This window comes from Lycium barbarum, chromosome 1 (genome assembly GCF_019175385.1).
Source record: "Lycium barbarum isolate Lr01 chromosome 1, ASM1917538v2, whole genome shotgun sequence".
NCBI lineage: Eukaryota > Viridiplantae > Streptophyta > Magnoliopsida > Solanales > Solanaceae > Lycium > Lycium barbarum.
In genome coordinates, this window is record NC_083337.1 from 79,258,243 (window position 1) to 79,330,331 (window position 72,089).

The 72,089-nt window shown below is 38.4% G+C and overlaps 1 protein-coding gene across 8 annotated transcripts; it reads right to left on the minus strand.

Annotated features, from left to right (window-relative positions):
- Window positions 1–11,143: 11,143 nt before the first annotated feature.
- Window positions 11,144–59,691, minus strand: LOC132636089 (uncharacterized). 8 transcript variants are annotated; one of them, XM_060352786.1, is made up of 20 exons: window positions 59,550–59,691; window positions 57,378–57,614; window positions 57,226–57,307; window positions 57,061–57,138; window positions 56,887–56,946; window positions 56,696–56,800; window positions 56,332–56,442; window positions 54,921–54,962; window positions 39,395–39,508; window positions 39,090–39,274; window positions 35,703–35,836; window positions 35,522–35,631; window positions 35,373–35,415; window positions 35,131–35,222; window positions 33,594–33,642; window positions 33,401–33,471; window positions 23,498–23,617; window positions 19,810–19,898; window positions 18,920–18,965; window positions 11,144–11,543 (listed from the first exon to the last, which is right to left on the minus strand). In XM_060352786.1, the coding sequence occupies exons 2-20, from the start codon at window positions 57,452–57,454 to the stop codon at window positions 11,511–11,513; spliced, it is 1,641 nt and encodes a 546-aa protein (XP_060208769.1). In that variant the 5' UTR covers window positions 57,455–57,614; window positions 59,550–59,691; the 3' UTR covers window positions 11,144–11,510. The 8 variants fall into 8 exon arrangements, 6 of the variants coding, with proteins under 6 accessions (XP_060208769.1, XP_060208751.1, XP_060208777.1 ...); XM_060352768.1 differs by having other exon boundaries at window positions 59,434–59,668; XM_060352794.1 differs by lacking the exon at window positions 59,550–59,691 and adding an exon at window positions 59,333–59,406.
- Window positions 59,692–72,089: the final 12,398 nt, after the last annotated feature.

Here is a 72,089-nt window from a genome sequence, read left to right on the forward strand (position 1 = left end):
TACGAATATTGTACCGAGTATGAGAGGCATACATAATGAAAGGAAACATCAATAACATGAGGATAACATCAACATGAGACATCTGGATCTGACTGATAATCATAAATGAAGTAATGCATGCTATCTTACTCATATGACATCATGACATGTATGCATCATATGCAAGCTGCCCGTCCATGTCAGAACGGTGTGATAATCAATAATATTAGCCCGCGTCCAGGCCTCCCGCGTCCGGGGTACCATCTCATGCCGCCCACTAGTGGTGTCTGCCCACGCTCGTAGGTCGTGGTGTATCCGTATCGCCGCCCGCCGAAGCGGTGTCTGCCCGGCCAACTAGGCCCAGTGTGAAATGCTCATGACATGCTCAATGTAAATGCTCATAGTAATATGCTTATCATAAAATACTTATCTTATCATAATGCGTATATAAGACTCATGATCAACTTTACTCTATCGGGGTGACGTAAGGTCGTGATCCCCCGATTACATTATGGAACCATCATGGACATTCTGCCTCACCTTGAAAGGACTAGTACATAAGGTGAGTGTAGGCAAGGAATAACATCATCATCATTCTAGTGTCATCATATCGTACAACTTATCTCATATAGCCATTCATGGGTATAAGCTTTTAACTTCTTAGAATGCAAGAACTCGTGAAAGGAATAGGAATTTAAGTTAAAAGATTCATGCCATTAGAAAGAAGGGCTAGCCTCACATACCTTGGTCGTTTAGCTAAGATATCGCTCACTTGTTCTCCGTCGATATCACTTCGTTACCTTCATAAGAGAATTTGTATCAGTATTAGTAAACTAACTACAAGAACGCATCGCTAATTCTAGGAAAAGTCGGACAACGCTTCCTTCGCTCATACCATTTTTCTCATGTTTTATATCAACTCCCAACATTCATAATATTATTCGCAATATCGTCATCGACAATCGTCATTTTCATACATTTGGCAAAATCCACTATTTTCCTCCAATTTTCCCTTATTTCTACTTCTAGCTCATCCTTGCATTTCCATGCATTTAATGCTTGTTTCATGATATAAACATCATTTATAACGTATTAGTACTCACAACACTTCAATATTCATAGTTTGATTCCACTATCATTCATTTATGCCACTATTCACTCAATAATGACCCATTTCTATGTTCTTCTACATTTCAAGGGTCTAAGCTTTCCAATACTTCAAACAATATGGAATAATCATGAAACTTACCTTGGATGATGGTTGAACAATCCTTAAGTTGAAATACTTCAATTAGCCAAAACCCTAGTTCCACCTTCTTGGGAATTTCTTGACTTAGAAGATCCTTTGATGTGTTCTTACACTTGATTCCATGAAATTAGTGTTATTGGTCTTGATATTCCCTTTTAATTCTCTTGAACTCTTGTGGAGGAATTATTTGGAATGTTCTAGAGGTCCCTTGAGGTGTATGGATGAAAAATGAAGTGAAATGGGCTTAAGACCCTTTTAAAAATCACAAAATCTGATCTTTAATGAATTCTTGTCGGGATGAACAGTAGTCGTAAATTGCAGTTTACGGACCGTATTGTGGTTTACGGTCCGTCCTCCATGGTCGTTTTTAATCATCCCAGAAAGAGAAAGTATGGCTGGGGATTATGGTACTTTACGACTGAGGTTTACGGGCCCGTCCTCCAAGTCATATTAAACCATTTTCACAATTTACAGAAAGTTGAGATTTTTGACAAGCTGGAGGACGACTGCACTATACGGTCCGTAAATCACTTTACGGGCCGTATAGTGCCATATACGACCACTGGGCTGAAAAAAATTTCGCGACTTTCTTATTTCCAAAAATTCTTAATTAGCCATTCCCGACTTAATAAAACATCATTCACTCAATTGTTTCATCATACAAGTACGGAGAAATTTCCGAAGTGTAACAAATGCAGCATCACCAAAAGGTAGGTTTATTTCCTATCTAAAGGCAAGGAAGATGATCACGAAAGGGTGTATTTATCACCTAGTGCGAGTTCAAGATGTAGAAGCTGAGTCGCCGACTCTTCAGTCAGTTCCAGTAGTGAATGAATTTTCGGATGTGTTCCCGGAAGAGCTTCCAGGCCTTCCTCCCGAGCGGGAGATTGATTTTGCGATTGATGTGTTGCCAGACACTAAACCCATATCTATTCCTCCCTATAGAATGGCGCCCGTAGAACTGAAAGAGTTGAAGGAGCAATTGAAAGACTTGTTTGATAAAGGCTTCATTAGGCCTAGTTCATCCCCGTGGGGAGCACCCGTATTGTTCGTCCGGAAGAAGGATGGCTCTTTGAGAATGTGCATTGATTATCGGCAATTAAATAAGGTGACGATTAAGAACATATATCCTCTTCCGAGGATTGATGATCTATTTGATCAATTGCAAGGTGCCAAGTGGTTTTCAAAGATTGATTTGAGGTCCGGGTATCACCAAGTAAGAGTTAGGGAGAAAGATATCCCTAAGACAGCTTTCAGAACAAGATATGGCCATTTCAAGTTCCGAGTAATGTCGTTTGGGCTAACTAATGCACCGGAAGTGTTTATGGACTTAATGAACAATGTATTCAGGCCTTTTCTGGATCTATTCGTGATTGTATTCATCGATGATATCCTAGTGTATTCTAGATCCGAGGCGGAACATGCGGATCACTTGCGTATTGTCCTTGGAGTTCTTCGAACCCGAGAGTTATTCGCGAAGTTTTCCAAATGCGAGTTTTGGTTGAACTCAGTGGCATTTCTGGGCCACATTGTTGCAACTGACGGTATTCGAGTGGATAGCCAAAATATTGAGGCAGTGAAGACTTGGCCAAGGCCCACGACCCTTACGGAGGTTCGTAGCTTTTTGGGCTTAGCAGAATATTACAGAAGATTTGTTGAGGGTTTCTCTTCTATTTCTGCACCGCTTACAAAGTTGACTCAGAAGTCAGCTAAGTTTCAATGGACAGATGCTTGCGAGCGTAGTTTCCAAGAGTTGAAAGACCGATTGACTTCAGCCCCAGTCTTGACACTTCCAGAGGGATTGGAAGGATATGTTATTTATTGTGATGCTTCAGGCGTCGGGCTAGGTTGTGTATTGATGCAAAATGGTAAGGTGATTGCGTATGCTTCTAGACAATTACGGAAACATGAACAGAACTATCCAACCCACGATTTAGAATTAGCCGCAGTGGTCCATGCATTAAAGATATGGCGACATTATTTATATGGTGTCCATGTGGATGTTTATACAGATCATAAGAGCCTTCAGTATATCTTCAAGCAGAAAGAGTTGAATTTCCGACAACGACAATGGTTGGAGTTGCTAAAGGATTACGATATTGATATCTTGTATCACCCCGGAAAGGCTAACGTTGTGGCTGACGCTCTTAGCCGCAGATCCATGGGAAGTCTAAGTGATGTACGACCAGAAAAGAAAGAGATGGCCCGTGAGCTTCAACAGTTAGCGAGCCTAGGAGTCCGAGTAGTGGACTCAGGTAGCAGCGGAGCTACTATTCAGAATTCAGCAGTTTCATCGCTAGTAGCGGAAGCAAAGGAGCGACAATATGAGGATCCCATGCTAATGCAGTACAGAGATACACTCCCTCAGAAGAAGGAGTCATCATTTGATATTTCAAAAGACGGAGTTCTCCGATGTCGAGGCAGGTTATGTGTTCCCGATGTAGTAGGTCTACGTCACCAAATATTGAGGGAAGCTCATTGTTCCCGTTACTCCGTTCACCCCGGAGCGACAAAAATGTATCATGATCTTAAATCTATATATTGGTGGAATGGGATGAAGAAAGATATAGCGGAATTCGTAGCTCAGTGTCCAAATTGCCAACAAGTGAAGATCGAGCACCAAAAGCCGGGTGGCTTATTGCAAGCTATAGAAATCCCAACTTGGAAGTGGGAAGTGATTAATATGGATTTCATTACAGGTTACCCCGTTTTCGACGTAAGTATGATTCCATATTGGTGATTGTGGATAGACTCACAAAGTCAGCTCATTTCTTACCGGTCAGGACGACCTATGTGGCAGAAGATTATGCAAAGCTTTATCTTAAAGAGATTGTGAGACTCCATGGCGTTCCGGTATCTATTATCTCCGATAGAGGGACTCAGTTTACAGCTAAGTTTTGGGAGTCCTTCCAAGAGGGTCTAGGGACCCAAGTGCGCCTAAGTACGGCATTTCACCCATAGACCGATGGGCAAGCTGAACGTACTATTCAGACTCTTGAAGATATGTTACGAGCATGTATGATAGATTTTGGAGGAAATTGGGATGACCATTTGCCACTCATTGAGTTTGCTTACAATAACAGTTATCATTCTAGCATTCAAATGGCACCGTATGAAGCTCTATATGGGCGAAAGTGTAGATCCCTAATTGGGTGGTTTGAAACCGGAGAAGCTAAGTTGATAGGGCCAGACTTGGTCCAGCAAGCAATAGAGAAATTTAAGCTCATACAAGATCGGTTGCTAGCGGCTCAAAGTCGTCAGAAGTCCTATGCGGATAATCGTTGAAGAGACTTAGAGTTTGAAGTGAAAGATTGGGTATTCTTGAAAGTGTCGCCGATGAAGGGCGTGATGAGATTTGGCAAAAAGGGGAAGCTCAGTCCCCGGTATATTGGGCCATACGAAATTGTGCGCAAAATAGGCAAAGTGGCCTATGAGCTAGATCTACCTCCAGATTTGGAGTTAGTCCATCCAGTATTTCATGTCTCGATGCTTCGGAAGTGTGTTGGAGATCCTACGAGGATCGTCCCAGTGAATGATATTCAAGTGACAGAAAAGCTAACTTATGATGAAATACCCATTGCCATATTAGATAGGCAAGTACGGAGACTTAGAAACAAGGAAGTGGCCTCAGTTAAGGTCTTATGGAGGAACAACAATCGAGAGGAAATGACGTGGGAAGCAGAAGAGAGTATGTGATCCAAATACCCACATTTATTTCAGCCCTTGGAAGAAGTCCAAGATGAGACGTCAAAATCATAAGGTATGCATGTTTTCCTTTTATACATTCAGGTCGTGTGTGGCCAAATTTCTAGTGCTGTTGTATTATTGCCCTGTGAGGCATTATTATTATGGGTTGTTGTGACAGGGTGGTAGTGCCACATTACAGAGGAAACTGTGGCGAATTTTTTTATAGAATTCCCCAAGCCTTTAACATTCGAGGACGAATGTTCCTAAGGGGGGTAGAATGTTACACCTCAGAAAATTTTCCGTTGGTACGCAAGAGAACGAACTAGTGATGAATATGAGTGCATGATGTCCATGAGCAAGAAACGACGTTTGATGACCTTAGGCGAGATTTCGAAAGTATCCGATGTGAGACGAGGAAGTTGGCTAAGTTAAGATGAGATACAAGGTGAGCAATGCATGTGCACGGACGGGGGTGATTAAAATGAGAAGTCTAAGAAATATGGGAAGTTGCAGAATAGCAACTGTCCAGTGGTCGTATATTGCAAAATACGAACCGTAAAGTGCAATACGGTCCGTAAACTGACAGTCGTAAACTGCCATGCAAAAGCTTCAGCTTTCTTCCCAGTGGTCGTAAAGTGCAAATATGGACCGTAAACTAGTATACGGTCCGAAAACTGCCAGGTCGTAAACTGGCATGCCAAACTTCAACTTTCTGCCAGCCGAGGAAATGGTTAAATACGACCAGGTGGACGGACCGTAAAGTGATTTACGGCCCGTAAACCATGGTCGTAAACCACCATGAAGGCAGCCCAGCTTCTGGTTCTGGAAATGGTTAATTACGCCCATGGAGGACGAGCCGTATAGTGGAATACGGGCCGTAAACCTCCATGGACGACCACTGTTCACCCAGCACAGATTTTTCAATTCATTAAATATGAGGATCAAGACTTGTCTTATTTCATTACAACATTACACCACTTCTCTCTACATTTATTATATGAGTTTTCAAGGATTATAAGCCATCAATAACATTAAGACAAGTAAATCAAGGATAAGGGAATCATCAAGGATCATCCAAGTCAAGACATCCAAATGGAGAAAAACTAGGGTTTTGCTCAAAGAGGAGTATTATCAACCAAAGCTTGTTCCTACAACTTCTAAGGTAAGATTCATGATTTTTACAAGATGTTTAAGGTATTGGAGAATTAAAATACATGGATTGTAGAAAATGTGGTCAACTAGGTCATGAATGGTGAATAGTGACATTTTGAGGAATAGTTGGAATTGAATTATGAATGTTGTTGTGTTACGATATGAATGTATTATAAATGGTACTAAGATCATGAACTCGACACTTCAGACGAATGGACGAAGTTGGAGGTCATGACCATAAATATGGGAGAATTAGAAGAAAATTGAGAAATTTAGATAATGTGGGTGATGTGAATGACTAATGGCCATTGTTATGATATTAATGAAGGTATAAACGCTAGCATTGGAAGGGAACGTGCAAGTGTAGAATAGATCGACGAAAAGGTATGTAAGGCTAACCCTTCTTTCATAAGGCATGGTTCTTGGCCAAATTCCTAATTTGTCTATATGAGTATGTTGTCTTCACATGGTTGACATTCCGAACTCATAAGCTCACGACCCTTGATATGTACTATGATTATACTATGTTCCTCGTATGACGAGTAAGTCTATAATGTAGATGTATACGATTACAAAACGCGCGCACACCTCTGCAGATGGTACGGATAACCCTGACGCCTTGGTAGGGCCAGGTATGTATGATCTTGAGCCTTGGTTGGCCAAGTATGTATGACACACCGATCCTACGAGGTTGGGTATGCTATGTAAATACTATGTATATGATATGACCATGTATATAATATGAATATGAGTGTGATAAGACTTAGTAAGGGCATGTATACGAATATGAACACAAAGTGGTATGGCTATTATTATGGGATACGAACGACGATGTATGCAAGTAAGCGACATGATGATGATGATATTACTGTCTCCCCTCCTATGCTATTTCATATGATATCTATTATGCTTCTATATTGATGTTGATCATGCTTTACATACTCAGTACATTCTTCGTACTGACGTCTTTTTGTTTGTGGACGCTGCGTCATGCCCGCAGGTGCACAGGGAGATAGACTTGATCCATAGCTGCTTATTCAGAGATTGCATAGCAGAGCTCCATTTCTTTCGGAGCCGTAGCTTTTGGGTACTTATTCTTTTGTGTATATAATTATGGGCATAGCGGGGTCCTGTCCCGCTCATACGATATGTCATACTCTTAGAGGCTCGTAGTCATGTGTATGTGGGTAGAGATGTTCGTCCATGTCGGCCCATGTTTTGTATATCTTTTGTTAGCCACGTCGGCCTTGTACTTATGATGTGGCATAGATGCCTATGATATGTTAAATGATGATGGTCGTCTAATGGGATCAATATGATTAACGATAAGAAAAGCACGAATTGACTTATGGTTCACCTAGATGTTATGTTATGTACGATAAGGGGGTGCCCGGGTGGGGTAGCACCGGGTGCTCGTCGCGGCCCCCTAGCCGGGTCGTGACAGTACCAATCTCAGGCGCACCCACAACAGGAATAACAGGAGCAGGCGGCACTAGAGGTGGTGCTTGATTTCCAACATCATTCCCGTTACCCGCATTCGCGCCCCCGAGATTTTGATTAGCTCTCATGGGTTGTCCTTGATTACCATTTTTGGATCGCGTCAGAGCTATTTCTGCAAGGCACAAATTTACGAGCGAACTATAACGATCCTAAAAGGACTCCAAGCTCTATAGCACAATCTAGAATAAAGAATAATAGAAAAACACCTATAAATGTCCTGGGAGTTTCTCGGTCATGCAGGTGATCAGGCTGCACAAGGAAAACTCCACTAGACATAGCTCTACAGACACCGACAATAATCCTAGGACGTATTTAAACCTAGGCCCTGATGCCAAGCTTGTCACGCCCCAAAACCCACCCTAGACTTGACCGGCATCTGACGTCATGAACAACATCGGAAGATAACGATGCATTATTAACACTTGAACCCGCTAGGTTCAATATCACCTCCAACAGTTTATAAAATAAATTCAAACGAGTCATGATATACGAATTAAATCAGCGGAAGTCTTTAATGTCATAAACTTAATCAAAACGTATCACATGTCCAAGAGTTAAACAACTCGAAAATCTACCCACAATGTGTACTAGAGAGCTTCTAAGATAAAGAATGATTGTCTAACACATCCGGACGCAGCCCGCTAAAATGCTAAAATAATGAATAAATATAATAAGGGTGTCTCACGAATGAACATGTGGGCTTACCAAGTCAGCAGCAACAGCCAGTCCTTCCTAGGCGCCTGAAGTATCAAGAACCTGCTCTTCTCCGTTACCTAACATACCATCAAAAACAACAATGGTATGCCTGAGTACTTCGTACTCAGTGAGTGCCTCAGTACAACAAGTAATACGAAAATAGAGTACAATAATACTTAAAGACATCAGTTCTGAAAACCATGTGAAATCAAGGTAAAAACAGTTATTCAACTTGTGTATCTCAGTAAGCATTATCAAAACCGATTAAGAAGCCTCTTGTCCAGTTACAACTTTCAAATATGCCTTTCAAATTGATCATGATTATCAACAACAGTTCCATAAGAGAATAAGAATATCACACATGCCAATACAGGCCCAAGAATCAATCACATCGAAGGGATGACCGTAGAGGTTCCCTAAACACAGTGCACCACACCAGAATATAAATTCTCGGTGGCTATCTTTCCTCCCGAATAGCTAGGCATAAACCGCACTCCGGTTAGCGAACCCGGCAGTGGCCACTCTTCCTCCCGAATGGTTAGGTAATTACCACACTAGGATCCATAGTGGCTACCCTTCCTCCCGAGTAGCTAGGCCAAATACAACAATAAAGTTCATAGCATAGAAGCCGATTCACAATTTGTCTCAAAGTAGTCACACCATCAATTAGCATTAAAGTTCATTATGCCATATTGCAAAGATAAATAATTTCAAAGAACGTCTTGAAAACGCTTACACTTCTTTAACCAAGATTTCAATGTCATAGTTCAATATGAAAACATTATTACCAACCCTTAGCCATCCTTATTGACCATCTCTTATAGAAGAAAACGATTATGATTTCATATATGTATATAGAGAATAATACAATTAAGGTTTAAAGTGGGCTTGTCCCCTCACGCATACCAACCACAATCAAAACATGAATTAGGGTTTTTAAAGTATGAGAAGTTCACCTCTCTATTCAATAAAGAACTTTTAAAAAGAAGACATACATCCAAAATAATGTTTTTAAAAGAGAGACATACCTTAATTAAGTCTTACGTAACTCAACAATGCACTTTTATAATGAAGAACACCCAAAACCCTAGCTTGAGTTACTTTGAGAAGGATTACTTTGCAAACCCTAGGTTTTTCATTCAAGAACCATGTTAAGAATTATGGGTTTAATGCTAGGATTGATTAATAATGTTAAAGATGTTCTTACCTTAATGTTTGGAGACTTGGAGAAAAGACTTTCGTCCTTAGGGTTTATGAGAATGTGAATAAGTGATAAAATTAACTGAACTAGCTATATATATACACAGCTGGTTGATGTTACCTTTATCAAATATATATATATATATATACACAGCTGGTAGCGGGCGAAATACGCCCAGAAATACGGACCGTATTTCAAAATACGGGTCGTATTATGTGGCTGTATTTTACGTTAACAAAACAGTGAGCAGTCTAGGGAACGAGTGAAATACGCCCAGAAATACGGACCGGGCCGTATTCTCTGGCCGTATTTTATGATAGCAAAAACAGTGAGCAACAAAGAAAGGTGGGTGAAATATGCCCAAGGAATATGGGTCGTATTCTTTGGCCGTATTTTACATTAACCAAAACCAGTGGAGTCCGATTCTCCAAGACACTTTCACGCTTAACTCGGATTTAGGAGTGTTAAACATGACCTATAGAATGTGTGTATCGAGTTAGCTAATTTTCAATGCATTTCACTCATTTATTCTACTACTTTTCCTATTTGATTACATGCTTACCTGTTGTCTTATATGAAACATGATATCTTGGTCATAACTAGGGGGTTTAGTTGTGCCAGTCCTATATGTGCTTGTGTTCAGTCTTTATATGCTTTATGCGTGTTTCCTTCGTTGTCGGCCTATGATACCTACGGAGTACTAGTGGTTGTACTCATCCTACACTTGTTGCACATTTTGTATGCAGATTCAGTCTCTAGCATTAGTGGGGCTCGAGGCTTTAGCGCCCGTTGAGGGGATTTCTTGAAGGATTGGGGGTGAGCTGTTGGGGGATCCGTGGCACTAGATTCCTCTTCCTTACTTATTTCTGTCTTTTCTTATTTTAGACAGTGTAGTTGGATACCATGCTAGACTTGTATTAGCTATCCTAATAGTTCTTGTATTTGTGACACCAGGTTTTGGGTGGTTATACCTATATATTTATGATGAAACTTAGTTTGTGATTCTTAAATGGCTTTATTTGCTTCTTTCCGCAAAATATGCAGGTAAAAATTGACTTAATCGGTTGTGGATGGTTCGCCTACCTGGTGGGGTAGGTGCATTCACAGGGAATTTGGGCATCTCAGGTAATTTTGACTTTGTTTATGTTCTGATTATGCGGTCTACTCGCAACAGCGAGATGCGACTGCATTCTCTCGCTTTCAGCTGTTTTGTTCTTTTTGATCCTTTAACTTCAAAAATCTATAAACAAGTGACAAACACAATAAATACTGGAGAAATAAGCCTAATAGACTCCTGAAAGCATAAGGAATGGATGTAAATAAACCCAAAATCCATGACTTACCAATATACTCTTTCAATGTTGCAGTCAATAACAGAATTTCAACTCAGGCATTAGTTAGTTTGTGTCCGCCAGATGTCCAATCTACAGTTTGTTGCTTACAATCTAGAGAATAACATAATCATATTTTCTTGGAACCAATAGCATAATGCCTCTGAATGCTCATGGTGAGACTGATGGGCCAAAATTTTCTCGTCTGCAGTGTTATATTCATTGAACTATAGCATTCCAGTATTCCTGTGAGCCCTCACATTAAACATCCATTACATGCTAAATGGATCCAAGGAACTGAGGCAAAAATTTTGAAGAAAAATATACTAACCTAAATAATGATATAACTTTGACTAAAAATATTACCGCATTTATTAACAAAAGTTGAATTGATATCATTGATTTAATCAATAAAATAATCAGCCACTGGTTCTGATTTCTCATAAGTACAACAAAGGGATACAAATTGACAAGTCACGCCACAGGGGCAAAAAAGACCATGTAATACATTGATACAACACATGGTGCAAAGGTAAGCACCGTATAGAGTTACAAGTAAACTACAAACTTTAGAAAGAAAGAAAAAAAGAGTACCTTTCTGCCTAATTGCTAAAACTGTTGATCAAAATCCTGCTGTTTATTGTTAACTTTTTTATTGGTTCATATAAAGAATGACAATGGCCATAAATAATGCACCTATACAGAAAGTAAAGGTTTATATTTTCCCCTTCCTCTTCTCATCCAATGCCTGCACAAAAAGTGAGGGGTAAACTTAGGCAGCATTTTTATGAATCTGTAGCGTCAAATAAAACTTACTAACAAAGTTATTCCTCAACACAAAATTGTAAGAAAAATATCAGTAATCTTTTCTATAGCAAAGTAATCAGTAAATAAGATTTAATACTTCAAGCTAAATCATAAGAATAAAATATCATGTCCACTCTACAAAAATCTTGATTACTTAAGTTGTTTTTTGTGTATGCAACCTTCTAGATAGTACTCCCTCCACTCCCTTTTCATTGTTCAGTATACTACAATAATTTTTTCCTTTACTTGTCCATTTTAACAAATCAAGAGACAATTGACTATTTTTCTCAATTTTACCCTTATCAAGTAACTAGTTCCCGATCTTATTGGAGTACTAGTAGTCAAATTTACATTTGTTAATAAAAGTAACTTAGTAAAATAAACATTTTTTGACAAGAGGGGGTTGCTCAGATGCTAGCATCCCCCAACTACAACCACAGGGTCATGGCTTCGAGTCACTAAAGAAGCAATAGCCCCAACAAAGGAGGATTAAAAGGGGAGGGGAATTTAAAAAAAAAAAAAAAAAAAAAACAGTAAAATAAACATTTAACTAATGATTTCTTTAAGGGGATACAAAATGCAAACTGGACAAATAAAACGGCATGGAGGGAGTACAACATAACCAAGAAAAAAAAAATAACACTGGAAACATACAAGACATGCTTTAGACATAAGTTATCAAACTCTGTTGAATTGTATGATCATTTGATCTAATAGCTTAAATTGGTTAGAGAACACTTTTATTTACTTAAGTCTTCAACACGTCTCCTCACGCGCTTGCCTAAATATTTTCACAGGGTCAAACACGTGAAACCTTTTTTTGGTAATGAGTGGTGGTGAGACTCGAATTCAGAATGTTTGCCCGCTCTGAATCATGTTGAAGAGCCAACCATCTCATTTTTTTAATCAATTGTTACCATCTCAATTGAAAAGCTTAAGCCGTTGGAGAGAGCACACATTTCTTTACTTATTTACATCTTCAACAAACTTCATGAAATCTTTTTAAGGTATTAAGTGTCCTAGATTGGTTGAGTGAATGGACTATTGTTTCCTTATATGATGCTGAGAAATCCTCACCTCACAAGCTAACTTTTGATTTAAGTTAGGTTCAAGATCCATTTTCTTAACATGGTATTAGAATTATACCACCCCAATTCTTTGTTACAATGTTAGGAACCCATGTTATGTTTTCCATGGTCTAGCTATCAAAATCTGGTCGTGGGGGTGGGGAGGAGGGAGGAACACGCGGGTATTAAAATCCCAAATTGGTTGAAGAAATGAGTTGTTGTCTCCTTATATGATATTGGACAAATCCTAGCCTTGTGAGCTAACTTTTGGAGTTGAGTTAGGTCCAAGGTCCCTTTTCAACGTATGAATGAATAAATACAAGGTTATAAGACAAGCAATGCTATATAGGAGTTAATGTTGAGTCGTTAAAGCCCAACACATCCATAAGATTAGTTCATGCAAATGTGGATCCTAAAATGAATTGGTGGTCATACAAAATTAAAAAAGAATTGGCCAAAGTGTGCAAATAGCACAGATTGAGAATTAAAAAATGAGAGAATGTCGCTTGACGTGATTTGGTCATGTCCTGCTTTAAGTGTGATACTATGGCGTGTGAAGGCAGGTGAGCGTACGATATTCAATTCAGTATTACCAAAGTTCGGTTCCGATAATTGTTAATCGAAAGAGCGATACCATGATGAGTGACGGTGTTAAAAGGAGACAATGTAGACCCCAAATCACATGAAAAGAAGTTATCTTGAAAGACCTATAGTTTCCGAGAATCCATGCAACCTTAGCAAAAGGCAGGCCACAATAAGAAAAGATCTATACAGGTCCAATTAGTTGGGAAAATGTTTTAGCCATGTCAGTACATTTACTTTTAAGTCCTATGGTAACATAACCTTATCTCAGATTTTTATGCCCGTTAAAATAGGAACATAGGATTTGTATATTAAGGATTGTAATGTAGTGCCAATATATAGGGCTCAATGTAATAATGTAGATACACAATTCAATAATTCTTTTCTCCTTTATTTCTCACATGGCATCAGATCATTGGTGAGATAATTATCATTGTGCGTCATTCCAGCGACATCTGGGAAGAAAGAATTCAGTTACAGTGGGAAGAAAGAATTCAGTTACAGTGCAATCCTCTGGTGACCCGAGTGGCTATCCGCATCAATATTCATATCTGACGGTGTTGTGTGAAAACCAACACCACCAGGAGGTTCACCGTAGTCCGGCAACCAAACCAGACCTTGCCTCAGGAGCCCACACGCGCCGAGAAGATTCTTAGATTTTCCACTCAATTTTTGAGTTGCTCTTCTCCTGGTGGGTCACCCAGACATTCCGAGCAGGGCCCTCAACTTTTTTTCCAGATTCCAATCGGCGAATCCAGTCAGTTTCCCTGCCACTTTTTCAGCTTTTGTTTTCATGTCAGGGTCATCTAGGAATTCTGAGATTACCCATATAATTTTCTTCCAGTTCCGAGGACTTCCATTTTTTCTGGCGAGTTTGCCGGCGAAATCCAACACTTTTGGATTTTGTTCAGCCTCTGGACTCTGTTTATCGGCAGAAACTTGGTGTTTTCCTCTTTGGTCAGACTTTCTTGAAGTTTTGAACCATCTCTCTCGGATTTTTTATTTTAATTACAAAAAACGAGAATCAGAAGTTCAAGCCCTACGATTACTTCCAAACCGTTAATGGGAAGTTCAAACTATTTAGCTTAGGCTTCCTCGGTAGAGTTGTCGTGCAAGAGTCAAGGTGTTCAAAAGCACTTAATGGCTAAGGCTAGTATGGTTGATGAAAAGGCAAAGGCTAGTGAGGAGATGAAAAGACCAAAGCACAGTGGGAGAAGGTTGTCGCTCAATTATGTAGTCTCATGTGGCAATCTATTGATTCCAAGTTGATGTCGTTGTTTCGTCCACTCCAGACATGTCATTCAGTTTGGAAAAAGACTCGTGTTTTATTTACTAATGACATATCTCGCATTTATAACGTGATATCTCGAATGACAAAACTTAAAGAAACAAGAATCGGATATGTCTACTTACTTGAGACAGGTACAGGCAGTCATGGAGGAATTTGAGAGATTAATGCCAGTCACTACGAACGTTGAAAAGCAACAAGAGCAAAGACGGATGTTGTTTCTAGTTCTTCCACTTGTTGGACTACCTACTAACCTTGATTCGGTGCGTGATCAGAGTTTAGCTAGTCCTACGGTTCCTACAACTAATGAACTATTCTCTCATTTATTTCGCCTTGCCGCGCCTCCCAGTCACACAGTGGTTTCATCACCAACAGTTGATTCCTTTGTTCTCGCACGTCAAACCACAGAAAATCGAATAACTCAATCTATGGAGAATCGAAGAGGAGGAGCTCATTTTGGAAGATCTCAACCTAAATGTAGTTATACTCATAGGCTTGGATGCAATCATGACGCATGATATACCCTGCATGGTCAACCATCCAATAATGCTCTTATTGCTCGAACTGACACTACAGATAGTAAGGGTTTTTCTTTATGTGAAAGGAATATAATAAGTTCCTTCAGTATCGAGCAAGTAAGCAGACATCTCCACAAGTAGCCTCGGTTGCTCAGCTGATACTTCTGTTGCTGGTAATTCGTTTGCTTGTGCTTCACAGTCTAGTATCCTTGGACCATAGGTCGTGAACTCAGGTGCTTCTAATCATATTTCCGGTAACAAATCACTTTTGTCAACTATTATTTATTCACAATCTCTTCCTACTTTTACTTTAGCCAGCCAATTGGATCCAAAGAAAACTAAAACGAATTGGACAAGATAGATCCCTATCCTCTGTCACTCTAAAGCATGTTCTTTATGTCCCTGGTTGTCCTTTTAATCTTGCATCTGTCAATAGTTTGACGTGTGCCCTAAATTGTGCCATAATATTTTTTATGATTCTTTGCTTATGCAGGACCGCAGTACGGGACAGACGATTGGTGCAGGGTATGAATCACAAGGCTGTTACTATCTTACCTCACCTAATTCCTCCACAGCATGCCCCGTTATAGATCCTTCAGACCTTATTCACAAACATTTGCGACATCCGAGTGTATCCAGGCTACAGAAGATGGTGCCTAGATTGTCTAGTCTATCCACATTAGATTTTGAGACATGTCAACTTGAAAAACACACCCGCACTACCTTTTCACATAGAGTTGAAAATCGTTCAAAGTCGGTCCTTTCATTAGTTCATTCTGATATTTGGGGTCCTAGTAGAGTTAGTTCAACCTTGGGATTTTGTTAGTTTCATTGATGATTATTTAAGATGTACATGGATTTTCTTAATGAAAGATCGTTATGAGTTATTTTCTATATTCAATAGTTTTTGTGCTGAAATACAAAATCAATTTGGTGTTTCTATTCGTACTTTTCGTAGTGGTCCTTAGAATACTTATCTTCCCAGTTTCAACAACTTATGACTCACCAGGGAATTATTCAACAGACATCTTGTCCGTACACCCCTCAGCAAGGGGTATCGTTGCTACTCACTTGATCTTCGTCGTTACCATAGGTCAATCCATGTCACATTTTTTGAGTCTCAATCTTACTATACATCTTCTAATCATCTTGATATCTCGTAGGTCTTGCCTATACCGACTTTGGCGGAATGTACGGTTACTTCTACATCTCTAACCGTAGTGCCACTACTCCTGACTTATCATCCTCGTCCGCGTCCAGCATCAGGCCCAGATGATTCATGTCCCTGCACCTACTGCGAACTTTCCTCCTCCTAGTCGATAGCACTTCAAAAAGGTATGCGATCCACTCATAACGCTAAACCTCACTATACTTTCATAAGTTATCATTGTCTATCATCACCCATTGTGCCTTTGTATTATCTTTGTCCTCTATTTCCATCCCTAAGACTATAGGTGAAGCACTTTCTTATAGGCTATGATTGACGAAATGTCTACTTTACATACGAGTGGTACTTCAGAGCTTATCTCCCTTCCTTCAGGTAAATCTACTACTCGTTGCCATTGGGTTTATGCAACTAAAGTTGGTTAAGATGGTCAAGTTGATCGGCTTAAGGCTCGCCTTGTTGCCAAAAGAGTATACTCAGATATTTGGGCTTGATTATAGTGATACTTTCTCTCCCGTGGCTAAAATAGCATTTGTCCGCCTTTTTCTATCCATGGTCCTTGTTCGTCATTAGCCTCTTCATCAATTGAACATTAAGAATGCTTTTCTCCACGGTGATTTTGAAGAAGAAGTCTATATGGAGCAACACTTGGTTTTGTTGCTCGGGGGGAATCTGGTATCCTTGTATGTCAGTTGTGCATGTCACTCTATGGTCTTAAACGTTCTCCTCGAGCCTGGTTTGGGAAGTTCAGCACAATAATTAAGGAGTTTGGCATGACTAGTAGTGGAACTGATCACTCTGTGTTTTATCCGGCATTCTGCTCCAAATCTCTGCATTTATTTAGTGGTTTATGTTGACGATATCGTTATCACCACCAATGATCAGGATGATATCACTAATTTAAAGCAACATCTTTCAACATTTCAGGACTAAAAACCTCAGCTAATTGAAGTATTTTCTCCGTATTGAGGTTGCTCAGTCCAGATCAGGTATTGTTATTTTATTTTTTTGATTAGCGCCGGGTGTCCGAGTCTCTTTGAGCCCCGACTAATCCCGGGGGTGCACAGGCCCTCGGCAAGGAGTTTCCCGCAAGTGCACCACGGGTAATTCAGGGTTTCCCCAGTCTGATGGCCCTCAGAAATTGTTTGCACCCAGCGGGTTTCGAACTTGAGACCTTGAAAGGGAGCACCCCAAGGCTCAAGTCAATTGCCACCAGGCCAACCCCTGAGGGTTCAGATCAGGTATTGTTATTTCGCAACGCAAGTCTGCCTTAGATATTCTTGAGGAGACAAGAATGATGGGATGTAGATCCATTGACACTCCTATGAATCATAATGCTAAACTTCTGCTAGGACAGAGGGAACCACTCAGTGATCTTGGAAGATATAGGCGGCTGATTTGTAAGTTGAATTATCTCATAGTGACTAGATATTTGTAATTCTGTGAGTGTTGTAAGTCAATTTATGAATTCCGCCTGTGATAGTCATTGGGATGCAGTTGTCCGCATTCTGCGGTACATAAAGTCAGCTCCAAGAAAAGACTACTCTTCGAGATCGATGCCACGAGTAAATAGTTGGATATACAGACGTTGATTGGGCAAGATGACCCTCACATAGACGTTCTACATCTGGATATTATGTTTTAGCATACGATAATTTGGAGTCCTAGAGAGTAAAAAACATAGTGCGGTTGCTCGACCTAGTGCATAAGCAGAATATCGAGCAATGGTTGTAACACCTTGTGATCTAGTTTGGATTAAACAGTTGCTCAGAGAACTAAAATTTGGAGAAATCAGTCAGGTGCAACTTATATGTGACAACCAAGCAACCCTTCATATCGCATCAACTCCGATATCTCATGAGAGGACTAAGCACATTGAGATTGACCGTCAATTTTTTCAGAAAAAAGATATTCTCCGGAGATATTGTTACTAAATTTTGTGAAGTCGAGTGATCAACTTGTAGATAATTTCACTAAGTCCCTCACTAGTCCTCGTATTAGTTACATATGTAACAAGCTCGGTACACATGACTTGTATGCACCAGCTTGAGGGGGAGTGTTAGAATAAGAACAGGAATAGGATTTGTATATAGTATCCTACTTGGAAAAGGATTGTAATTTAGTGTCTAGATACACAATTCAATAATATTTTTCTCCTTTATTTATCACAATGCTGATAGAAAATATAGAACTTCTACTATTTTTTTATTTTGTAACATGTTGGCCTAACAGACAAATATGATCATTGACCATTCATATAGCCAACCCCAACCTGATTGGAAATGAAGCGTAATTGTTCTTGTATGCATTAGAGAAAAACGTTAGCAAATATAAAAGGCGTAGCAGTTTAGTGCAGTCTAGCGGATCAATATTAGTGTCCATGGATGACAATTCTGTTTATATTTTCAAAGATTCAGGACTAGATAGATTTGCAGTAAAAACTGTCCAATTGGTGCTAGCGTCAGACTACAGTACGACTTAAATACGTTACCCAATATTTGATGCCCACACTTCCAGAATTTAGCTAAGCATCAATATACAGGAAACGTCGTAGTTAGATTGTAATAAACAAACATAGATGCGCATAATGATTAGTAAACCGAGAAATAGTAGCAAATCATATGAAATGGTTAATTAAAAAGGAAGAAGTCAAATTTCAGAACCCCATATTTCAGAATACCGAAAAGGAAACAATACCTTGCTTTGGAAGATTCTCATCGTCAGCACAAGAGTATCACGCATTCTAGATAGAAATAAGAAAGCAGCAACTTAGGTTTCAAAAATGAAAGAACAAAGATAATCAAAATCTGACTCAACAATATTATTGTAATTAAGGAAACAACATATTCCTCATACCAAATTCTTGGGTGACAAACAAACCCAAGAACACAAACACCAAAAGAGATAACAGCTGAGCCCTCTTTTTCAAAATGATAAATGAAAAGTTGCCTCCCCATAAGATGTACACAATTAAATCTCATGAAATTACAAAAATATAAGCTGAAACTTAGGTGCTTCTAGTACTCTGGCTGCAGATTATAAGAGATGGAATAATTAGGTAAACTACAGTGGGATTATTATACATATAGCTGTTGACAAACCACTTACAACAGGAACTATCAATGCATGCAACAATCTGAAATAAATCCATACGCATCAAAGAACCATGCCTAGCATAGTACTGCAGAATAATTAATAAATACTTCCACACTATGAATATTTGGATTCTTTTCATTAATTAAAATGATACAGAACATGTAGGGGGTGCCTTTTTACCTACATATTACTCTAAGACATGTAATCCTAAGGCGCTTTTAGAAATGTAACTTAAAGACAGATGAGGTGACAAAATCTAATCTCTTCAACAAATCTATCACTATTTACTTATGTTGTTGATGTGGATTCAATACCATTTCAATGGTTTGCTTACAGCTTTAGTTTTGCGTGACTTGGTTGAACCTACTAATAAAAAAAGTTGACAAGTTATATACCCTGTTCATGAATTCATTATAGGACAACTGACAATTTTTCAATCTCACGTGATTTTAACCCAAAAAAGATGCTAAGTTAAGGGATTGATATAGTACCTTATATCGTTGTTTGTACTGAAGGGATGTGAAGACCCATTGGAACATGTGATAACAAACTGTGTTGATAGCCCACCTGGAATTTTGATCTGCACATAGAAGAGACAGAATTACACTCAAATATTCGACAATATATATCAGATGATGGTACATATTTCCCTTCTGTAGATTCAAGAACTTTACCACCGTACAGTTAAGCCTGTCTTCCATATATTTTCACCAATTTACGAGTATTGATCCCCTTCGCACCCACCCGCCCTTAAGTACAAGCAACTTACCCATCTATTGATCAATAATGGTGTCTTCAACATTTTTAAATTACTAATTTTTGCTCCCTAGAATTGCCATTAGAAACTTCAAGAACAATATGACTAAACCACCATAAAATGAGCTTCTTTTGCTTGCTACTACTATTATTATATAGATGTTTCCTACCTTTTTAGGAATGAGCCATATGAACCTATCAATAGTTAGTTAATGTGCTTACAAAACACAGTTAGTTGGTTACATCCTCTTCCTCCCTACAACAAGAAATCATAAAACTAATGTGTTAATCGCTCCAACTAATGGAATGTTATGACAATCAGCATCATTGAGCCTCAGCAGTTTATATGATGATTCAATTATTAAACCCGTGTATAGTTGCATCATTACATTTTTAAAATACATGAAAGAGAATAAAATCCAGGACGCAACCAGCAGCTTCTTTCCATTGGAAACTCGGTGAGCTAACCACAAATCAAACGTCAAGACATCAGTCTACCAAGTCTAGAGCTCCACATCCAGTCCCTTTTTTTTTCTAAGAGAAAGAATAAGACCGTTTTGTCTTCCAAAGCTGACAGTGATCACTTCAACAGTATTTGTAAATCTCACTGTGATGATTTTTCTAATAATAGTGCTACTCAATGTAAACTTGCAGACTCACCTGCATTGCATCTCAATTGAACTGTAGAACAAGGAAGAAGAATTTTGGACACGTTCATCATGGTTACCCCTCAAACTAATGGTACTTAGATATTGTATGCACATGTTATATATGAAGCAAAAAATGCATATTTAAGGAACTGGATTTTCATATTTGATTTTAATTTAAGTACATAATATATTCTAATCTCCTTAATTGATTCTAATTGCTATCCACATTATTTCACAATCTAACTCCTCAATAAATTACTCTTTTAATTATATCACATACTTATTTTTAATTATAGAACATTCTTAACACTACATTATTTTATAATCTCATAATAATCTTCTCCCAGATAAAGTAACAATCTCTTAACACTCTACATGATTCCGTAATCTCATATTACACTTCCCTCAGATAAAGTAACAATCTATCTCTGGTAGTCTCATTCTTCCGCGAAACATGGGAAAGCAATATACAGCGCACCTTGACTATCACTAATAGGTTTCATCAGTTCTTTCCCTTCATATTTCAAGTCTTGAAGAAGGTTTTTTGACCATATAAACTCACATGTGGCTAAGATCATAGCTCAACATCTACTTCCATGCTTGATCTTGTTTAAATGAGGGAGATCACTACCATTCCGAATCAAAATAACCAAAAATCATCGTATGTTCCCTGCTTTGCAGAAGAATCCTTGTCTAGGTGATCCATTGATATCTTTATGAAGTGAACAAAAACATTTTCAATAAGTTTCATAAGGAGCTTGGAGAAATAGATCCATACAGGTGATATCTACAAGCAGGAAATAGGATCTAGTCTAGTTAGAGAACTTCTAATATTAATATTATTACCATTATGTATTTTAACTTATTTTTCACTCCTATTTTTATTTGGTATGATGATAAACACGAGTTGAGCTTAAATGGAGAAGTTAGGATTTATATAGTTAACCCCAACTTGTTTGGGATTAAGGCGTAGTAATAGTAGCCGAAGCAACTTGGAGAAATAGGTAACCACACAAATGGCAAATGGGATAGCGCGCCATAAGATTCTGCAATAATTGAGTTCATGGAAAAGTCTCCAATATTGACGTAGGTACTTTAGAGGCTCATGTTAAGAATATTGTATAGAAATGGTAGAATCATGTCGATATGGTCAACAATAATTACAATCAATTAGGGATCTTTGTTATTGTCCACGCTACGTGAAGCGGGTTGTTAAATGTCCCACATTGGTGGATAAAATGGATTGTTGTCTCCATATGGTCTTCAACAATTCTCACCTTATGAACTAGCTTTTGAGGTTGAGTTATTATCGTCTATCATCACACCATTATTTTGTGTCTTTTTTGTCCTTTGAATGGCGACAAGATATAATCAAAGACATGTATGCTCTACACACCTGTAATGTACTTGGGAGCTTGTCCTCTACCTCTAGGTAAATCTACCGTTGACTATCAGTGGGTTCATGCAGTCAAAGTTGGTCCAGATTATCAAATTGATCGACTTAAGGCTTCTCTTGTTGCCAAAAGTTACACTCACCTATTTGGGCTTGATTATAATGATATTTTCCCTCCTGTGAATAAAATTTGTCCGTCTTTTTCTATCCATGGTTGTTGTTCGTTATTGCCCTCTTTATCCGTTGGACATTAAGAAAGATTTTTTCTGCAACGATCTTGAGGATGGGTTTTGTAAAAAGCTACCACCTGGTTTTGTCACTCAAGGAGAGTATATTGGTCTTGTTTGTCGATTGCGCCAGTCATTCTATGGTGTGAAACACTCTCCTCGAGCCTAGTTTGAAGTTCATCACAGTTAGTCAAGAGTTTAGCATGACTCGTAGTGAAGCAGACCATTTTGTGTTCTATCGGAATTCTGCTCCAGGTTTGCGCGTTTACTTGGTAATTTATGCCCTGTCAAGGCCTAGGTGCCAGATTTGGATAGTGCTATTTTCTCGCAGGAACAATCAAACGTCAAAAGACTGAGATGACGTGGACCAGGAAGGAAATGAATCGAGTCGTGATTGTGAAAAACTTGTGGGCATCTAGAGGGAGGTGATGAGCTAGAAAAAAGTCCCACATTAGGGTGGCACGTTTACTTCACACGCACCTCTGCCAACAATGGGATTCTGCCAGTGGGATCGCCAGCGGCCAGGGATCTCCTACAGGTGGGTTGTGTGTGATTTCTGGTAAGCACTGGTGAGAGAAGAATTGAAGTTCCAATTTTTAGACATCTGTTTCCCTCTTCTTCTTTTTTTGGTAGCATAACGAGACAAATCAAAAATTAAGAGAAGGGAACAGTACCCTCGACTCTGGTACCATGTTGAAAAACGACAAAGAAGAAAAAGAGAATTGTAGCAAATGCTCTGCCATATCCTCAAACCACTGAGGTTTAAATAGGGGACACACATGCAGTAACACACAATTATAGGAATTGAATCTCCCTACTGATTCTAATTAATCTACATAATATTGCCTGATCTCCCTAATTGATATCCATAATATTCCCAAATCTAAGTCCTTAATTACATAATATATACTTCTAAATTATAGAATGTTCTTATCAAGAACTTTTCCAAATGTGATTATAGTTCATGCAGGAATGTATACGTGCATATCAAATGTATGGTAACTATGGCTGCATATCTTCATACTATCATATATTCGTAGGCAAATGATGAACTCAGATTCTCCAGACCCATGCTAGATGAGCACCAATTAGACAATTTTATTAATAAATAATCTAGATTTAAGTAATTAATCCATCAAAAGTAAGCACATACCGACAACTCTTTGGAAAAAATTTCTGCTGTTACAACAGCTTGTGTTCTATGAACCTTGACTTGGAAGCTTGATCGCCGCAAAAATATAGTCACAGGTTCCCAGTTCTCAGAAGAGTCAACCTATTGAGCAGACCAAAAAGTTCAGAAGAAATTGTTGTGAGAGATCTCACATCATATTGACAGCCATGATATCTAAGCAAATGATAACATAGTTGACTAAATAAAGCACCGAACAACATAAATATGAATTCCATTCTAACCAAACATTTTATGAATTAATATATTAAACATATTAAATGAGTTGCACCTAACAATCGTAAGTCCCAACCAACGAATTTCTCAACTCTTTACTCATTTCTCTAATTTGTTCTGTTCGACAGGGCTTATTATCCAGGTAGCTTAAAAAGAAATGTTTCCTCAATAGCCGTTGTATCTACAACACTAGCTTTGACAGAAAGGATACCTGGTACCTAAACGTGTCCAGAAGAAGAATTGAACGTCAGTAACTGTGAGAGAGGCTATAGGTCCAAGAACAGGTGAAATCGATCATCTCTTTGCCTATCCAGGCAAAAGTAATGTCATCAATAAAATATTTTGAATAGCCTGTATCTCCTTCCCAGTAGTTAGTTGCATAAGCCTCTATCCATACTGCTATGTCTCGAACCAGTTTCCTAATCGACCTCTTCATAACATCCAAGCAAATTGAGTCAAATCACATATGCCATCAGCCTCGAACAGAATCATTGACCTCACAAACCTCTTCCTAAGTTATTCCTATCAAGTCTAAGAACACCAAACTCATTAGTAACACTTCTTCAGATTCCCAAAGTTCACAAAACTGAGTTTCCCAGAGCTATAAACTTGTTCAATAACAAGAAATTTAAAGACCTGTTGATAAAGGTTTTGTCAAAAATCACGAAGGAAAACAAGCAGCGATTCAAGAGAAGATGTAGTAAGAATACATGAAAAAGAAGAGGAGGTTGATATTCATGAAGATATGGAAGTGAGGTCTGTGATAAAAGAAAGTGACTCTAACAAAGAACTAGTCTCCTTGGATGCTGATGCTAAGAGAATTGACAAGAGTGATACTTCAGGTGAATCAAAAATCAAAAATTATTTAGAAAAGGAGTAGAACAAGGGATGATGAGAAACTGATGTTGAAGAAATAAGATTGAACAGATCTACACTTTTTGAATGTTGACTTCTGGAGGAAGAACCAGGTTCGAAGTACAACAAATCTGATGCAAAGGAAAACTAGAGGCTGTCTGAGAAGGATTTCTCTTTAAATGTTCAGCATATGCAGCTGAAAAGATCAAGATGCTCCCAATGATCGCCTTGACAGGTTGTGGGGCTCATCCAACCCCTTTTCTTCTCCAGCAAGAGAACCTGGTCCTTAATTCCTTTTTAGCCAAAACCAAAAACATAGTTCTTCTAATACCAGATCCTCTTGTACTATCCTTTGGGCAGTAATAGAAGGTTATGTAGTTGTATATCTGCTTTGGGCCTTATGGCTTAATATGATGCATATTAAATTCTCATAATGTTTTGGTTTGACGAGTTCATTGAGTTGGCAAATATCATTGGATTTTCAGTTAATGCACTTGTGCTGTGTTCATGTTAGTGTAGCCCAGTGGCCATGAGTTTACAACAACAACAACAACATACCCAGTGAGTCCCACAATGTGGGGTCTGGGGAGGGTAGATTGTACGCAGACCTTACCCCTACCGTAGGTAGGGAGACTGTTTCCGGAAGACCCTCGGCTCAAGAAAAAGCATAGGAAAGGTTAGATACGGGTAAACAATTCAAAGAAATTATGAAAACAACGAAAGTGAATAAGCCATGATAAACCATTCTGTGCAAACAGATACTCGCAGAAATCAAGGGACAAGAAACTAAAGATCAATGCAGCTACTCGCGAGAAAGGATAAACGCGACTACCTACTAGCCTTCTACCCTGATCTGAGTCCTCCATACCCCCCTATCTAAGGGCATGTCCTCAGTAAGCTGGAGATGCGTCATGTCCTGTCTAATCACCTCTCCCCAATACTTCTTCGGCCTACCTCTACCTCTTCTGAAACCGTCCATAGCCAGCCTCTCGCACCTCCGCACTGGGGCATTTGCGTCTCTCCGCATCACATGACCAAACCATCTCAGTCTCGCTTCCCGCATCTTGTCCTCCACAGTGACCATGAGTTTGATATTGATAAATCTTCACACTTAACCTGACTAACACACTTGCTTTTCGATGATGCCAAAAGGGGGAACTAAGAGATGTTTGCATGTGCCAATATTTGAATATGCATAGATCTGAAAGTGCCACCGGTCTGAAAATAAGAAAAGAAATGAACCTAAACAAACCTGGTTCCCACATAAGAGTACTGGACAAGTAGAGAAAGAAGACATCTTATCTGATCTGAAAATTTTTAAAATTGTCCTGAACAAAAGAACCTGGTCCGTGTACTTTCACTAGTGATGTTTGCAGGAAACATATGGCTATGATCAGGTTCTTACACCTAGCAATCTAGAGGCTTGCAATGAATGGAAGGTTAGTCCCTACATAGCTTAAGTGAGATCACATCTTACTAAGTCAAAAGCTTGATCAACATGGAAGCTGGTTCTTATGGGGAATTGTCAACATAGAAACTGGTCCATAAGGGGAAGTTGTACTTGAGTAAACATGAAGAGTTATGAAGCTGCTATGAGTTTGTCATCATCAAAAAGAGGAAATTTTTTTAGCTGAAAATGAACTCAAATTTTGATGATTGACAAACCATCTTCAAGCATGATGGACAAACATACACAAGAACCAGGTCCTTAACAGATCTCCTAAAGGACTGGTAATGATGGCAATACGGTTGCAGAAATACTGGAAGAACCAGGTATTTTGCAGAGGACTGAAGACTATTTGATCCAAGCTGGATAGCTATTCCATACGCAAGAAGAATTCCTCGAGGAAATTGGGATTAAGGCTTGATCCAATGATGCCAGGAATATAATGTCAAGACATGGAAATATTCCCAAAATTGCAAACATATAAATAGCTTAGGAATTAGAAGTAAAACGTGTGGAGGCCGACGCGCAAACCAAATCCAACAAGGATTGGATTATTGATTTCTTGAACCACGTTTGGTTTAGATTTGGAGAATACATACAAGGACACGACCATTCCGACTCCTATATATAGCACCACATTGATGCTATGGAAGACAGAAACACTACCGCATTTATCAAGAATATATTCATACAGTGTCATTGAGAGAGAGTCAACTGGCAACAACGAAGAACCTGTTCCTGGAGAATTTATTGCTTATAGTTTTTAGTTGTTAGTTTGATTCTTTGTTCTGAATTGTAAACCTATTTACTTTACTAGAGTTTTGTAATAGGTGTTGCATTGAGTTGTAAAGGTTTCTTAGATTGCATAGTCTTTTGAAGAAGTTAACCACAATTAGTGAGAATTATAGAGTGGGAAGGTACTAAGAGGTTAGTTCCTTAGGTTATTGAGTTGTAACCTTAAAACTGTTCGTGAGTTTTAACGAAGATTTGGGAAAATCCTATTGAAGATAGGTCGTGGTGTTTGACTCCCTTGAACAAGGAGTTTTCCACGTAAAATCCTCGTGTGATTTATTATTCCGCACTTTACTTCTTGTTTACTGCTGAAGAACCTGGTTCTTCAGTCAGTTAGGTGACAGCATACAATAACAAATGCACCTCCGGAACTTTGCTCCCTCGTTTCCAATTTACATGGCATAGTTTGAATCGGTACGGAGTTTAAGAAAGAAATGAAGACATTTGAAAATTGTAGTTTTAAACATGCCATAACATTTGTGTGGCTATAAAGCTTTTGAAACTTGTGACTTAAACATACCAGACATTTGTTTTGTTTTTTATAATGTAAATAATTTTACAGTAGGGGAAACCCCATATACAAGTTGTATACCCAAAAAAAGTAGAGAACCTACACCAAAATATGAACTCAAATCTTCTATACAATCAGGGAACCTCCTGGGTGCATTAAAAAGAAGCTAGGGACAAAAGACTGTTTTGCAATTTTACAACATCTTACTCAACCCCTTCAAAAACTCTCCTTCTCTATTTCCCTATAACCAACATAATGGCTAATGGAGTGACAATCCATGCCCATGGACTCCTATACCACAACCTGAGAGCCAAATTTTGCAACGGTTCCTTCACTGCACGCATCATCACCCATTGTACTCCAGACTAGTAAGGACCACAAAACAATTGAACAACCACATTACAATGCAATAGGAGATGATTCACATCTTTGCCTCAACATCTACACATGAAGCACCCGCTAATACAGGTGATCCTCCATTTCCTCAGATTTCTGCAATCAAAATCGCTCCCCTAGTTGCAAAGCACTCAAAGAAACACACATTCCTAGGCACCTAGGTGACCCACATACAGCAATAAGGAATAGAAGATTCCTCGCTCCCTAGTAACTTATGGTAGTAGGACTTAACAGTAAAAAATCCATTCTACTCTCTCGCTGTCTCCATACATCCAATAGAGTGTGCAATGTAATTTTCACATATTCGACTAGGCTCTGAAATTCTCCCATCCCCCAATCCCAAAGGTTTCTCCTAAATCTGAGATCCCATAGGACCATATTTCTCTGCTACTAACACCCCCCCCCCCCAACAACATTAGAGCATTCTCCTCCACCTCAAGCCTCCAAATCCACTTCCCTAACAGGGCTTCGTTGAAAACTCTGAGATTTTTCACTCCAATTCATCCCTATTCCTTTGGTGACGCAACAAATTTTTCAATTTACTATGAAACTTTCTTGCTCCCTCCCAGCATCCCATAAAAAGTTCCATTGAAACCGTTCCACGACTTCGGTCACGCTAACATGAGCCTGCAATAGTGGCATTAAATAGGTAGGAATGCTAGATAGGGTACTTTTCTATCAACACTTCTCTCTCCTTTCGAGAGATACATCTTTTGCCACCCTGCTAGCCTCTTTTGAACTCTCTCAATCACTGGATTCCACAGAAGAAGATATATTTTCCCTTCGTTTTACTTTTTCAACATATTTGCCCTTGTACTCTCCAAAAAAAAAAAAACATATCTATCCCTACTCCATTAAATCCCCACGTCCCATCTTACTTTTCCTATGAAAAAGCTACGTAAGCGCCACATAGGAATATTAAAGTGGGACATGGGGATATAATGGAGTAGGTATAAATATACCTTTTTTAGAGTACAAGGGCAAATATGATCCTAAAGTTAGATGGCAAGGGCAAATATGTTGAAAAGGTATAATAAAGGGAAAATATAGCTATGGGCTGTAACCATATTGTAAGTCTTATCCAGAACTTGGGATCATTGGAGCATCCAACTACGGCATGAACCTACGGACCGTATTTCTCTTTTATGGCCCATAAAAGGAGGGCGTAAATGAAACCCTAAGAAGAAGAAAGCTACGAAGGCCCGAGCATGAAGTACAGACCGTAACTCCCTTTTACGGTCCGTAAGTGAATCCTCAGGGGTATTTTCATCAAAATTTGTTCCGCGTTTTTGGACCTTTATAAATAGTTTTTGTAGGGCTTTTCTGGGTCATCTTGTTCAGAATTTTAGACACAATATTCCATAGCATTGAATAAACTTTTCATTCAAGCTTTTAAGGAGAATATTCCATCTTTTCTTGTCATCTTCCATTCATTGTAAGCTTTCAATGCCTTCTTTAATGCTTTGTTTTTTACTTTTAGACATGAGTTTTGTGGACCCAGGGATCATTTCTCTATACCTTTTAGTGATCAAATGCGTGATCGGCTAGCAGGAAGATCCTACTACTTTTTCTTGGATGGGTATTCCGGTTATAATCAAATCAACGTCGCTTTGCAAGTTCAAGAAAATAAGATTTTCACTAATCCTTATGGGGCATTTTCCTTTAGTCGAATGCCTTTCGGGCTATGCAATGCCCCGGTAACATTCCAAAGATGCCTCGGTACTTGGGGATTCCTTTGATGAGTGTCTTGACCACCTTGGTCAAGTACTCAAGAGATGTGAGGAAACCAGTCTTGGGCTTAATTGGGAGAAAGGTCATTTCATGGTGAAAGAAAGGATCGTCTTTGGCCATGAAATTTTCAAAAAGGGATTGAACTTGATAAAGCGAAACTAGAGATTATTACGAAGCTTCCTTCTATTTCCGTCAAGGGTGTTCGGAGCTTCTTAGGGCATGCCAGGTTTTATCGGCAATTTATTAAGAACTTCTCAAAGATTGTTACCCATGTGCAAACTTCTTTAATAAGAGGCAAAATTTGTGTTCGATGAGAAGTGCCTTAAAGCGTTTGAAGACTTGAAGGAAAGGATCACCAAGCTCCTATCATTACTACTCCAGATTGGTCACTACCATTCGAGCTTATGTGTGACGCTAGCAGATTTGCTATTGGGGTCGTCCTCGGTCAAATTATGCACCCCATTTATTATGCTAGCAAGACGTTCAATGGAGCCCAAATGAAATATATGGTGATCAAGCAAGAGTTAGTGTCTTTGCTTTGAGAAATTTCGGGCATATTTGTTGGGGTCAAAAGTGGTGGTGTACACTGATCATGCCGCACTTCGATATTTGATGGCCAAGAAGGATGCCAAGCCGAGATTAATTAGATGGGTCCCCTTATTGCAAGAATTTGATTTTGAAGTTAAAGATCGCAAAGGTACGAAAAATCAGGTTGCGGACCATTTTTCTAGGCTTGAGGAATCCGGAAGACCAACAAGAGAGCTTGAAATTGATGATGCCTTCCCGGACGAACAACTTCTAGCTTTTTCCTATGATATAGCCCCATGGTATGCTGACATTGCCCACTTCTTGGTATCCGATCTTATTCCCGAAGAAGTGAAATTGTACAAAAGAAGACCACCCATCCCTTCTACATCCGATCTGAAAATCTTCAACAACCCTCTTATTTGGGTCATTCATCCCCACACATTCCATATGATGATTTTAACTTCCATGGACAACCATTTTACCTTTATCCCCCTCCTCCTCCTCCCTCTTTACACCAACCCTCTCCTTTTAAATTTTATCCTGTACACCACTATATTCCCTTTTCCCTCCATTGCCTCCCTCACATTTTTCCCTACCCCTTCCCCTTTCAACTTTATGTTCAATGTCTCTTCACAATTCTAAACTTTAGGTATTTCTCTTCCTGCCCAACTAGCCACACTATTCCCCCCTCAACAATAGCTAAGGGCAGAACATTATCTTCTGCAACCCCTTGACCACCATTTTCATTACTTCTAATCTCCAGATAGGTGTTGAAATTCTGATGGGATGCCGAATCAATCCCTTCACTCAAAGAATCTACAAAACTGGAATTAAAAGCAGTTCCCCGGCACCCAAGGGTGTGGCCTAGTGGTCAATGAAGTGGAGACAAAAACAGTAGGTGATTTCTTCCCATCTGCTCTAGCCTTGGTGGGCAATGTTACCTGGTACATGTTGCTGATGGGAGCTGACAAGTATCCCGTGGAATTAGTCGAGGTGTGGGCAAGCTGGCCCAGACACCACGGTTATTTAAAACAAAACAAAAACAAAAAAAAAAAAAACAGTCCCCTGACCCATTACCAGCCCTTTCCCCCTTTTTTCTAGGACGAATTGAACTATTTCTATGTTGCCGGCATGCACAGGCACCTTCTCCGTCGTTGGACGGTTGGAGCATGACTGAAGCTAGTAGCGCACAAGCCAGCCTGTCCCAGAAACAAGGAAGGTTCAGAAACTTTGATTGCAAGCCCAATGAACTCCCGTTCCGATTCAGTCCCTTTTCTGTTGGTATAGAACTCATAACCTCACCATTGTTGCCCTTAGAAACATTTAGCGTGGGATCCGGCCTTGAAGATAAACAACCTAGTGTCACACAACCATAAATGGTAAGTTTCTCTATAAGGGTAAAATGGAAAATGAAAAGTTAATTGTTTTCAAATATAGAAATGTGTCATTCTTTTCTTAACGGACTAGATAGGAAACAGTGTCACATAAACTGGAAAGGCAGGGAGCATAGAAGTAGGTTTTTCAGTATTCAGTACATATCATCTGCTCGGGCAATTGGTTTTACGCAATGCAGTGCTTTCCCTTTATATCATAAACTTACATATCCTGGGGATCCCACTGACATCCTCTACACCAACTGAGCTACATTGAACCTAAATGAGTTTTTAGTAATAGCTAAAACTTGCACAAGATGATTCAATACCAAGATATAAGTTGGATGGAAATTACAAAAGGAACTGACAAACGACCTATTCCAGCTAGACATGCCTCATTTTAATAACCGCTTAAACTAGATGTAACTTCTTATTAATTTTCCAGCTGAAGTAAGAACTTTATTGATACTTTAGATTTACTAAGGGCACCTTCACCAGTGTAGTGACCATATTGCTGTATGATTAGGACGAAACCAACAACAACAACAACAACAAGAAGCCAGTGAAATCCCACAATGTGGGGTCTAGGGAGGGTAGAGTGTACGCAGACCTTACTCCTACCAAGGTAGGACGGCTGCTTCCGAAAGACCCTCGGCTCAATAGAAAGCATAAAAGAAACTATAGCGCGATAATGCGACCCTCGGCTCAATAGAAATGAAAATAACGAAAGCGACTAAGCCATGTTGAAGCAGTTTGCATAGGGACAGTAGCTACCACAGATAAAGTAAGATAATCAAAGTACAGAAAATAACAGATATTAGCAGAAATCAAATCACACGAAACTATAGCGCGATAATGCGACTCCTAATATGAGATGATTAGAACGAAACCCTTTCCAACATATGCATGTACATTTAAAATGTACTGTTTGAGAACATCAAGTAGAGGTTCTTGAATAGAGAAATGGGTTCTAACAGAAAACTCAATCATAGATGAAATTTGAAAATTGTTCAAATTTCAAACAATTCAATAATTGGTGGCTCAATGTAGAGAGGCACTAGCTGAAATATAACTCTTAGAAGGCATTGTCACGATCAGGAAATAGACAAACTACTCAGTTATGTGGTAAATTGGAGGGAAGAAATGGGTAAATGAAGGCAGAGAATCTTTGTGGTGGACAAATGACAGTAAATGAGTCTACTCAGTGAGATATGGACACAAGATGTGTTCCCCTGTCAAGTGTCAACAATGAAGTCTGGCCATGGAAACGGATTTGTAAAACAAAACTACCCCTTAGATAGCCTATTTTGGGTGGACTGCTTTGAATGACTCATGTTTGATCCAGGAGAATCAAATGAAGGGAGGCTTTTTCAATTTGTAATAGATGCTATTTGAGGGGAGTGGAATCTGAAAGTTTCAATCATCTGTTTCTCCATATTTTCAGAGCAAGAGACAGGAATATCTTCTTAATTCTTTCAGCTTTAACTGGGTAATACCAGAAAACTTAAATAAAACATTCTGCAGCTGGAAAGGGGCAAGAGGTGCAGACTAGCTCCACCCTTTTTTTTTTTTTTTTGATAACCGTGGTGTCGAGGCCAGCTTGCGCGCACCTCAACTAATTCCACGGGATACCTGCCACCTCCCACCAGCAACAGGTAACTATGTCTACAAAGACTAGGACAGATTTGAACCTGAGTACTCATGGTTCTCCACCCACTTCATTGACCACTAGGCCACACCCTTGGGTGCAGCTCCATCCCTGATTCTCATGACCACTTTCTTGGTGCTGACAATTAATGAAGTACATAATTCCACTAATTTAGTATGTTATTAACCTCTTGATCAAAAAGAACATTAATTTAGTATGTTCTCTATCTTGTTCAAGCACAGGAGCCACACAAAGTTGATTCCGGAGCATTATTCTGTAACAATTTGTAAAGGAAAATTTGGAACAAATAGAAAAAAGCATGTAAGTTCATGTCCATTAGCAAATGGAAATTTGGATAAAATCAACCTACAAGCATCAGAACATTAAACGTGGCCTGGCCTTCAGAAATATGGGTATCTATCTCTGATTGCATGTCTAGGTCTGCAAATACCAAACCACTCATCAAAAGGAGTTGCAGAGAGCACAGCCAGCAAGAAGAGAAAACTGTTATTGCTCAAAGTGGACAACTGAATTCACATATTTTGACAGTGAAAGCTAATTACCACATGTTATTTTGTTTTGATCATTGGCAAAAAGCCTGACAATTTCCCCCTGACAATAACAAAAATTAGTACAAAGATATGCAATGAAAATTATTGTACAAACACGCAAAAACTAAGAAGAATAGATAGAAGACAATTAAGATCAATTACAAGATCATCTTTGAATGTGAAATAACTAAATCGACAGGATACTCAACAAAAGCCACAAATTCAAAAGGATAATAGCTAAATAGTTTGAAGTATGGTTAAATATGTATGATGTTATGTTATTGTAATATCCCTGGTCATATCCATTTCAGGTCTCAAAAGACAAAGCTGTAGTGTAAAATAAAATGGGTCAACTTGGTTGGCTTGTTCATGCAGGTACCAGTACCCCTAATGAAAAGAGTAGATCGAAACAGCGCGTGTGCTCATTCAGGCAACACTAAATAAAGAAAAGGGCTAACATCATTTTCTTGGAAGGCAAATCCATCTAATGTGAAATATAATTGGGAGGCTAATTCAAGAGATGGACCAAAAGCGGATAACCTCACAGGTTCAAGGCATGAGATTGAAGGAGGCTCAGGTTCCTGTATGAACCCGGTCTGGATATGAAGGTTGAGCAGCAAAAAGCAATGCAGATAATAAGGAGAGTGTGATGCAAAAATTCACAATATTTTTCACATTGACAATAAGTCTCATATGATCTGCTTTGGTCAACAACAAAGTTATTTGCCTTTGTCATTGAACATTCACCCAGAAGTACAAAATCATTGCATCCCAGTTACTCAGAGGAAAACAAAGTGTATATTTTCAAATAAATTGCAGACTGTTCATTATGCAAATTGGTTAAAATCCATTTCATTCTAAATGCCCCTACATGCGTCTCCCTGCATTGGATAGGTTGATTGTTTTATACAACAAAATCACATAGAAACATAATTGTTGAAAAAGAATTAACTAGGGAAAAGTTCAATTCAACATATGCCCTCAAAGGAAATATTCTTAGAATTTCGAGTTTACGTTTACGACACAATTGACACAAATATTTGTCAAATCCATAGTGGTTCTACCAGGAAAATTTAAAGAGTGGAATCCTTGCTGCAAAAGCATCCCTCATTAATATTGCTCGTCGGAACCACTGCTCTAACTATTACAAGCATACCAGCATACCATAGATCAGAAATTCTTGTAAGCTAAATCTCAAATTCAAAATCATCTAATGGGCCACAATCCCAGCAACCCCATGAAAGCGTGCTAGAGTGGACACATAAGATGCAGCCTAAGTTTTTGTGTGAATAGCTGAGTGAAAAGTAACTAATCTCAAATTCAAAGCGACTTGAAATCTGTGGACCAAGCAGTTTCAACAGTCAAAGTATTTCCTAAAGAGATATATATCTTATAGCAAAGAGGTTGCATGATTTCACCACTTTAAGTTGGTAGCACACAATTTCTTTTCTATTTTAATTTTTTTTAAGAAAGGGTAGCACACAATTTCTTTTTAGTATAAATCGAAGTAGAACATAATTTCAGGACAGGGAGAGGCAAGATCAACTACCTGATGCCCCTGGTCATCCATCGGTATGCATTCCACAGCTATGAGTTTATCAATATCATCAGCAGTGACTACATATTCAGGATTTGTGGCACCTGAAGATTATGAAGGTATGACAGTCCAAAGTAGATGTTGAAGCTAAAAAGTGGTGGTGTTCAACGGAATCTCTTTAATGGTGTACACTAAGACGCTATAAATAATGAAAAAGAGACATGTAGAACCGCTACGTAAAGGTTTAGACTTACCCTCAATATACTGCCTTGTACCATCAGGATAATGACGGACCCACTGACATTTGAAAACAAAAGATGTGGAAGAAATAACTTTAGTTATCAATGTGTAAGCTCCTTTTAGGAACTCAATTGCAATACTGAATAGCATGTAAACATATTACCTGGAACATACAAAGAGAAGTTCCACGTACAGGAAACCCACAACCCAAAAGTCTACATCCTGGTTTAGCTTCTCCGATTATTTGAAAACCTTCTATTCCAGGACTTTCCCCTGTGATAGGATTTCCCATTAGCACCCGTTCAAGTTGAACCACCAAGTTTAAAGACACACAAATATATTACCTTCCGAACTAAAAGAACCACCTATCTCATTTCCCACTGGAGGATTATGACGGATTTCATTGGTGCTGTCCTCAAATCTCTCATTCGCCCCATTTCTATCAAACAAGTTATCTTTACTGGGACCCGGAACATCCCTGCAGTCTCAAACTATCAGAGCAACAAAAAAAAAAAAATTGTGAACTCCAGTAATAGCAAATACTCAGTCACAAACTCATTATCCCCCAGCTTATTGTTCAACTAAAGTTCATCCCAGCTTGCTCACTTCAATCATAGACTTAAAGAAGGAGGTGGTATGGGTACTATCTAATATGTAGGGCTGGGGGGACAGGTAAATGGATGCCTCTGGATTCACATGCCGGTTTCTTTGGGCCAACCAGTTTTTGAGAAATGCAGCACAGGGTCATCACTTGCAAGTATGGGGTATATAAGAAAGTTCAATCGGCAATGAAAGAGCATTCCCTCATGGTGTCTTGATTTTTTCTTTTTTCTCTTTATTTACAAGTGCGGACCCTCATAGGGTGTGTATATGGAGATTGTTAGGAAGGGATAGTATTCTTTCAAGAATTATGATGAAAGCAGAAAAACAAAAATTTAGGAAACACCAGATGTTAGATGTGCAGGCCACCAGGGTTCACAAAGCATGCTCAAGACCAGAAAATAGACCAAGTGAGTTAATTCTTTCAGCTGCTTTATTTCCTTGATTTAAAACTGGGCAAAGACTATGGTTTTCCAGCATGGAGCAGTTGGTTTTTCATGTGATGACTAGTCCCAGTTCTCCATGAAAAAGGAGTCACAATCCCGAGCAAAAATGGTCTGGAACTGGAAGAGGGATTGCCCTTATCATATTTCTTTTTTTTTTTCTTCCAGGTTGTTCCTGTGAAAATGATATGAGAAGGAAAACCAACAAAAATGGTAATGAGTTCATCTGCGGATGAAAACTTAACCACCTCATGTACCAATGGACGGAAAACGAGCAGCTGAACCCTAGTCGTTTTGCTAAGAGAGGTGTTAATCGAATATATGCATAGAACAGTAAAAGATATTGCTTAAGGTGGCTTCTTTTGGTAGAAAAAATGGCACAGAAGTTTTGCCGTTTGAGTTTCATTGCCTCTACCAGCATGTGGCTTGAAGGTACGGGAGTACAGAAGGAACTTTAAGGAGATATATGTGAATCATAGTTTTATCCACTTTATGGCAGAACCCCTGTTATGGTCTTAAGGATGTTACCCTCGAAGGATAGGTCTTTGATAATGTACTAGTATTTCGCATAAGGAGGACCATGATTACTCACGTAAAATCAGATGCCTTTATCCTTCTAAATGAATGTATACCTTGATTATCTAAGAAGGAGGGCGTATGTCGCTTCATTCTTTGTCTAATCCTTGTTTTATCTATTAGTTTTTAGGTCTTATAGTTGGCGCAAAGTAGAATAGTTTGGTACCTCACAAGGCTCATAAATTTGAGTTCATGAATTCAAATCCTCTCCAACATCTTGTTCCATTTCGATTAGCCCATGAATTTTATAGTACACAATACACACTAAGACAGAAACTGAAGTATCTCGGAAGGAAACAATTCAGACTTCTCCAAGTAAATGAAGACCCATCCTTCCAGATTCAAAGATAATTGACATCATTGGGTCATTGTAACTATTACAGGACTAGGTTTTTGCTTTTTGGGGTTCCTGTAACTTTGCTCTCTTTGCATAGTCTTTGTGCTAAGAGCTACTTATTTGATTATTTATAAAATATGTTACCTTCTTTAAAAAAAACTAGATAAGGAAAGACTTTTAAAAAATTTGGTCTCAAACAAGCCATAGACAATTGTGGGGATTTAAATCATCTCATTAAGGGTAAAATGGGAAGTTTAAAGTTAATTATTTCTAAATATCGAAAGTGTTATTCTTTTGGGGACAGATTAAAAAGGAAATAGTATCACAAAAGTTGGGACAGATAGAATAATTGAAAAAAATGTGGTCTAAAAGTCTTTTAGCCAAGTATCAAATGCATATCTTCTTATGGAACCAAGCATTTAGCAGCAACTGATATACAGAATGAGAAGTATGTTTTCCAGTTTCGGAAAACAATATGCATCATTCAAATTCATGCTCAGAAAAGCAATGTTTTCCTAGTTACAACAAACCATTATTTAAGCAGAACAATTTGTGTGGTGCTTTCTACACTCCATTGTTTGGTTTAACCATCTTGTAGTTCTCAAATCAGTAGTTATATCATATTTACTTACAAAAAAAGAGGCGTTAGCATCCAAAATCTTTCTCTACTTTCCTGGGATTAGAGAAGGAAATCAAGGAGGAATATTAGGATACCCAAAATACAAGTAGCAATCATATTACGGGAAGTTGCATAATGCCCATAATAGTGTAGCAGTTACACTGTAGCATTGCATCACATCAAATATTTCAGAGCATATGAAGTACTAGGAGAGCTGATAGTAGCATTAAAAGCTAGGAGACCACATGCATCGTAGAAAGACATTTTAATGGCTTTTTCCCTCAAGCAAAAAGGAGAAGCATAAAACTATCAAAAGAGAGAGAGAGAAAGAGGACAAAGGCTTGAAAAGATTAAAAACAAGACGTGGCTCGAGTTTTCTTATATCACAAATATAGGAAATATAATTTGAAATAAAATAGACCAGAAGTTCTGTGTTAACATCTTGCAGTTCAGATGCAAGCCTACATCAACTGATCCAATATCACCAAGCTTTATCATGGACGTCCTCACTCGGGGCATGACATGCTGTCCTCCTACCTTCCACACCGAGAAGGTAAAAAGGACTATCACCTTCAACTAGTAATGGCATAGAATAGCTGATAACTGCAGGGGGTAAATATTTCCCTTCATATTAAGAAATCCATCTATTTTATTTTTTTTAATCGTGGTGTCCGGACCAGCTTGAGCGAACCTCGAGTAATTCCACAGGGTACCTGCTACGTCCCACCAGCACAGGTACCAGGTAACTCTATCTATCCACTGAGGCTTGGACAGATGGGAAGAAACCACCTAATGTTTTTTTGTATCCGCTGGGAATTGAACCTAAGACCTCATGGTTCTCAACCCACTTCATTGACAACTAAGCCACACCCTTTGGTGCGACATCCCTCCAATTTTAACCAAAGGATGTTGAAAAAAAGTAAATTTCCAGATCATATATCTTATGATAAGTTTTATTGAAATATGTCCCTTGGTGTAACGAAATTCCACAAATAAATCGGAAATTTATGTATTTGTGAATTTACATCCTAGCAGGGATTTGGCAAGCATTCTTTGATTTTAGTTCATATGTAGCAAAAAGAATTTTCACATCAATAGGGACATGGAAAGCAACACAAAACAACCATAAACATGTTTGCCAGTTTTGCAGCCTGACCTATCAGTATTAGATGATATTTCCAAATGATTCCCAATATTTGCTTGCTGATGCATTTCACGATTGAGCAGCAAGCTTTCAGCTGGCAAATGTTTACTGGCTTGCACATCTCTTGATCCAGCATCAACTGCTTCATTATGTTGTCCATCAATGTACTGTTTAAAGGATGGATATTCATGCATTCCCTGGGAGAAAAGAAAACAGGAAAATTCTTGTACCAAGAGGATAGAGAAAAACGATTTCTTATTTTTGGAATAAGAAGAAAATCCGAACATCTAAAAGATGAAACAGATTGTCAACAATACCATAGAACCACTTGGAAGTTGATTGTTTATGGAACTAGAATGAGGTGACTCCATATCAAAAGATCCACCTCTAGCATGATTTGTCGCCATGGAGTTTAATTCTGATATTTTCGCCTGTTAACCAATATTGACTCCTTGTCATTGTACTTGAAAGTAGAATTTCTAACATGGAAGACTTGAACTTCACAGCAGAAAAACAAACTCAAACCAAAGCAAGTCTTTCAGGAAAGTACTACAGCAGTATGGCATCCTAACAAAAACTTAAAAAATAAAGCTCCACCCTCAATAAGAGCAGCTTTTGAAAGTGCTAGATCGAAAATTTTATGGTATGAATCAGATGGTGGTCTTGGATTTCAAAAGTTCAGTGTTGCTTCCTCTGTGTGGCCCATTGAAATAAAGGATCTGGGTCAAATATGAACGGGTGTGTTGAAGACCTAAGTAAACTAATAAATAAATCTCATACGGAAACATGTCACTCTCTTATAGGTTAGGAATAACACATCAATACCAAACCATCTGTCATAGCTAATGGGAGGCAATACAAAAGATCACTCATTTTATCGGGAAGGGACAACACATCAATACAGCAAGCCATCTGTCATAGTTAGCTAATGGAAGGTAAACACAAAAGCTCACTCGCTTTATCAGGAAGGGACGACATGTCATCGCAACAAACCATCTCCGTCACAGATTGCTAATGGGGGAACCATAAAAGGTGATCCCCAGCTTCCTTCTTTTGCCAAAGCAGAATACACAGCACATAGACAATGATGCTGACATTTAGTGTTTCTACCTTAAAAAAATCATGAGAAGGAAGAGGAAACACTGTTTGATTATTCCCTCAAACTATTGGGGTTTAAATAACTAAGTTTACATATGCTAGAAAGGAAAGGAATTCAATACTCTCCACCCCCCCCCCCCCCCCCCCCCCCGCCCTAAACCCCCAAAATAAGTGTCACTTTAGCGAAAATCACGCCCATTAAGAAATCAATAAATACAATTTGGAGTTTACTAAACTACCCCTATTTATTACTCCCTCCGTCCCAACTTTATATGATGTAGTTTGACTGGGCACGGAGTTTGAGAAATAAAAGAAGACTTTTGAATCTTGTGGTCTAAAACAAGCCAAAGATATTTGTGTGGTTATATATCATGTCGTTAAGCGTAAAAGGTAAAGTTTAAAGTTAAATTTTTCCCAAATAAAGATATGTGTCATTCTTTTTGGGACTCACTTGCCAATATTTGTCTTGAATTCCCAAGGTGACACTTATTTTGGGACATTTTTTTGCTAAGGTGACACTTATTTTGGGACGGGTATCTGCGGTATTCTAGAATATTCATACAGATTCTAACAAGAGGATTAAATCTATGAGAAATGGGACAAAGAATAGAGGATTGAGTGAAAACTCAACTTGATTATTCCCTCAAGCTATTGGGTTTGAATAGTTAATGCGCAAGTGCTAAAACAGAAAAGAAATTCTGACTACCTGATTATAGATTTAATGTAACACCTCAGACCTTTAACTTAAGCTTTGTCCATGATTCTAGACTTAGAAAACCAGATAAAGAATATGGGAATTGAAAATTTCTTTTCAGCTGTCAGATGGGGATTTACGCCCCAGAATACGGACCGTATTTCAGTATACGGCCCGTATTTCAAGTCGTAAAGTGACACCCAAAATCACTGTGCATTCTGGAATTTGGCTTGTGGAATTTTATATTGTTAAATACGGACCGTATTTCGAAATACGGCCCGTAAACTGTGATCGTATTTAAGAAGGAAACATAAAGCAGTGATTCTGTTTGAAATATGTTGAATTACGGTCCAGGTTTACGGACCGTATTTTGGTCCGTATTTCCCAACCCGCACCAGAACCTATAAATACCAGCCTTCAGTTATTTTATTTCGTTTTTCATAATTCCTAGCCCTAGAAACGAAGTGTTCTTCTCCCAACAAACCAAAACACCAAGGTAAATCATTCCAAGCTCTTCCAAATCAATTCTATCATATATGCTCTTAATCTAATCATGAAACCATGTTCATAACATAGGGTTTTCAAGAAAACCCAATTGAAGAGCATAAAGAGCAAAACCTTGGAACTCTTTTCCAAGACCAGATTATGATTCAAATTGGGAGCAATTCCAGGTATGTTAAGCATACTATCTACATAAGGAACATTGTTTAATCATCCTCATACCTCAATAATCATAATTCCCAATAATCCAGCAAGTTCATGATTTTGCCCTAGTTCTTGATTTTCATAACTTAGGGTTAGAGTTCAGTTTTCTGATTATGTTCATATTTGTTTATGCATGCTATGGACCCTAGCTTAATCCAAAAGACTTGTAATTCAATCTACGAGTCTCAGAATGCAGTCTAAGTCATCATTCATGATAAAGAGTCAGTAGTCAGTTTTACACCTGTTGCTTCATGTTTGATTGGGCCCAAGGCCATAGTTATGATTCATATGCATATGTAATTATTTTGGGCCTGAGGCCATAGCTTTGAGATCTCATTATTTATTGGGCCTGAGGCCATAGTTACATGATATTTGCACAGGTGGTTTCTATACAGATCAGCTCATGATATGAGTATTCAGTTTCATTATGCTTTATTGTTCATATATCCCTTATCATGGCTTCAGTTGCTTATCATACTTGTACAATTCAAATGTACTAACGTCCTAATGCATGGGCCTGCACTTCACGGTGCAGAGTCTGACTTTCAGGAGGATACACCAGCCGCTTAGCTTCCAGCACTTTGAATACATCAGCTAGTTGGTGAGCCCCTCTCATTCAGGGCTTCCCGTCTATTTCCAGCTTTCGAGTATTAGTTAGTTCATTAGCACTTGAGGCATGTCAGGGTCTTGTCCTGACGTAGTTATTCTTACAGTATTTTGATCATAGAGGTTTCATAGACACAATCTTTAGTCAGTTATGTTGGATTTGCCTCACACCATTTATTTCCGCATCCTCTAATATATTTGAGTTAGAATATTCTCTTGGTTCATTTTATATCTTGCATGCTTTTATAATACAACTGTTAGACTCAGCAGCCATGGGTTCGCTCGATCATATACAGTCAGGCACCGAGTGTCGTGTCACGCCCAGGCCATGGTTCGGGGAGTGACATTTAATCTAATTACTAATTAGTTAAGACTAATCTTAATTGATACACGGTATCATTCACAATATTTTTAATACTCCCCCGCAAGCTGGTGTGTACAAGTCATGTCTACCAAGCTGTTGCAAATGTAACTAACTCGAGAACCAATAATAAACTTGGTGAAAGTATCTGCAAGCTGATCATTTGACTTCATGAATTTGTGACAATATCTCTTGAGATTATATCTATTTTTTTGACCAAGTGATAGTCGATCTCTGTGTGTTTAGTTCTCCCGTGAAACACTAAATTTGATGCAATATGAAGAGCAGCTTCATTATCACACGCAAGTCATCTGACTAATTTGTCCAAACTTCAATTCTTTGAGCAACTTAAACTAGTTCGCTAGGTGCTGATAAGTTGGGTGTTTACCAACTTATATGTCTTTGACTTTAGCTTTTAATGTCTTCAAGTGAAAATTATAGTCAAATATTATGTACTTCACTTGATTTTAGGGGCCAGACTCACCGAGAGCTAAGTTGCTCACACTCGGGTGTGGGTATTCGATACGAGTACGGATCACAGTGTCGATCGGATCCGGTAAAATCTAAATTTTAAGATTGACAGGTGAATCAAGGTACAGGTGGGGGGATTCGGCTAAGAAAATTCAAACTTATAAAAATAGAGCTATAAAGATATTCTAAATTCTGAGAGATATTCAGTGAAAAACTTACATTACATGTATATTGTAGAATTCTGTGAAAAACTTACATATATGTTGTGACAAAGGGGCTATAACAGAAAGTATATCATTTCCCATGTCTAAAATTTGTTTTATCTTTCATTTAGAGAAATCAAAATCTCAATTTTTCCCCAAATTTGTCCATGGACTCCAATCAAAGTATATGAAATTGGTTGACCGAATCCGAGACGTATCCCGCACCCTTCCCAGTCTCTTGTCAAGACGGGTTCAACATCAAAAAAGAAGAGTCCGCGCAACTTAGCCAGAAAGATTACAACCTGAGGTAGGGGTGTACATAGGTCGGTTGGTCAGGTTGTTTTATTTACCAAACCAATTGTGTATGTTTCTTAAATCTATTAAGCCTAACCAAACCAACAAAATCTAAGGTTTTTTTTTTTTTTTTTGATAAGTAACAAAATCTAAGAATTTCAATCTCTGTTTTTCTCAATTTTTTTTTTTATTATTTTTTTTTTTTTTACAGGAAGGTCTCCACAACAGAAAACATTTAACTAGTGCTCCAAATATTTCTTGTATCCTAGTAAGATGCAACAATTATATAGTTCTTCCGAAGAAAATAACAAAAAAAGTGAGATGGAGTCATGGCATTAGACTAAAATATAGTGTCACAAACAACAAAGATAATGAAATCTCATACATGTATACAACTAATAAGCCATAGAAGACGTGAAATGAATTTCTTTAGTTAGCATTGGTGTTGATTTGGTTTTAGTTTGGACTTTTTCTGAATTACTGCCTACTGGACACTTAAGGGCTATAAAACTTAACGGACGATTCAAAAAATCTAAATGCAAACTTCAAAAGTATGTTAAAAGACAGCAACCATGAAAAGTTATAAGAATTAAAAAAAAAAATATATATATATATATGTATAAAATATTTTTAACTATTGAATACACGTAATGTCTGGTTAGTTTGGTTTCGGTTTGACTTTTTTGGTTAATATCAAATCAATTATGGTCGGATTTTTTTCTTCAATGGTAAACCATTACTCGATTTTTTCTGGTTTGACTCGGATTGTTGATTTGGTGCAATTTGTTGGTTTTCTTTTGTACATCCCTACTTGAAAGAGTCCAAGATTGGAAGAAAAGAAGCAAGAAGATGTAAAGTGAAGAGTTCAGGACTCAAAAGATGAAAATCAAGCGAAGCTGAAGAAGTAGGGGATTCTGCAGCCTGCAAAATATCGTGCGGAGCCATAGAACCCAAAAAGAGATGATTTAAGAGTTGCAAGGAAATTTTTCGGAGTTTAAAAAGGGAAAGTGTGGGATGCACATGTAAAGCCCCATAAATCCCTATAACCGGTTTGAGCAAATATCGGCCTTAAAGTTAATTATTAAAGCAGACCCGAGGGGTATAGAACCCACACGAGATTAATGGGATTATGGAAATGTTTGGACATATCCGTAACACAATTTGGGAATATGGGAGTAGGGACACTCGACCAAGGAACAAAAGAATGATCACGGTTAGTCAATCTCATCTCAGATTTTCACTAGATTCATTCATAAATGCTTCCTCATTAGAGCTAGGAATAGCAATTGGGAGTAGGCCCATTAATTTGGGAGGTATTAGTGGATTATTACAGTTGGACCATAATAATAACCAAAAACAAGTAGGCTACTTAGGCACATTGAGGCAGTGAACAATCTAGGTTTTTCATATCTAGAGTAAATCGCTCTAGTACTTGATTTGGTATTCTCTAGTTTATCATTAGTTTCCTTTTTAGTTATTATTCATTAAATCCTTCTTAAAAAGATATTTGGCATTGTATGTATATAGACTTAGACTTAACTACTTCATACTTACTCCTTGTGAACTAAACTTGACATTCTCCAGCTATTGTGACAACTGCTTTGTTCTTTTACAGAGCTTGGTTGAACGTTATCACAATTTTGTCGTCATTGCCGGAAGCAATTGGTGACTTAGTTTTAGTTTATTACTGTTGTTGCATACATTGGACCAACGTTTATTTCGTGTTTCGAGTACAATGGCTAAAGGGCAGCCCGGTGCATAAAGCTCCCTCTATGCGTGGATTCCGAGGAAGGGCCAGACCACAACGCAGCCTTATCCTGCATTCCTGCAAGAGGCTTGTTCCACGGCTCGAACCCGTGACCTCCAGGTCACATGGCAGCAACTTTACCAGTTACGCCAAGGCCTCACCTTCAAGTACAATGGCTGAAGATTTAAATCCTTTTGGCATTTTTCGCAAGAAAAAATGTGATCCCAATTAACTACGGCTATGCAAATGTCATAGGCCCACCAGCTATTGGGGCAGCAACTTTCTCCAGGACATCATTGATGTTTCAATTGATTGCAAACAAAGGCCTCTTTAGCGAGCTTGAGCACAAAGATCCTTAAGTTCTTGTGAAAAAGGTTCTCCAAATTTGTACATTCTCCAAGACAAACACTGTCTCAGATGATGCTAAGCGGTTAAGGTTTTCAACTTGCCAACGTTTTGCAATGCAAGGTATGGGTTCTTCCCACTACCTATCTTGGTTTACCTCTACGCGCTTTAAACAAGGATATTGGTGTTTGGAACCCGGTCATTCAGAGGGTAGAGAAGAGGCTTTCAAGTTGGCAAAAAGATACTTGCCAAAAGGAGGCAAGGAAGTGCTTATTAAAAGCACTCTATCAAGCATCCCTACTTATTGTTTGTCCTTGTTCGATGCACCTGTCTCTGTGATAGATAAGTTGGAAAGGTTACAAAGAAATTTCCTTTGGGATGCGGCAGATGGGGCAAAGAAGTTTCACTTAGTTCAATGGGAGACCGTGACTTCTCGTAAGCGGTGGGGAGGGCTCGGGGTTAAGGACTTAAGAGTTTTTATCAAAGCTCTTTGGGGTAAATGGTTGTGGAGATTTAGGGTAGAAGGAAATTCTTTATGGAGAGGGGTTATTGCAGACAAATATGGCGTTATGGAAGGGGGTTGGAGAACAAATGTGATCACAATGCCTTTCGGGTGTGGCCTATGGAGGAATATAATGAAGGGGTGGGATGCTTTTATGGGTAATATTTCTTTTAAGGTGGGGAATGGGAGTAGAGTGGAATTTTGGGGGCAAAAGTGGTGTGGAGGTGTGGTGCTAAAGGATGAATTCCCGATTTTGTATAGGGTCTCTTGCCGAAGGGAGTTATCCGTTCAACAAGTTAGGGGGACACAAGGGGACGGGTCTTTTTGGGATTTGAGGTTTAGGAGGAATTTTCAGGATTGGGAGGTGACCGAGCTTCAAAGGTTGCTAGAGTTACTTCAAAAGCATTGTGTGCCAATTGATAGACCTGACGCGTTGAGCTGGGAACTTGGGAAGAACAGTTCATTCTCAGTTAAGTCTTTTTATGAGAAGCTCTTAGTTAGGACAGAGGTTAGTTTCCCACATGCCTCGGTCTGGATCCCTAAGGTGCCGAGAAAGGTGTGCTTCTTTTCGTGGCTAGCTACTAGAGGGGTGATCTTGACGGCAGAGAACCTTAGAAAACGAAAGGTTATTTGCACGAGCTGGTGCTTCCTTTGTAAGGAGACAGGAGAGGATGTGGACCATATTCTATTACATTGCAAATTAGCCTCGAGGTTATGGGAGGACATGTTTAGGTGGTTTGGCGTCTCTTGGGTCATGCCTAGATCCGTGAAGGACTTGATGTCCGGTTGGAAGAGTGGAGCTCGGAGAAGAAGGCACAAGGCTTGGAATGTTACTCCTCTTGCTTTGATATGGGTCATTTGGAAAGAAAGAAATAGGAGAGCTTTTGAAGGGGTGGAGATGAGCTCTGCTCAGTTAAGGAGTAGTCTCCGATCCCTTATTTTCTTTTGGTGCACCCATGTAGTTCCCGTTTGTATAGAGGATTGGGTGTCTTTTGGAAAGAACCATATTTTGTAGGCTTCTCCTTTTTTGGTATACCACTTGTATACGGGCCATGTTGGCCTTGTTATTATTAATGAAAAACTTTACCTGATCTAAAAAAAAAGGTCATTTCCAATTTCCCTTAATGGTGAGGTGGCGACATGGTTGAATGATCTAACTCCTAGGTCCATTCGGACTTGGGAAGTTCTTGCAAGAGTAATCACTCCAGTTAAGCAAGCCAAGTTAAGGAAGGCCATTGTTTGTGCAACCAAACTTCTCAAATCCTTGTAACGTTTTCTTTTTTTAAATTCAATCAAATTGAACGTTCTGATCAGAAAATGATTCTGAAATCAGGTAGATAACTCCAATGTCCAAGTCGACCTACCTAATGCCAAAAAGGTGGTGCTGGACAGTGAAGAAGCGTCTTACAAACTCTTGGATCTTCGTCGGACTATGTCTTCAGTCAACAAAAACCTTGTCTAACTTGTATGGGTTAGACTGGATCAAAAGATCGACATCCACATAGTAAAAACAGTGAGAGAAGGTTTCAGAAGAATGGTGTACATGCACCAAAAAGTGACCCAAATGTACCGTGGTTCGGGAGCTACCTGTTACACCTCGGAATTTTTTCTGTTAGTGTACAGTGAGTAGGCTAGCAAAGGACATAGCGTATGCGGTGTTTTGGAGATGAGTGATAACGTCCTGTAGATTGGTATCGAAGTGTTGAACAATTGTTAAGAAGGTTCCATAGGGATCGGAGATGAAACGAAGTGAAGAAAATGAGATTCAGTGAACTGGTGGGTCATACGGTCAACTATACGGACCGTAAAAGGGTTTTACGGCCGTATAATGAACTGCAGAAGTGTCACAGAAGAGACTGCTGAAGGGTGAGTTTTACGGTAGGTTATACGGACCGTATAATGGTTTGACGGTCCGTAAAATGAACCGTCAAGTTGACACAGAGAAAAGTGGCCACTGGATCAGTTTTACGGTCAATCCATAAAATGGCATAGGGACTGATTTGCATTTTATAAAAATATGATCCAAGTTTCATTTTCTCATTTCCTCTTCTCACTCCACGACCCTCTCTCTCTCTAGAACATTCCATACTCTTCCAAAACAAGACCTCAAGTAGAAATTTAGGATCAATATCATCAATCCACAAAAACCTAGTGTAAGAACACATCAAAAGGATCATTTAAGGCAAGAAATTCCATAGAAGGTGGAACTAGGGTTTGGCCAAAGTGAAGCATTCCAACTCAAGACTTGTTCAACTATTATCTAAGGTATGTTTCATGACTTTATCATGTTATTTAAGGTATTAGGAGGCTAGGAAGCTTGAATGGTAGAAAGACATGGAAAATGGGTCTTGAATGGATGAATAGTGTCATCATTGGATGATAGTGGGATTGAATCATAAATGTTGAAGTGTTAGGATTACGAATACGATATTAATGATGTTTATATCATGAAACAAGTATTAAAGGTGCGAGAACACAATAATGAGCTATACAGATAAATGTGGGAAAATTGGAGGGAAATGGTGAAATATGGTGAATAGATATAAATGATGGTTGTTGGTTGTAATATTGTGGATGTTATGGTGAACATTGGGAATTGATATAGACGATGGGAAAAGTAGTACAAATAAAGGAAGTGTTGCCCAATTTTCTCTAGAAATAGTGACGTATTCTCTTAAGTCGATTAACTAATGTTAGTCCAATTCTCTCGTGAAGGTAACGACGTGACCTTGAAGGAAGACAAGGGATCGATAACGTAGCTAAGCGACAAGGTATGTGAGGCTAGTCCTTTCCTTCTAACGGCATGAATCTTATAACTCGAATCCCTATCTTCTTCATGAGTTCCTATATTCCGAAAAGTTAAAAGCCTACTTCCATAAATGCTTATATGAGATAAGAGACACGATATGATGATGCTAGAATGATGATGATGTTATTCATTGCCTACACTCACCTTATGTGCTAGTTCTTTCAAGGTGAGGCAGAATGTCCATGATTGCTCCATAATGTAATCGGGGGATCACGACCTTACGTCACCCCGATAGAGTAAAGTCAATCTCGAGTCTTATGCAGGTACTATGATAAGATAAGTATTTTATAATGAGCACATTATTATGATTATTTTATGATAAGCATGGCATGAGCATTTCACACCGGGCCTAGTTGGCCGGGCAGTCACCGCTGAGGCAGGCAGCTATACGGATACAACATGACCTTCTGGCATGGGCAGACACCACTAGTGGGCGGCATGAGATGGTACCTCGGACGCGGGAGGCCTGGACGCGGGCTAATATTATTGATTATCACACCGTTCCGATATGGACGGGCAGCTTGCATATGATGCATACATGTTATGATGATAAGTATGAGTAAGACAGCATGCATTATTTCATTTATGAATGTCAGTCGGGTCCAGATGTTTCACATTGATGTTCTCATTATACTATTAATGTCTTTCTTCATTATTTATGCCTCTCATACTCAGTACAATATTCGTACTGACGTTCATTTTCTTTGGACGCTGTGTTCATGCCCACAGGTAGACAGGGAGGCGAGCTTGATCCAGATTCTTAGGAGCTGACAGCGGACTGAAAGCACTCCATTGTTCGGAGGTGCTTATGATTATTCCTTTGGTGTATATACATTTTGGGCACGACGAAGTCTTGTTCCGTCTATATGTACAATATGTCAGTAGAGGCTCGTAGATGCGCAGTGTAGGTAGTATGGTCTCACATTTTTCATGTATATGTGTACTTATTATTTTGATATACTAAAGACATATATATATAAAAGTATTTACGTTTCCCTATAAACTATGACTTTTCCGTGCTTGAGTTAAAAGAAATAAAAAGGGCATTAATCGAGTAAGGTGAGTAGTAGAGCGAGCGGTGCTCGGTGGTTAGCCCCGGATACCCGTCGCGGCCCCCAGCTGGGTCGTGACACTACCAGTAGCGCATGGAGGAGCATGGAAGCCTTTCTAGCAATCGGCATTCTTGTGGTAGGGTCGCCAGAGGGAGGAGACTTGGTGGTACTGGTATGTGCACAATACTAGCACAAAGTGATACTCTCGGACAGTTAACACACTCTAAAATTATGCGGCAGCAGAGTTTCTCTCTTGTATGTTGCTGGTAAATGCACAAGAACTAATTTCTCACCCTTGCTCTAATACCAGGTGAGAAATGAAACAAAGAATAGAGAATTGAGAGAAACCTCAGATTGATTGTTTCTCTCAATCTACTGCATTTGAATAGTTAAAGTGCAAGTGCTAAAACAGAAAGAATATATTCTGACTACCTAACTACAAGAACCAGTCAAGCTAATTAATTCTGAAAATCCTAATTGATACATAATCAAGGGTGATTGTTTCTCTCAATCTACTGCATTTGAATAGTTAAAGTGCAAGTGCTAAAACAGAAAGAATATATTCTGACTACCTAACTACAAGAACCAGTCAAGCTAATTAATTCTGAAAATCCTAATTGATACATAATCATTTACAATATTTTCAACAAAATCCTGAAACATATACCATGTATTCAGTAGATCATTATATTGTTTCTTCCACAAGAGAAGTTAGTACACAAAGGCTTTAAATTTTTGTGACCTCCTTTTGAGCAGGCTAAAAGAGATATCTGCAAAAGATACTAAAAGCCCTTGCATGCGAAAATTCTTGGCCCATGATTTTTTTATCATGCAAAATTCAAGCCATCATGATAAATCCGCCAAACACCACATTTATGTCTGGCCAGCAGTGCATTTATTGCAGTTAAACGGTGCAATAAATGTACAAACTTTTAAAATCAAATTCATACGCATCTAGAGATTTTAAAAGTGTATTAAACATCTATAAATGGGTAGACCATGCATTTCAACTCATAAATAGAAAACATTTTGGTTGTGTTTGGTATGGAGAAAAATGTTCTCCAATTTTCCATGTTTGGTTGGTCAAAATTAGACATCAGGGACAAGGTGCGAGTGGCCTCGATGGAGGACAACATGCGGAAGCGAGGCTGAGATAGTTCGGGCATGTGAAGAGAAGATGCACAAATGCCCAGTGCGGAGGTGTGAGAGGTTGACTATGGATGGATCCAGCTTCCGAGGACATGACCTTGGATAAGAGGCTATGAAGGACACAGATTCGGGTAGAAGGTTAGTAGATAGTTGAGTGTCGTCTCGCTTATTTATTCTTCCATACTTGTATTCGTAGTATTACTCTTGTAGTTTCTTGTTATTCGATTTTTGTTACTATTTATTGTTTCTTGTACTTCAACTATTTCTTTAGTATTTTGTCAAGGTTTTTTCACTTCCGTTCTTTACTTTTTTCACACTACTTTTAAATACTTTTTCTCGAGCAGAGGGTCTATCGGAAACAGCCTCTCAACCTCCGAAGGTAGGGGTAAGGTATGTGTACACACTGCCCTCCCCAGACCCCACTTGTGGGATTACACTGGGTATATTGTTGTTGTTGTTGTTGGTTGGTTAGTCGGTCAAAATTAGACAGGACATGGCGCATCTTCAGCTTACTGAGGACATGACCCTAGATAGGAAGGTATGGACGTCGAGGATTAGGGTATAAGGGCAGTAGGTAGTCCAGTGTTGTCGCACCTTTATGTGGGAGAGGCAGGGGCTAGTCTCCCTTTATCTTTATTAGTAGTGTTATTTGTACTCTCGTAGTATCTTAAGGGTATTAGGTAGTCCAGTGTTGTGGCACCTTTATGTGGGAGAGGCAGGGGCTAGTCTCTCTTTCACCTTATTGTAGTTTTATTAGTACTCTCGTAGTATCTTACTCTCTCGATTTTTATTGCTGCTAGTTGCTTCGTTTATCTTACTATTTTGTTGCCTATATTTTTTTTTCTTTCAAACCTGTTTTGGAAACACTTTCCTGAGCCGAGGATCTGTCGGAAACAATCTCTCTACCCCACAAATGTAGGGGAAGGTCTGCGTACATCCTACCCTCCCCAGACCTCACTTGTGGGATTACACTTGGTATGTTGTTGTTATTGGTTGGTCAAAATGTTTTGAAAAACATTTGTTTTAGAAAAAAACAAGTTCCTTAAAAATAAAGAAAATAACTTATCTAAAGTATGGAAAACAAGTTTCATGAATTTCATGTTGATTGTCTCCTCTCACCCCAACACTCACCCACCTCATGGACCCCACCTTCATCCTCGCAGTGTTTGTCTAAATTATATATAAATATACTTGGAATATTTTCAGGAAAACATTTTCGTTCATACCAAAGACAGCCATTGTTCGCATATATTCTGGTAATATCCAAGCCCTTGTAAGAAATAAATTTTAGTTCTCTCAAGTGCACTTTTCAGAGACTTATTGGATTTAGGGCTTTTTCCCATTAACTGTAAGCGTTTTCAGCACTGCGTTTGTTCCTGGTAACTGTTGAATTTTCTTCACAGTTTCTTCTTCTTCTTTTTTCAGGAGACTTACAAATTTTGTCACCATTTTCCTTGGTGAGCATCCAACTTCAGCTTTCATTATTACTTTTTTCTTCACATCTCTCCGGTAACTATTCACCCTGCCATGTACCATCCTGAAAACTATTTTAGTGATGCAGCTTTTCCCTGGCACACCTGATCTTTTAGTTGAGAATGTCCATGTAAGAAAATTCTAAATATGACAAGAATTTATTACTTGAGAATATCCAAAGATTTAGATAATAGTATTTGAGAAATATAAATTACTTTATTTTCCATTTTTCTTATTACTAGAAGACATTATTTAAGGTCCAAATGCTTGAGGGACAATTCAAGTAACTTTTTCCCATCTCTCTTTCTTTTCTCATTATTCACATGGTATCAGAGCCAAAGTGTTAGTCCCTCCTCTAAATTGCTTATTCTTACCCTCTTTGAGTTCCTTCTATTTGTGCCGGAAAAAATAAACAAAGTCCAAATTAGGGCAAAATTGCACAGGCCAGAACCTAGAGTTTCAATTTCCTTCCAACTAGCCCTCCACTTCAAGTCTACTCCAGACGATTTTGACCAAATCTTCCGCTTGTTGATTAAGTTATTCCTATTCATAGTACAGGTATGCCAAGTCCAGCTACTGACTCAGTGCACTCCAACAATATTTTCCTCCTCAGTCGAGCATTCATCAAATAAACTTGATCTTCCTATTGCTCTTCGAGGGTACTCTAACTACTTACAACTTATGTTGCTCGGACTCTCCAAGAATATTGGTGTACCCGCATCGAATCCTCAAAAATGCACTACTTTTAGAGGACCTGCACGCATCCGGCAGCATTTATGAAGAGTCTGAGTAGCATAGCTCACAACCTTCATCCAGTTCATAATTCTTAAGTTATCACAGTTTGTCACTCTTATACATGCCTTTGTTACAAGTTTAGGCACTGTCAAAGTACCTTGTCAGTACACCTACGACTACTCCAGAGGCAGTGGTTCATCCAGGTTAGCATCAGGCTATAATTGAGGCAACATCTGCCTTTTATTATTATGGTACTTTGGACATTGTTCATTTTCCACGTGGCAAAACAACTGTACATACTAATGGGAAGGTTGGTTGTCTAAAAGCTAGATTAATGGTCTAGGGATATGTTCGAATTTATAATTCCCCAATACCAATTGATTTGTATCTTCTTTCTAATTTATTTTCTTAGAATCTCAGCTCCGTGACTGAATACATAAAAAGTGTTGAAGACATAACTAAGGAGATAAAAGTGTGCTCTCTCTAACAACTTAAGCTTTTAGATGAGACGGTCACACACTTCAACATGGTACTAGAGCAGGAAAAGGTCCTGAGTTCGTGTCTCACTACCACCCATTAACAAAAAAAAAAAAAAAAAAAGATCTGCATGCTTGGCTCATGAAAAAAGAATCAAGCCGCACGTGAGGGGCGTGTGGCGTGTTGAAGACATGATTAAGAAGATAAAAGTGTGTTCTCTCTAACAGCTTAAGCTTTTAGATGTGATGGTCATACTCTTCAACAAAAAGATTCCTCAAAGTGAGATCATGATAACAGTCATTCTTAGTGGTTATGATTTATGTCTAGCCAACTATTTTCAAAATTTTGCCAGTGGTGCATTATCATAATCAAGCTATGCAATAAATACACCACTTTTTAAAGCTCTCATTTAGGGATTTTTATCCATGTATTTCACACTAAAAGTTGGTATACGTTATTCCAAAATCAAATCATAAATAGAGAGCATTTCCTTCAAAGAGAATCTATTTAAATTCATATTCGAAAATGGGATTATCAACTATACTTGACTGGAAAACCAGCCCATCTACTCTCCTTTTCTTGGTCTCCCCCCTGTAACTTGATGAATCATAAGAGAAGAAGAAATTGTTAGGCCCATCTCTTACGATGTTAATTTTTGGATCTAAGTGCCAAGGTCATTTCCTCAAATGCAATTTTAAGAATCTCGTCTCTCACACAATTCTAAAAAGGTTCAAAGATAAGAAGCTCTTTCTTCCCTACCTCATACCTACACCGCAATTGCTTTGTATTTCCTTTTAGTGTATGTTCATAGATATCTCAGCTCAGGTACTGAGTACATAAAAAGGTTGCTCAAACCTGAACTCGTGATGCTGGTCATTCTTTGCATTTTTAGTATTCTGTTTCTGAAAGCCTACTAAAGTATACATAACCTAATTTGCAATACAAACCGTATAAATCTTGTTTTCCATTTATATTAATCGGGTAACCTAAAACAAAACATCCCACAATTTGGCCCCAAAAAAAATATATATATATAAACCATGATGGAAAAGGCTGTGCTCCCTAAATACAAAATCATATCTGAGAAGGTTGTAAATGAGTCAGACAATGTCAAAACCTTACATGTGAAGTTCTGATCTTCATCTCCAGCTGATCGTGTAAGTGCTGCAAAAGATTAAGGAGAAAAAAGCTATATCAGAAGTGGAACTCTAGGAAGGAAGACTACGATGTAGTATTCACTAATGCTATAAGATTAGATTCAAAGTGGAAGGACAAGGAGAAATTTGTTTAATTTAGTCTAACAATGATGGTCCTTTGAATATTGACTAGAAAGGAATGGACACAAAGGATTCATAAAGTTTCCTCAACATCTATGTATTCATTTTGCTATTATCGATATGAAGAGGATCATTACAGTTTTTTTTGGTTATCAAAAAAAAAAAACTATGATGATCCTCTGAATATTGATAATAGCATAATGAATACAAAGGATAAAGGTTTGCTCAATTAGTTGGGATTAAGAAAAGTTGATTGCTTGATCCATTTGTAGATTTTGCAACAACCAGACCTCCATAGTATAATAAGGTCATTTAGCAGGAAAAAGTTCTATTAACATCAAACTCTGAACCAGGCAGATTCTAATAGGACAGAACCCAAAATATTACGCATGATGTAAGTCTAATTTTCCTCAAAGCACGGAAAAGCAAACTTGAGAATACAACATTCAGCCAGACCTTCATATTAGTCAGGCATAATAAGACCTCCAGCAATGACCCCCATCAACACATAGCAGTACTACTAGCATGCCAAGCATGATTTGCAGCAAAAAGAATAGATAATGGAGTTTTACTGAATGCCTTTGTGAGTAGATATGATTTAGCGTTTAATGCATGCATAATTGTTAAAATTAATTTCTTAGGATTAGAAAAATGATAACATTTCTGTGGATAGCACTCTTGTCAAAGTACTGTTTGTCTGAACAGAGCAATGCGTCCAATAAAAGTGATGTACCATGTGCTTTACGGTTTTACTTTATTCAGGCCAGATGAAAACTGTTCCAGCATGATCAAATAGACAACTTTGTAAAAGTAGCAATATGATATGTTTTACCTATCAAGATTTAGGAAAGCGATAAAGTTTTACATCATTAAAACTTGTCATAGAAAAATGTGCAGCAATTAAATATCTTTTCTTCAATGTATATCCGTTAAATTAATGGCCAGCTGCTGGTCAAGATGCTCAATATGAATATAATCCATGTTAGAATAACAGAGAAGACATAAAGCCAGAAGCCCTAGTAAAGAGTTCAACAAGTTTCCTAAAGAACAGAGGAAAGAAGAAGAAGAAACTAATAAGTTAGTAAACATCCACACAATCTGCGTGCAAATATTGAGATAGATTAGTATATAAAAAGCATACTGGAACTTTTAACTCCTCAGAGATTATTATATACCTCAAGGACTGTAAATATTAAGATCGAGAGAGAGACATTACTTCTTACTAAAACACTACTCTAATACTTTGTACTCAATACCTTCACATTGTTGGTCAGACTAGAGGCACTAGCCACACGAGGAAAGATTCCATATTCGGCCAATAATCCAAGCATGGATGACATAAAAATATATTTGTCATCCTCTGTATCCTGAAAAAAGAATAAGACTTCCGATAAACAAGATCCTAGAGAAGAGGCAGATAGAGGATACAACTACTATTTCTGAATCTCAAGCTAGCTGGGGTGAACAGTATATACAGTTCTCCCAAGAAATATTTTTCTCACAGAAGCAACCAATATTGTGCAGTTACATCGAGAACCACAAGTACAAAAATATGTTTTAAAAGTTGAGGCTTATACACCCAAAAAAGGGCCAAGCGTTCACAGTCAACTTATTGCGTACCTTTAACTCATTCACCAATCTTAAGTTTTCTTCAAGATCACCTTTCCTGCGGGCCAGTTCGTTTGAGGCGGACATTATAGCTTCGCTCTGCTTCTCATCTAGTGCCTATGAGTACAAAAATAGTAACACCAAAAGAATGTACTGAACAAAAAGAATAAACAAGTAAATTCAGTCAGACAAGAAAGACAAACCATGCGTAGTTCAGAAAATTTCTTCTCAAGTCCATATTTCTCATTCAAGAGTTGTGATTCCTGATAACATGGCAACAATGCAATGTGCTTAAGGTATAAAGTTGAACCATAGAGTATATTATCTCTGAAGCAAAAAAAGCAAAAATGTGCAAAGGCCAAAGGAAAATGGCACACCCGAACACTGGCAAGACCAATCTGCTCCCGAAGATATAGAATTTCTTCTTGTTGTGCTTTAGCACGTGAATATAGTTCCTGAACACAGATTTATTCAGCAATTTAGCAAAATGTAGTCTCCCTTCATACTGAAAGTTATATTCTGTACAAATTAAGAAAATCTACCATAGCTTCACGATCCTGAGATTCATTGATAGTGTCATTTCCCTTCAAACTCTTCGGTACAGAACTCATCCCAAAATCTTGCCTGCAAGTGTGATGAATTAATCCTACACAGTCGGCCGAAAAATTCCCAACATAATCTAGCTCATAATTACCTGTTGGCCAAATCAGAGCTTTTCCCCTGAACTCTTACATCTTTCTGCCCATTAATAGAGCTACTAGCGGAATACATGTTAGCCAACTATTCTCACGAGAAGAAGTCAAATGAAAAGTAGTCAACTAGGTCCGACATCATCGACCAGTTCCTTGCATATCACAACCTATTCCGATTCACAAAATGCTGAAGCACTTCCTCTCTTCCAGAACTAATGAGGACTAGCTACATTAACAGCCTGAAAAAGATCTCACTTAATCATTAGCAATGAGGACAGGAACAGTGAATAGATCAAGTAATCAGCTAGGCTTCCTCAAAGGGAACTTAAAACACTAACAACCTGAGAAAGATCTAAAGACAACAATATTTTTGTCAAAGTAAAATATTGAGCACAGTTGATCCACAAAGATGTTTCCGAGGATAAAAATGCAATTTAATTTTTCGAAGGAGAAAAAAGAGGAAGATAAATACCAACAGCTGTTGATTTTCATTTGCTTTATAGAATTAAAACCTTGTTAAGGTATTAACGGAAGTAAAAGATGGGAAAATGCAAATCAACAATGACATAACAATCATCCACATACATGCAAATCTAATAGCACCAACTCTGGGTTGCTCCTGATGCCTTAGACCACAACAAAATCAATAAGTAGCTTAATGCAATATTAAGTGAGGATCTCTTGTTCTCAAAACATTAGTGCATAAAACACAGGGAGCTAAAATATAGCTTAATAAGCAAATCTCTGTAGCTTCTTTTTGCTCACATGGGCCATTCATACTTGAAATTGTCCAAAGCGATACACAGGGTGACAGGGCTGTGCATAAGAGTATACTTGACAATTCATCCTTAATTGTAAGGGGAAAAACCTGAAGCTTTGATTATAACATCTTACTAACTTTTCTGGCAAAACAAAATGATTTAGATGTTAAGAAAATGTTGTGTTTTTACAGGCGTAAAGAGCATATAAGCGACTAGGTCCTTGGGGCATGAAGCAAAAGGCGAGAAGTGAGGTGCACGTTTCTTTAAAGTGAAGTGCACAATTTAACGTTAATACAAAATAAAATAAGTATAAAATTGAGATAATGGTCAAACACCAGAATTATCACTTTTTCATGAGTTTCACACCCCAACTATCAGTTGTTCCTTACAATTGGCCTAATCAACTTCGAGGTGTATTTTAATACATAAATGGTAATAATTCAAGTAAGAAAAGGGAATAACTGACAGTTGACCTAATAACTTCGAGGTGTGTTTTAATACATAGATGGTAATAGTTCAGGTAAGAAAAGGGAACAACTGACAGTTGGCCTAATCAACTTCGAGGTGTGTTTTAATACATAAATGGTAATAGTTCAGGTAAGAAAAGGGAACAGCTCATAGTTGGGTGTGAAACTCGCAAAAAAGTGATAGTTCAGGTGTATTTTTGACCATTAAATCTGGAAAAAGTATTATAATGATCAAATTTCAATTACAATAACTAATTTCAACTCTCATATACAAAAATGTGCACTGATCCTTCGCTTGGCATCACTTCTTCCTTTTTGAACAACCACGCGATAGCTTTTAAATCCACTAAGAATATGTAAAATACCCTTTGCATCTTTAGATTTCTGGCACATTCCAAGGCCATTTCCTGTGAATCAATTTTATTTTCTTTTGAAACGTGCATAATTAGTAGGCGTTTGGTCATAGAAACCAAATATTATTCACTTTAGTTGGCATTTGTGGAGTTTTGTTTGGTTATAGTTTTTGCAAAGAATAAAAAACAGGGATGTTAGGTGTTTTCCAAGCGATAATTTTCAAATAAAGTGAAAAAAAGAAGTGAATAATTCTGATGGGAAAATCTGGAGTCACCTGTAAGTACATGATGAATCCTGGATGAAGTTAACTGCCACAAAATTAGACTAAACAAAAAAGAAAACCCACTGAAACTGGGGCAAAGTATAAGTAAAAACCTTGAAATAAGTATATACAACTGTGCTCGACCAGAATATTCAGGCAGAATTACAAATAAAACAGATTCAGAATCCCTTAAATAGCAATTGGGCATGGTTACCTTATAATATAGAAGAAGAAGAAGTCGTCAAAAATAGAAAGGCTGTGAATCTCCGATCAATTAATCAATGGGAACAACGAAAGAGAGAAGAAAGTGCGTAACGTTTTAATTCTCACCAAAAGTCAAATGTGGGCCTCCTTGGAATTTTTATGTCTATGGAGTTGAAAGAATTCGCAGGTTTTAACTAATCTAAAATCCACACCAAGGAAAAGACCCTGTGTGAACATCAGACTTCCACTTCTCTTCTTTGACGAAAATTTAAAAAAAAAAAAATCATGAAAATGCAAAAAATCATGAAAATGCATCTGGACGCCAAGATCTTGAGTCTTCTCCTGATGTGGTCACAGGTATATTATCGGTATTTTCTCATGATGTATATGCTTTGATTGATCCGGGCTCCACATTATCATATGTTACTCCATATATTGCGGGTCGATTTATAATTGAGCCGGAGTCTATCAAACCTTTTGAGGTGTCTACACCCGTGGGTGAATCGGTAATAGCTAGCCGAGTATATAGGAATTGTGTGATTGTGATTTGTGATCGTCGTACCATGATTGATTTGCATGAGCTAGAAATGGTAGATTTTGACGTTATTATGGGCATGGATTGGTTGACTTCTTGTTATGCCAATGTTGATTGCCGAATGAAGATGGTTCGTTTCCAGTTTCCGGGAGAACCAGTCTTAGAATGGGAAGGGAATTCGGCATCACCAAAAGGTAGGTTTATTTCCTATCTAAAGGCAAGGAAGATGATCACGAAAGGGTGTATTTATCACCTAGTGCGAGTTCAAGATGTGGAAGCTGAGTCGCCGACTCTTCAGTCAGTTCCGGTAGTGAACGAATTTCCGGATGTGTTCCCGGAAGAGCTTCCAGGCCTTCCTCCCGAGCGAGAGATAGATTTTGCGATTGATGTGTTGCCAGACACTAAACCCATATCCATTCCTCCCTATAGGATGGCACCCGCAGAGTTGAAAGAGCAATTAAAAGACTCGCTTGAAAAAGGCTTCATTAGGCCTAGTTCATCCCCGTGGGGAGCACCCGTATTGTTCGTCCGGAAGAAGGATGGCTCTTTGAGAATGTGCATTGATTATCGGCAATTGAATAAAGTGACAATTAAGAACAAGTATCCCCTCCCGAGGATTGATGATTTATTTGATCAATTGCAAGGTGCCAAATGGTTTTCAAAGATTGATTTGAGGTCCGGGTATCACCAAGTAAGAGTTACGGAGAAAGATATCCCTAAGACAGCTTCCAGAACAAGATATGGCCATTTCGAGTTCCGAGTAATGTCGTTTGGGCTAACTAATGCACCGGCAGTGTTTATGGACTTAATGAACAATGTATTCAGGCCTTTTCTGGATCTATTCGTGATTGTATTCATCGATGATATCCTAGTGTATTCTAGATCCGAGGCGGAACATACGGATCACTTGCGTATTGTCCTTGGAGTTCTTCGAACCCGAGAGTTATTCGCGAAGTTTTCCAAATGCGAGTTTTGGTTGAACTCAGTGGCATTTCTGGGCCACATTGTTGCATCTGACGGTATTCGAGTGGATAGCCAAAAGATTGAGGCCGTGAAGACCTGGCCAAGGCCCACGACCCCTACGGAGGTTCGTAGCTTTTTGGGCTTAGCTGGTTATTACAGAAGATTTGTTGAGGGTTTCTCTTCTATTTCTGCACCGCTCACCAAGTTGACTCAGAAGTCAGCTAAGTTTCAATGGACAGATGCTTGCGAGCGTAGTTTCCAAGAGTTGAAAGACCGACTGACTTCAGCCCCAGTCTTGACACTTCCAGAGGGATTGGAAGGATATGTTATTTATTGTGATGCTTCAGGCGTCGGGCTAGGCTGTGTATTGATGCAAAATGGTAAGATGATTGTGTATGCTTCTAGACAATTACGGAAACATGAGCAGAATTATCCTACCCATGACTTAGAATTGGCCGCGGTGGTCCATGCTTTAAAGATATGGAGACATTACTTATATGGTGTCCACGTGGATATTTATACAGATCATAAGAGTCTCTAGTACATATCAACAAACTCTTGCCATACAGGGGGAGGTGCATTGGCTCCCCGTGAAGCTATCTAAACTGTATACCATTGGACCGAGACATCTCTCAATCTATATGAAGCTAACTCCACTGACTCGGTGTCTGAAGCGTGTATCAATCGGAGCATTCTCAACATACCATCAATGAAGTCCTGAGGATCCTCCTCCGTCTTTGACCCAAAGAACTCCAGAGGGTTTAAAGTAATGAAATCACGGGCCCTTGCACTAACAGCCCTGTCACCCTGCCTCGTACCTTGCCGCTGACTCTGAGCAGCAACCAACTGTGTAAGCAATTATATGGCCTCTTTGACATCTTGGCCTGAAGCATCCGGGGGAGGAGCTGGAGCTCCCTTACGCTCCTCAGTAACAGGCACTTTCTGGGAGGACTGGGATTGAGCCGCACTCTGGGCCTCATTTTCTTCTACTACCGGTGGCGGTACTTTTCCAACCCGCTTTTCTGCCACCGTCTTACCCTATTGGGCCGCTGTAGCCTTTCTCTTTACAGGCATTCTCTGAAATACACAACACACTATTAAGGAACAATAATTTCTTACATCATGGCTCTATCGCACGATTCTTATGAAGAAAGAAGGTCATTTATTCCTAAAATGTCCGCAGCTTCTTGTTTATAAGTGTGACGCGCAACACACCCATAACCAAGACTCTACTAGACACGGCTCGTAGACACACCCTAGGACTGAACTGCTCTGATACCACTTTTGTCACGACCCATCTAGAGGGCCGCGACGAGCGCCCGGTGCTAGCCCACCCGGGCACCCCTTGACTCCCTTTTTCCTTACGTCTAGGTGAACCACATAAATTAACATGCATTCCTATGCATCAATCGCATTAGTCCCATTGGACGACAATATCTTTAAATCATCATTGACATCTATGCCACATCAAATGTACATAAGCCAGCAAGGCTATCAAAAGATATACAAAATATAGGCCGACAAGGCCGGACATGTCTACCCATATACACGTGACTACGAGCCTCTAAGAAGAGTATAACATATCACCTAAGCGGGACAGGACCCCGCTATGCCCATAATTATATACACAAAATAATAAGTACCCAAAAGCTACGGTTCCGAATGAAATGGAGCTCTGCTGTGAAATCTCTGAGAAAACAGCTATGGATCAAATCTGTCTCCCTGTGCACCTGCGGGCATGACGCAGCGTCCACAAATAAAAGGACGTCAGTACGAAGAATGTACTGAGTATGTAATGCATGATCAACATCGATATAGAAGCATAATGAATAACATGTGAAGTTGCATAGGGGAGGAGAAATTAATATCATCATCATGGCACTTACTTACTTTCCATAGAGACATTCCGTTTCTATTGCGTATCCGCATACATATACCCATATCCGTACTTGGTTACCCTCATGATCCTTTACATCTCATATTCATAACATATTCGTACTCTTAATGATGTCATATACATAGCATATTCATATATGTATACAGGCATACATAGCGTACCCGACCATAGAGGTTCGGTGTTTCATACATACTTGGCCAACCAAGGCTCAAGGTTATATCTACCTGGCCTTACCAAGGCTTCAGGGTTATTCGTACCATCTGCAGACGTGCGCACGCGTTACGTAATCATATACATACATATACATATATTCTACCCGACGTCATAAGCTCGGGGTTTCATTATAGCCCTTCATAGGCACACATAAGTATAATAGCCCATAGGCACCTTTAGAATCATTATTATTATCATTACTATCAATATCACTATAATCGTCGTTGTCATTACATCTATCTTATGGCCTCACTCGTCATATGAGGAACTTAGTACAATTGGGGCGTATTAATAATCGTGAGCTTAAAAGCTCGGAAGATCAATCATTTGGAGACAACATACTCGTATAGAGGATTTAGAAATTATGGCCAAGGAACCATGCCTTATGAAAGAAGGGTTAGCCTTACATACCTTTTTGTCGCACTATTCTACACTTGCGCGTTGTTATATCCCGTATTTTTGAACCTCGGAGCATCTGCTGGGGTGGGGCCGACATACCGAGATTTTTTTTGGAACATCTGAAAATTCATATGAATCACATATGTAAAGTTAAACACAACTCATGAAGTACCTTTGGACCAAATCAAAGTGGAAACCCTCCAAACGAATATTTTTAAGAAAACGTTTTCGGGTGACCTGACTTTGGGGGGGCAAAAACTGTATTGTAAGTTTGGAATTTCGAAAATACCTTGAAATAGAAGTTGTAGATAATTGAATTATCTTTCCATCCATAGGTCGTGGGTTCCCAGGTGACGTCGGTACAAGGAGATATGAACGTTTTAAGGTCGAAAGGTCAGTGGGCTAGGCCCAACTCGGGACCAACCGAGTTGGCCCAAAAAAATGAAAAAACAAATTCAGGCCCAAGTGAGGAGCCATTCGGCCATGGTCCATAAAAAGGATCCAAGCCCATGGAATTAAGTCATGTGGTCAATGAATAAAAGACCACTTAATCATCCAAATTCCATAGAACTTTCAAGAGAAAGAATAGGAGGAAAAACAAGAGAAAAACAAGAACAAAAAGAGGGCATTTCGGGTTTGGCCATAGAAAAATCACCCCTCAAAATCTTGCCTCTAAAATTATTTTCTTGTTGAATTCCTACTAAATTAAGTGTCCTCTACAACTTGGTGTAATTGTTTTGGAAGAAGGAGCACTTATTTCTTCAAGTTGACAACTTGTTCAAGTGAAGAAGTTTGTAGAAAAAGGTAAGAATCAATTCCTTTTTCTTATGTTATGAAGGTTTGTTTATGTTGTGGTATGTGGAAATGAGTAGAAATTATGGAAATAAGGAAGTTTGCAAAGTGGGTATGTATATATATATGTAGCCATGGGTGTATATATGTTGTATACATATATGAGTTGAATTTTATGTTGCATTCTAGTTGTGGTTATGATGGAAATTATATTGGGAATGAAAGTTGAATGAATTTTGGTTGAAGTTGGAATGTAGATGATTATGTCACTTTAGAATAATTTTGTGATATTATGGAAATGAAGTTGTTAAGATGTGAATTATGATTATGGTTGATGAATTTGGAAGTTGGAAACTTGTTATGAAGTTGTATGCCAAAGATTTGATGTTTTGCATAAGTTATGATTTTGGCGGAAGATTGTATATCATGTATATCGAGTGTATATCTTAAGGAAAACGATATGAAATGTTTCTAGAACTATATGGTGATGATCATGATGGTTGTTGAATATGAAATTATTGATCTTAGTTGAAAGTTGGGTTGAATTGAAGATTATGTCAACTTGTGAGAAAAATGACTAGTTGAAGGATATTTGTGTTTTTAATGTTCATTGTTGATATTATTGTTGTCGTTTGGGTTGTTGTTGATGATTTATAGCCGAGTTGAATTCTCGGGGTGTCATATGTATAGGGGAAGTGCTGCCGAAATTTCGGTAGCCAAATATGCTTAAAGTTGAAATAATGGCATTAATAATTCACAATTGGTAAACTTGACCAATTGCAGTTTTTCGACGAAACGGGAAGTGAGTTTGGAAAGGCTTAAGGAGCGCGAAAGGTATGTAAAGCAACCCCAATTCTTCCCTTGGCATGCCCCTAGTGTGTTAGGGTCGGATCCGGGCCTCGAAGGACCTCTTGGCCCTCGGAATCCGCAAGACAAAATTTCAGTTTTTCCTTCAGTAGAATTGAATCATTTTGATACGCTTTTTCTGAAATTATGCAATTTTGCTCTAAATTATTCAGAAAATCATAGAATGTTTGTATAACCTTTTTAGGTGATACTATATGCTTAGAGGGCACAATTTGAGCCCGCCGCCTTGTTTGTCCCAAGGCGGGCCCGCTATTTACGGTTTTGCCCCTAATGTGTTAAAGCTTCCTTTTTAAGCGATTTTTGAAAGAAATGTTTTAATTACCCTACTAATCGCTTAACGAATATTATTTTAAATATTCTGTTAAATATTATAAATTATTTTGACACTCGGAATGACTTCGGGAAAGTTATACTTCTGTAATTTATTATGATATCCGAAATACATTTATTATGATTCCGTCCGACTCCATTGGATTTGTTTGTCTTCGATACGCTTCATCGAGTCTTTGAAAACATTTATTATATTTTTAAATTGCATTAGTCTCTCACTACTCCACTCGTGGATGTCCCAATGTTTCCCACACTGAGCCCGGGCCAGGATATGTTGTCAAGCGTAATTCTCTGCATTGTTCGCCGCGTCCCGGTGTGAGGGGGCAGGTATACGCGTACATGGGTCTGTGGAGTATGATGTGCCATGTCCGCCTATTCTGATCTGATCTGTATGGCCATTTTGATATGACATTATATGATACGGGGCCACGCCCCTTTTTCTGATTCCTCTGTATAGTGGCACCAGCGTCGGGAGGGTGGCCACATTCTGTCTGCCGAGTCCCGTGTCAGGGACCGGATATGATATGATATGACATATGTTTCTGTACGCATTCTGTCTGTTTTGGAAATATGCATTTGACACTCTGGATTCTGTACTCATTTTCTGTAACCATTATGATTTGACTTCTGTGATTCCGCTTTACATATTCAGTACATATTTCGTACTGACCCCCTTTCTTCGGGGGCTGCGTTTTCATGTCGCGCAGGTACTGACGACAGGTTTGCTGATCCACACGTTTAGGATCCTATTTCTGCTATTTGGGGCGCTCTCTTCTACAGAGCCCATCTTTTGGTACAGTCTGTCACTGCTATCTGGATATGTACTTTGTTCAGGGTATGACGGGGCCCTGTCCCGTCTTATGATTATGATATGTTCTGTAGAGGTCTGTGGATACATCTGTGTGGGTTCTGTACATATGTTTGGGATATTCTGTTCTGTGATGGCCTTATCGGCCTATGTGTGCCAAGTCTGCTTTTCTGCTAAGTTCTGTAGCGACCACTAATATTATTATTATATTATTATTCTGTTAATATGCTAATTTGGGGTATCGGGTACGTATAGGTGCCCAGCTCGGGCACTGGTCGCGGCCCACGGGGTTGGGTTGTGACAAAAGTGGCTCCTCTGATGCTCATGTTTCTACCTTCATTAAGGTCATACTATCATTAGAATCGATAACTAGTACACATGGCTAAAGCTAGAGAAAATCGGACAGCATCTCCTTTATTTATACCACGTTTTCCCATATCATGATTCAACTCCCAAACGTCAACAATACATTCACAATATCATAATAATAGCCATTAATAATCTACATTATCCACATTCTCACTTCACTTTCATTCATCCATGTTCATGGTCACAACACCCACTTCGTCCATTCATTTACAATGTCTATTTCATGGTCTTAACGTCGTTTACAACACATTCTTATCACAACACAACAACAATCATGATTCAATTCAAACTATTTCTCAAAACGTCACTATTCATCATTCATGACCCATTTTGCTATACTCTCCTAATGACCAAGCATTTCAACTTTCAAATACCTTAAACAACATGTAAATATCATGATTATTACCTTAGATGTTGTAGGAACAAGCTTTAGTTGATAATACTCCACTTTGAGCAAAACCCTAGTTTTCCTCCATTTGGATTTCTTGGCCTTGGATGATCTTTGATGGTTTCCTTACTCTTGATTCCCTTGTTTTTATGTTGTTGATCACTAAATATCTTTGAACTCTTGTGAAATAAATGTAGAGAGATGTTTTAGAGAGAAGGGGTGTGATGTAGAAATGAAATGAAATAAGCCTTGGTCCCCTTATTTAATGACTTGAAAATCTGATTTTGAAGTGCACAGTGGTTGTAATTGTGGTTTACGGCCCGTATTGCAGTTTACGGACCGTCCTTCGTGGTCGTTTTTAACCATAACAGAACCAGAAACTCAGGCTGCAGTCATGGTGATTTACGACCATGGTTTACGGGCCGTAAATCACTTTACGGTCCGTATTCCAGGTCGTATTTTACCATTTCCTCGACTGGCAGAAAGTTGAAGTCTTGCATGCCAATTTACGACCTGCTAGTTTACGGACCGTATACCATTTTACGGTCCGTATTTGCACTTTACGACCACTGGGCAGATTGCAAATCTGCAACTTTTCACATTTCTTAGACTTTTCATTCTAATCATCCACATCCATTTATACACATTGCTCACCTCATTACTTGCCTTATCTTAGCCAACTTTCTCGTCTTACCACGGATGACTTTGAAATCTCACCTAAGGTCATCAAACGTCGTTTCTTACTCATGAAACATCGTACACTCGTACTCATCACTAGTTCATTCACTTGCATACCAACGAAAAATTTTCCGAGGTGTAACAACTTTAGAAAGTAATACTTTTCATATTTCAATCGTAACTCGTTTCTTGTAGAAATAGCCAATTAAAATACATTTAGAGATGGATTATTAATCAATTAATTAATCAAGCTTCCTAATCTTGACAATGTAAAATATTTATTTTCCAAAATAAACTAATTGTAGTAGTTAAGTCATAAATGACTTTTATCTTGACCATTTGAAATAAGTACTAAATTAAATACTTATTTTGAACATAATTATACTTAAAATTAACGATAAATTATATATGATATATATTACAATATTTTGCCAAGTGCAATGGCAAAATAACACCAAAACTAGTTAAGAAAACATTTTTGACTTTTATGAATACATATTTCACTTTGTTTGAAATTAAAGAAACTTGACTAGTTAATTTAAAAATGTGGAGGGCCAAAAGTGAGTGTCAACGGCGAGGTCTTCTCTCGTCTTTATGATGTTATGCACTCCATGTAGAGGCTCGTAGACAGATGTGTATAGTTAGATGCTCTATAACCTTATAGGTTCATAATTTGTATATCATTTTTGGCAGCCTTATCGGCTTGTATATATGGGCGTAGTTGATGGTGATTATATAGACGTGCATACATCTATTGAACTCGTGTCTCTCACAAATTATGAAATTTATGAGTTATCTTTGTGGTCCACCTAGATATGGTTATGAGTTGTATATTAAGAGCTGCTCGTTAGGTTAGCTCCGGGTGCCCGTCACGGCCCTTCGATTGGGTCGTGACAAAAGTGGTATCAGAGTAGTTCGTCCTAGGGTGTGTCTACGAGCCGTGTCCAATAGAGTCTTGTTTATGGGTATGAAGTATGGTTGTGCCACACTTCATACCCATAAAGTGTATGAAGCGTGACATAGAGAATCTCATCTATATACAAGCTTAGCAAATAGGAACAACAACCAACATGTTAGCAGAAACTATAGCAATCCAGGAGGCAATGCACTATTGTTTCACACATAACTTACATAATGTCACACTGGAACCAAAATCTTTGGTCATCAGAAATATTCTATAGGATGTATTTAAAATTTCATGAGAGACTGTTGATAGAGTGGAAGGAATTCATTTGGTCTTGGAGTAGCTACACATACAAGTCACACACACATTCAAAGAGGAAAAAAGTTGGCACACTACTTAGCTAACAAGGCATTTGAAGAGAATGAGCAACTGCAATATCATAGCTTTCAGGAGCTTCCATCTATGGGCAAAAAGATATTGAATATGGATAAAGTTCAATTTCCATCAATAAGAATAAGAACCAGGAAGATACAAAACATAAGATAGCTACGCTGATCAAGGGAAGCAATAGATGGAATGTAATTCAACACATACAGAAGATGTTCAAACATAGTTTATCAACTTTCATACTTGTGGCAAAAAGTAAAATTAATTTTTGAGATTTTCCACTCTCAGATGGTTATTGCCATAGTTCGTTTAGATAAATTATTTCTGTTTTCTTTTTTACTTATTTGAACTTCTGAGATTACTTCAAAAAATCAGAGGGCAGCTGCCTAATGGTATAATTTTGATTTTAAAAAATAAACTAGTAAAGAAAACCCTTCTAATTAATTGAGAGTTGAGACTGAGGGAGTAGTTTAAGTATTTCTAATCATACCCTTCCACTTTTAATTTTTCTTAAACACCCGTCCCTTATTTAATCAACGCAAAAGAGCAAAAGATGTCCCTCAACTATCAGAATAGATCTAAATATACCCTTCATCATCTATTTTGTTAAAAATACCCTTCTGATTACTTTTTTGGCTCACTTATGCCCTTTGACTAACAATCATCACTGAATTAAAAAAAACGTTTATTTAAATTTCACTTGACAAAGTTCTTATTGACAGAAACTAAAACACTTGACCCATTAAAAAGACCCACCCATATGTACCGTTTTCAAACTATCCCGCCCCAAACACTAACTCGCCTCGAACAAAAAATCAAACGGGTACAAGTGTGTAAGTATTTTTAATGGGTCACGTGTTTTAATTTCAGCCAAAAAGTTTCCATGTGAAATTTAAATAAATATAAGTATCATTTAATTTTGTGAGCCAAAAGGGTATTAATCAAATGGCTTTTATTTACAAAAAAATAGATGGAGGAAGGTATATTAAAACCTTTTTGTGAGGGCATTTTTGGCCCTTTCCCTCTTTATTCCACTCTCACATGGTCCGGTCTTCTCCCATTTGTGTGGTCGGTGGGACGATGAGTTCATCCCTGACATTTGATTGCACACAGGTAACATTCATCTGCGCTCCCACTTATATACTCAAACTTTTATCGAATTGGTAGCTCACTTATGATACTTATTGAGTGTGGTAATCTAAGCTATTGGGATGTATTCTTCTAACTGCCCTTGCCAGACCAGACCCATTATTTGATACTTTGAGGGAAAACTTAAATGGGCGTGGGAGATTTTAAAACTGAAAATTATAATTTCTATATGGTTTTGTTTTTCACAATTTCCAACTTTACAACACAAGAAACCTTAGGGTAAAAGAATCATGGATCATCAAGTGTAGTTTGGAATCATACTTGGTTCAAGTGGAAAAGGTTTAGGGACTTGTGACTGAGGGCACATGTTCGAGCCCTATGACAATTAAACAAAGTATTTAAGAGCAGTGTTGTCAAAGGTGCACTTAAAAAGCGCTTAAGCCCTGAAGCGAGGCTCAAAACACGTTGAGCGCTTCGCCTCGCTTAATGTGCTCTTTAGTGTCGTCATGAAGGCTCTAAGACATACTTTTCCTTGCCAATGAGCGTTTCGTGAAGAAGCTACACTAAACAATTGATATTTCACTTTTTCATAAATTCTTTTCAATTTCGTTGTCTATATATTTTTTATTCGTGCTTATAATTATTAGTCTTGGACCTAAACATATATAGTTGTATTTTTTTCTCCATTTGCGCATTTTTTCATTAAAGCCCATGCTTTATTTGTGCTTAAAGCCCCAACTGACCTTAGAGCTTTTTTGCGCTTTTCACTTTTGATAACACTATTTAAGAGGAGAAGGGTAGAGGGATGACTGATTTCAACGTCATAAAAAATAGTGTAGTTTGGAATTACATTTTACCCTTCTTGACAAAATCTGTGTTGATATATTTAAGTGGTCCATGGAGCTTCTTTCTGTTTTTGGATGGATTTTCTTATTGTTGTAATGACACTACATTGGCAACTCAAGGTAGTTCATATGTAGTATTGAAGTACATATTAGTGTCGACTGTGACATGGAGCTAGACAGGATGGCATGGAATTCTATTAAATGGCATGGAATTCTTTTAAATAGAGTGATATTGTTAGCACACTGAGAGAGTAACATCTTTTTAGTTTGCTATTGATAGTTTCCTGGTTGCATTGTGCACACCTCAACTAATCCATGGGATAGTATATCCAGTCCACAAGCACAGGTTGCCAAGGTAATCCTGTCCATGCCAAGTGTTGTATCTCTACATTGTTACTCTCATGTCTCAGCCACTAATCTTTTTCCTTGGGGGACAAAACTGACTCATATATTTAGATCATAATATATAGACTAGATATACCATTCCTTAGCAAACAATAGCCTAGATATACCATTAAAACAAGCCATAAAAGAATATATTTCATCAATTTCACTTGTCACGACAAGCATAACCACACGTGAATGTGGCAAAAAGTATGAACAATTTAACATCATAAGGACGCAATATCTTATTGAATTGTATACAATTAAAGGGCTCTTATTGTTGTCCAATTTCAAGTAATCTGAAAATAGAACAGAAATAGTAATGAGTAGGAGAACACATGTAACATATTCGATGGCCTTTCTTCATATGTTGTACTACCACTGCAAAAGAAGGTGACAAGGGATAGGTAATCTCCAAATAGAGAGGCACTTCAATTTCATATTTCAGGGAGGAGAGTCTTGGATAAGTTTAGCCAAGTAATAGCTTCATTGATGAGTTAAACATCAATGCATGTAGTGTATTATGCTGATTCGATGAGTTTCTCTAGTTCATAGATTTAGTTCTTCCCTTTGTGTTAACTATTTTTGTTTGGGATAATTGTAAGTTGTGGTCTTGATCAGGCTTCTACTGTTCTGGATTTATCAAGTGCACATCTAATTCAGCCTTCTCTGCCTTGTATCAGCAATGAATATTTTAAAATCAGGTTCGAGATGCTTTTCTTGTGCCATTTCCAAGTTGTCATATGTTCAGGGTAAAGAGAAACTCTACTGTGTAATGTAAATGTCTTTAAAAGTAATTTATGCGTCATTTAACATGG

Bases quoted from the DNA above. Each gene is read 5' to 3' on its own strand.
- LOC132636089 (XM_060352786.1), bottom strand. From the start codon at position 57,454: ATGTATTCCGCTAGTAGCTCTATTAATGGGCAGAAAGATGTAAGAGTT. The intron at 56,443-56,695 runs GTACGCAATAAG...TTCTTTTTTCAG, and splicing joins GATTGGTGAATGAGTTAAAG to GATACAGAGGATGACAAATA. The intron at 39,509-54,920 runs GTAAGGTTTTGA...ATTGGTTAACAG, and splicing joins TGAAGATCAGAACTTCACAT to GCGAAAATATCAGAATTAAA.